The 55,084-nt window shown below is 37.8% G+C and overlaps 6 protein-coding genes across 7 annotated transcripts; 2 read left to right on the top strand and 4 right to left on the bottom strand.

Annotated features, from left to right (window-relative positions):
* The first annotated feature begins 477 nt into the window (after positions 1-477).
* LOC105273171 (Suppressor of Cytokine Signaling at 44A) lies at positions 478-1,927 on the top strand. Its single transcript, XM_011315452.1, has 3 exons — positions 478-752; positions 945-1,441; positions 1,509-1,927. The coding sequence occupies exons 1-3, from the start codon at positions 519-521 to the stop codon at positions 1,870-1,872; spliced, it is 1,095 nt and encodes a 364-aa protein (XP_011313754.1). The 5' UTR covers positions 478-518; the 3' UTR covers positions 1,873-1,927.
* Positions 1,928-2,576: 649 nt separating this feature from the next.
* Positions 2,577-6,357, bottom strand: Coq9 (ubiquinone biosynthesis protein COQ9, mitochondrial). The gene is made up of 5 exons (XM_011315449.1): positions 6,205-6,357; positions 3,712-3,906; positions 3,295-3,638; positions 2,798-3,019; positions 2,577-2,728 (listed from the first exon to the last, which is right to left on the bottom strand). The coding sequence occupies exons 1-5, from the start codon at positions 6,251-6,253 to the stop codon at positions 2,693-2,695; spliced, it is 846 nt and encodes a 281-aa protein (XP_011313751.1). The 5' UTR covers positions 6,254-6,357; the 3' UTR covers positions 2,577-2,692.
* Positions 3,913-6,198, bottom strand: LOC105273168 (glomulin). The gene has a single exon (XM_011315448.1). It carries the CDS (start codon positions 5,791-5,793, stop codon positions 4,033-4,035), a length of 1,761 nt encoding a protein of 586 aa, XP_011313750.1. The 5' UTR covers positions 5,794-6,198; the 3' UTR covers positions 3,913-4,032.
* LOC105273170 (uncharacterized) lies at positions 6,299-8,866 on the top strand. Of its 2 annotated transcripts, XM_011315450.1 has the most exons (6): positions 6,299-6,373; positions 7,003-7,277; positions 7,427-7,577; positions 7,646-7,784; positions 7,941-8,070; positions 8,139-8,866. In XM_011315450.1, the coding sequence occupies exons 2-6, from the start codon at positions 7,100-7,102 to the stop codon at positions 8,360-8,362; spliced, it is 822 nt and encodes a 273-aa protein (XP_011313752.1). In that variant the 5' UTR covers positions 6,299-6,373; positions 7,003-7,099; the 3' UTR covers positions 8,363-8,866. The 2 variants fall into 2 exon arrangements, with proteins under 2 accessions (XP_011313752.1, XP_011313753.1); XM_011315451.1 differs by lacking the exon at positions 6,299-6,373 and having other exon boundaries at positions 6,951-7,277; positions 8,142-8,866.
* A 75-nt stretch (positions 8,867-8,941) lies between these two features.
* LOC105273167 (F-box/LRR-repeat protein 7-like) lies at positions 8,942-10,588 on the bottom strand. The gene is made up of 4 exons (XM_011315446.1): positions 10,263-10,588; positions 9,883-10,202; positions 9,495-9,759; positions 8,942-9,410 (listed from the first exon to the last, which is right to left on the bottom strand). Exons 1-4 carry the CDS (start codon positions 10,405-10,407, stop codon positions 9,004-9,006), a joined length of 1,137 nt encoding a protein of 378 aa, XP_011313748.1. The 5' UTR covers positions 10,408-10,588; the 3' UTR covers positions 8,942-9,003.
* A 359-nt stretch (positions 10,589-10,947) lies between these two features.
* On the bottom strand, positions 10,948-44,248 carry Nmdar2 (NMDA receptor 2). Its single transcript, XM_011315445.1, has 20 exons — positions 44,126-44,248; positions 42,794-43,111; positions 37,676-38,118; positions 36,580-36,751; positions 23,686-23,864; positions 23,116-23,530; positions 22,396-22,579; positions 21,917-22,055; positions 20,081-20,310; positions 17,538-17,685; positions 16,988-17,171; positions 16,812-16,921; positions 16,561-16,673; positions 15,806-16,090; positions 15,493-15,674; positions 15,195-15,430; positions 14,937-15,130; positions 14,058-14,171; positions 13,792-13,893; positions 10,948-13,723 (listed from the first exon to the last, which is right to left on the bottom strand). Exons 3-20 carry the CDS (start codon positions 38,006-38,008, stop codon positions 13,666-13,668), a joined length of 3,378 nt encoding a protein of 1,125 aa, XP_011313747.1. The 5' UTR covers positions 38,009-38,118; positions 42,794-43,111; positions 44,126-44,248; the 3' UTR covers positions 10,948-13,665.
* Positions 44,249-55,084: the final 10,836 nt, after the last annotated feature.

The raw sequence follows: 55,084 nt of genomic DNA, 5'->3' as shown, positions 1-55,084 counted from the left end.
AGTTTTTAAACGATCTTTTGATTGATTATCCATTTAAAAAAGACACAAATGGAATTATTTATAAAAAAAAAAAATGAATGATGGCGGGATCGAACCCCGACCGTCGGTGTGGTAGGCAAGCACGTTACCATTAAGACAACGCGCTCATTCTTGAAATATAATTTTATTAGTGGTATATCTGCAACATATTGAATAATTTTTTTCATTGAAATTCCACAAGATGTGGTTCCCCCCTTCCGCACGTTCTACAGTCGGGTAAATTTCAGTTGAATAAATAAAAAACAAAAAGTATTCACACCGCAGAAAATAAAATTCACCCCGTCGACTTGAGACACCCCAGCATTGCAATAAAAACTTGGTTAATAAAAAAAAAACACTCCATCATTGCTTGTGGCGCCCTCCCTCTCTTGGGGTGCAGTACTACGATGCCGCTGGGATACCCCCAGAACTGAGCCTCTACTTTTATCAATCCTCTTTGGTGCATCTGACGGGAGTTATCAGTCGATTTTGCGGGAATTATGACGAGTTCGGGGGTTAATGGGGAGGTGAGACAAGGGTGGAGGCTGAAAAAAATGGGTACTAGGTATTTTTCGTTCAAGTGGAAGACAGAAGGTGGTGAAAGCACTTCAGGGAGGAATTCCGAGAATTTTAGGAGCAGCGAGGAGGTGCTGGAGGGCAGTGGGAGGATTGGATTTTTTAGGAGTATTAAGAAAAAATTGTCGATTAAGAATTTGTGCAGATCGAAGAGAAAGGTACGTCTGAATTATCCTGAAATTAAATTTTATATAAAACAATAATACGATTTTAATGCAATTTAAACAAATTCTAATAGAAATCCATTGTTGGATTTTTAATTACATTATTTTTTATTGAATTGATTTACTGAAATATCATGGAGTTACAAATTCTACAGAATTATCACATTCTTATGACGTTATTTCCAGATAACCGCTGCAGAATTGAGTAGAGGGGTGGATGATGGTGGTAGTGAGAGGACAGTTTCCCTGACTAATGATAAATATGAAACTGAAGTAAATGAAAGAGTGGGAATTCCCAGTGACTTGACAGAGAGCTCGATAAGTCAATCATCGACAGATTCTTTGAGAAGAAGAACTGATAACAGCCGATTCGATAGCAATGACGAGGAGAGGATCTGTGAATCATCGGTGAGGGGGAATGTAAATAGGGGGGAGGAATCAGCTGACAGACTGAATCAGCTGTGGTCAGAGGGGGCAGAGGGTGGTGCAGAATATGTTGGGGAAGAGATGGAGATGGAGATGGACGAAGAGGAGAAGGGAAATTTACCAACTCTCTCGCAGGAGTTGTTGAAACTTAGTAAATACGGATGGTACTGGGGACCTATCTCTGGAGATGAAGCTGACGCCAAATTGCAAGCTGAACCCGATGGGGCTTTTTTGATAAGAGATTCCTCGGACGACAGGTGAGAGTCAGGGATTTAATTGTGAAACTATTCTGTCCGATTATTCATTGAAATTTTTTATTGATAGACATCTTCTCACGTTGAGCTTCAAATCAGCTGGGAAATTGCTTCATGCTCGTGTAGAACACAGTGGTGGCATGTTCTCATTCTGCAATCAAGGGGATAGTGGACGTTTCACGTCTGTACCAGCTTTAATCGATCATTCAATGAATTACAGTCGATCTGCTGTCTTCTGCTACTCGAGGCCTCGTTATCCTGGCCATCCTGCTTTTCCCGTACGTTTAACGAAGCCTGTAAGTCGCTTCAGGCATGTCCGAAGCCTACAATATCTCTGTAGATTCGTCATCAGACAAAATACTCGTCTTGATAATATAAACAAACTTCCTTTACCAAACACCATCAAGGGATACATCGAGGAGGCACATTATTGAACCTCTTATGAATCTATAGACTGTTTTACAATATATTATATTGTTATTATTAATATTCGCTATTGAATATTGCTGAGCGAAATTATTTAGAAATCGTTGATGAACAATCGTTTGGAGATCTGAGGTGTTCGATAAGATTATGAAAATAATTGCAATTTTTTTATTTCCACGAAATAGAAGATTGTATTTCAATTCTTTTTTTTTTATTACATCACTGATTATTATTCCGGATTTTCTATTAAATATATTTTTCGGTTGATCAGTGTGAAATTTTTCAAATCACACTCAGAGTATCTCCCAAGAATTAAAGAGTTAATTAATGTACATAAAATGAAATTATTTTCAGAATTCGTCGCTAGATCTCTGGTATCAGCGAAAATTTGAAAAATGAATATATTTTAGTAGATTTTAAGACACTGGTAACTAGTTGGTGCAGCAATGATTGAATTGAAAAGACATGAAGTCAAGACGCACTCGTAATTGACTCAATATTTATCACTGGAAGGTTTACAATTTACATTAAATTCAAGAATGAAATGCCAAAACGAATGTGACACAATTGTATTGTGTTTTCTCTCAATCTTCAGCCACTCAAATTTCTCGCATTTCCATCGAAAGAAAAAAATCCCCCGATGAATCGTTACACTCAATATTTCGACAATAATTTGGGGTACGCAATGGATTCTCTGGGAAGAATGACTAGCTTTAATTGAAAATATTGTTTATTTTCCCAGAAAAAAAATTGATAACTCCAATTTTTTATTTTCAATTATAAATAACTACGTAGTTATATAAATACTGCGATGCATTTGGTATATTTTCACCTATTCCAATTCATCCCGAGTATATTTCGTGCCTAAAATTAAAGAGATCAATGATAAATGTTAGAGAATTGAGTTTAATTACTTGTAACTGGAATAATTACTGTTGTAAAAGCAGCAGTGGCAGCCTCTGTTGCTCGATTGAGGGCCTGATCAGGTGGCGGTAGGTCTACAGTGAGAACTCTATTCAACTGGACTGCATCTTCAATTCTTCTCCCCAAAAATTCCCACGTTCTTGTGTGATCCTCGCTTTTATCTTGTAACATATACAATTCACTCGTTTTGTATATTCCAGCGACAGCTACTCGTCTGGTGTACCAGTGGAACTGTAAAATTAAAACAAATCGAGAGATAATAAAACTGAAAGGGAATTTATTCGACTCCTCTTGTCATTTTGTACGATTTTTTTGAAAAAAAAATATGAATTCAATCCTGAAACGATTGAGATGGAAATTTTTTCTGAGGAGAGCCATAAAAATATTTACATTCATCTCAACAGTCAATTTAGATGAAAATCTCTTTCTTTTTCTCAAGGCAAACATGAATTAATCATTTCAATATTTAAATGCAATTTTCTCATAAAATAAAATGAAAATCTTACATCAACGGATCTATCTCCAGCGTAATAACAAATATCATCGACGAGAGTTAGTAAATTAGCGAGAGCTGGTGGAACATTCGGGGGTAGAGCAAGAAGTCCAATTGCCTGAGGCCAGGTCGACTTGTATGGCACCAACATCCTGAGCCTCCTCTCCAACGCCTTCTTCACGAACTCCTCTGGCAATTTAATTGGCTGCGAGGGCTCGCCCTCGGTTGTCAACGCTTCAGATTTCATGATTTCATTCAATTCCGCATTGCAATTCGCGTAGAAGTGGAGCACCAGCTCTGCACCTCCTCTGGGGAAGAGGCCGTGGATAACACCAGGATATCCAATGGATTCAGCTCCTAAATCCATGTATTTTTATTGGAAATTTTCAATTGGGGCGAAATAATTTTGTAGATCTGATGATAAAATTACCTGCGCTGATGGCCTCCTGGCTCCATCCGTGCTCCTTGACAAATGGCATTGCGGCTGCCAAAATCTGTTTTTTAATCATGCCCTCGTACTCTTCCTCGGATTCCTTTGATTCCTCAGTTGTCGAAATTTCTGCCACAGCATTTTGTGCTTTCTGCTCGTTTGAATTGATCCTAGAAGTCCACAAACCTCTCACACCTGAAGAAGTTCATGATCATCACCTCATATTTAATTTTATTTAATTACTACGCAAGGTATGAAAAAATGTGAATACCCAAAAAAATTGATTAAAAAATAAAAACTTTATTCCATTGTAAAAAAGCTTCAACTGATTATCGTGAGCTTCTTCATAGGATTGGTGTCGATGCATTCATTGACCCTGACGACGATGCTCTCGATGACATCTAGGGCATTGATAGCCTGATAACAAAATTTAATTTTTTCCCTAACGGGCATATCAGGTAGTTCCTGGCCTCCGACGACAACCGACACTTGAGTCTCAATTCTTCTCCGTTTTCCGTTCTCTTCCTGGAGATCTCTGAGCTTGACCTTCCAGTGGGCCCTGGCGAGATCCACCCCATCCCTGAGTTCCTTCAAATACCCCTGAATGCTCTTCAACACCTTCCAAATTCCTGTGGAATTATTCGTGTCCCTGATCACGAGAAATCTAAGAAGATTCAAAGCCGCGATTATTTCATCAGACATCTCCACGAGGTCAGAGACACTGCCGTGGGGCAGCCTGAATATTCTCTTAAATATGGGCTCCAGCTTCCTGAGGAACTCCTTGTCTCCTCGATCCAGGGAAATGATAATCGAGGACTTGAAAATGTTTATGATAAGGGCGAGAAGTCCAGAGTGCTTTGTCCTGTCGTACAGCATCCATAGGACTCTGTACCTTCCAGCCATGGAGAACCGCCTGATGTACCCCTGGAAGACCCCCAGAGCCAATTGCCTCTCCCTCGAGGAATCGCAGTAGATCATCACCTGGGAAATACTGGAAAACAAATCCCCGTGGATCGCCAGTTGCAGGGCTTCCGGCTGAATTGATTCTTCGGGGACTCTATTCAGGATTCCCTCGAGGAATCTCAGGCCCCTGGTCACCAGGACGTACTCCGGCTGCTTCAGAAGATGATTCCCCAAGTATATGCAGCAGTTCATGATATAGAGAGGATGATAAACCTGCGGCAATTGTTGGCACGACTCCAAAGACATCATCAGGGTGAAGAAAAAATTGGCGTATGTCAGGTCAGAGACTTCCATGTCGAAGAGCTGGACCTGCAGGTTGTAGAGATCGATCTTTGGCTCTGGGTCGAGCTTATTAATCCTTTTGTGGATTCTGTTCTCAATTATTTCGAAGAATTTAATGGGATTGGTTTCCAGTCTCAATATCTGAGAAGTCATCACTCGGAAAACTGAGGACGAGTCCTCGGGGTTGATGTCCAGGTGAGAGAAGGGTTTTGAGAATAGATTCAGGTGGATGTTGATCAGATTCATGAGGACTTTGACCTCCCGAGGATCTGAATTTACCCTATCGAGGGCAATTTCAATGAGTGGAGAGAGAAAATCGAGGATTGATCGCAGAGTCGTCGTCAGGCGATCGATCACAGGATCTTCTTCATCCCCTGGGCTGACTGCTTCAGGATTCGTGTTCTCAGGGAGGGGTAGGTCTTCAGCATAAGCTCTGATGGTGCTGACAACCCATTCAATAGACTTGGACATGTCTCCTCTCTTCAGGGATATCTCCAGGGGCTTCAAAAGGGCGCAGAATCTCACGTCATCCGGAAGGCTCTCAGCCTGCTCCAGGAACAGGAGAACCGTCTCCGAAGGATTGCATCTGTCTGCAAATATCTGCAGCAGCTCCTCGCAGGTGAGAAAGAACGAATTCCTCGTTTTTTTATTTTCATCCGTCAAGTGAGTGCAAATCATCGGTACCAGGGACCACGAACTCCTGTCCAGGATCTCATCGGTTCCATCCGTTTTAAATAATATCGAGAGCTTCGCCGTTTCATAACTGGTGAGTAGATCTTTTACTTTATTGGAAAAATCCTCAGAAGGATCTGATAGTCGTGAATTTTCAGTCGACATTTCCGAAATTTCAATTGATTGCGATTTCTTTCGTAATCAGGTGTTATTTCAAGGTTAGAAGAGGCTGACGTCCACCAAATCAGAATACCCGTCCCATTTCCCTCACAATCTCACAATATTAATAATTAAAACTGTCTCAGGGGCTTCAATTGTTGTCCAGAAAATCGCCAAGACTTATTCCAGTATTACGACGAAAATTATTAATCAAGTACTGATTTTTGGGGGCTGTTTGTTGTTTGAAAACAGCTCGGTTACCGGTGGAGTTGACTTGTCACTCGTTCAGGAGTGATTTAGAGATTTTTAACATATTTTATGAGAAATGTGGAATGATAGAAGGTGCAATTGGTGTGGGAGGTGACACGTGGGGAACATTGAAGAGGTGATTAGGGTGATTTTTTTTTGTTCTGTTACCTGTGATTGTGAGACCCTTCCTCAGGGCGAGGATCGTTGCCACAGCCATGTCAAACCTCTGATTACCCAGGTCCAAGCAATACTGCACTTTGGATTGCGCAAGAAACGATATTTACTCTTTCCTCACACGATAAACCGAGCTGTTAGTAATACAGCGATCTGTCATTATGTAAGTACCCAATTATGACAGTACAAATTTCATTTTTTGTTACAATTTCTCTCACTAATCATTTTACTCTGAAATTTTTTAATCACAATCGATCGACCAGTCAATCATAAATCACTCATAATCTACTATATGATCAATATTACTATTAATATTCATAAATATGTTGTAATTAAACATTGGTATATTATTTTTATTATTATATATTTATATTGTGATATTTATTTTGGTGGGTACGTTTTTTAGAGTGTCAGGTTATTTTGGCGCCTTTTTTTGCGCGCAAAATGGCGATTTTCGCGGTAATAAATTATTTTATTCACTATTCACTAGAAAATCGTCAATAGAACACGAAAACTTCTGATTTGATAGTCAATTATTTGAATTTTAATAGGCAATGATGATGTGAGGGACATTGTGTGAGCATTTTCTCGGAATTTCAGATTCTTTTGAATTTATCCGCCGTTGGTATCGACAGGCACTCCCCAGCTATTTTTCTCTCTTTTCAATTCATCAAATCCCCATAACTCTCTCTCTCTTTTATTAGTTGTTCGATGAAATAGTATACGTAGATGTCGTTGTTATGAAAAAAAAAAACATTCCGTGAAGCCTAAACAGTTCTGAATGGATTGCAGGTCTTTGTGGGATTTGTAACTGCCGAATTATCCCATTTTCAGTGTTTTTGGCTGGTGTATTTTAATCTGAAGTCGAAAATAGTGGAATACTTGAGGCATGAATCGAAAAAATCCAGCCCACAAAGATTGGGCCAAGGCTATTTGCAGTATTGTTAGCCAATACCCCATGCTTTACGATAAAAGACACAGTGATTACAAGAACAAGATGAAGAAATTAGAAATTTGGAAGGGGATCTCCAATTATGTGGCAGCTGAGTTGCAAGTCAACATGACAGGTCAGTCAAATCCTGACTTTTTCATTTTTATTTTCATCTGTATTTTTTTTTTTATAAAATTCACGGAAGGAATCCGGTGGTTAAATTCATGAGAAAAATCCCGGGACGCTGTTTCTCTCGTATTTCATATTACAATTTTTTTTTAACAGCTGCTGAACTCGAGAAGAGATGGCTAGGCTGGAAATGCACGTTCATTTCAGAACACAGAAGACTCCACACACATCCCGTAGACACAAACGTGAAAAACTGGTATTTATTCAACTCCATGAGATTCATGGAACCGTACATATCACATCATCGGTAATTCCCCTGTTCCCTCAGTTTAATCACTAGAAATACTTCAATCTGACTTTAATTTATTGCACCAGAAAAACATTCACGACGAAAGAATCATTCAAGGCTGAGTATCCTGAGAGCCCCGAGAAAAATTCGGGTACGAGACCGACAAGAATAATTGGCAATTTTCTCGATCAATCATCCCAGTCACATCCATTCGCCTGCCCAATGGTGAGAAACAATGATATATTATTTCACTATTTTGTTAAAATCATTGGAATGATTTGTTGAATTTTATTCTGTAAAGTTTATTCATGAATGATTAATCGGTGGAATTGAATTTTTACCGGTGAAATTTGAACTCAAATGTGATATCGAATGTTATAGGAGCCTTTGTACTTATCTCAAGAGGCAGCTGAGAAATCTGAGCTGGCTGACTCAACCAGTGCACTTGCCATATCTGAAGTTGTTGGTAACTACAACGATAATGCCCTCAAGGTTGCCCTGACTCGCACTGGTAAATTTAATCTAAATAATTTATAAATAAATTTCGTTTATAAATGTACAACACAATTAATTTGTTAGCAGCCGAAGCCCATGGACAAATGGCCCACAAACCCGTGTTTCCTGACTCATCCGGAGCCGCGACAGCGACATCCCCAGTGATAAATCCATTCGTTAAAGATGAAAAAAAGGAGAAGTGTAAGTGCATTATCGAAGAGAGACTCGAATTTATTCCTATCGAACGCAGGACAGTCTGTCTCATTGAGATATTTCAAGTTATTCAAAAATACGAAAACATGTCGTAATTATTCTATCGAATCATTTCAATTCAATTTTTCTGGTGTCAGATATTCAACGGAATTCAATTCTACAAAGATCCATTGAAATTACTAGATGGTCATTATTTGGATGAATTATATTTTTAATTTTATTTCAAAGAACTCAAGACAAAAAGATTTGAACGTAAATCCATAGAATAAAACGACAATTATCCGGATCTTCCCAGGAAATGACGGAATTTTCTCTTCAATTCCGTCACGTACCTAGAGTATTATTCTTTACGTTAAATTTTTAATTCCCGTTGGAAATCAGTAGTCTAATCAGTTGCTTTCCGAATCACACGATTTGGTTTTCAACTTGAATTTTTTATAAATCCGACAGAACAAACGCGTTTATATTATCATTAAGTTTTTTATTAAAGAAGAAAGAAAAAAGATAAAAAAAAGGTAGTCATATGTTACATGTATAAATATTGCGAAATGTATCACTTATGTCAGTCAATTAATTGAATAATTAAATCATTTAAAATAGTTGAGCACAAATAGTCAATTAACTGATTAAAATCCGATAGCCATACAAAAAATAATTAACTGGAAGATGTCAGGAGAACATTATGAATTTGATAAATTCATTAATGAGAATTGTCTTTTTCGGGTGTAGAACGGAATTAATTAAAAATTGAAATATTTTCATAACGAGTTGTCTCTCTGTCGAGGGGTAAAAAGGCTTCTCGAAAATTTCTACAGCTCGATTGAACTGAAACACACACAGCTATTCTGAATATCTCTTTAGCCTTTTCTCCCATCGTCAGCCATTTAACGTAAGCTTCTGTCACAGTTCTCGTCGTGATTCTCGTGTTGAAAACATTGAGAAACGTGAGATTAGTATTCCTGATTAATTTTACAACACCAGGGTCTTGAATTCTCTCGCAATGACTGCAATTTAATTCTCTCAATCTATACAAATTCATTAAAGATCTGTCAGTGATTTTTCTACTAGCTTGAATGGACAAACTCTCCAAATTCCTCAGTTCCTCGAGATGGAGGGCACTAGAATCAGTCAGGAATGTTGAATCTGAAGGATTAAATAGGAAATTAAATAGAGAAATTACGCACAATGATAATTCTGTAATGGGAAATTTATAGACTCAATACTCACGACTTAAATCTAAATGTCGAATTTTTCTGCAGTTGTCTATCAATTTTCGGAGCCAATTATCGTCAATGATGCTATGAGTTACTTGAAGTGCTTCTAAATTAATCAGTCGTGTAATTAGCTCGAGATTTTCAGAGTCTATTTTGCAATAAAACAGGGACAAATGGGTGAGAGACTTTTGATTCGCTACTATGGATTTCAGTAAATTACTTTCTGACGAGAAACGTTTCAAAGACAAATAATTGAGTTTCATGAACCTCTCGAGATTCTGCAAACAAATAATAATCAGTTAACAATTTGCATTCGAATGGATTATTTTTTAATGCTCATTGATTTGAATCGGTTAATCTATTCGAATATTTATTCAAATTCAAAAGGTCAGGGATCTTACCAAGTCAAATTTACGGAGAAAGTATTTTTTATTACAACGGGACGTCCTGCACTCGATATTTCCAACGTCGATTGTTAATTTATTTAAATTTGGACAGACATTCACTGCTTTTGATAGAACATCGGGATCACATGGTGTTGCTACTTTTAATTCTTTCAAGAAGTGCCCGCAGCGTTTGACAATTTTTTTTATCAAATTCGGATTCTTCTGCACTTCGTTAATTGTTTTAGAGTCCATTTTGCCGTTGGAAAATCGGAGAAAGGGCAGGTGTTTTAGGTCGTGCCAAGATGTTTCGGCGATATTTTTCCATCGCTTGCACACTGCAATGAAATCACGATCGAAATTTTGGAATCCATTAGCCATTCGATTTTATTCCTCACCTTTTTCGATCTCGAGTCTCTGATAAATTGGAAGCCTTCGGAAAATCTCTCTCAAACAATCGTCAGGGAGAGAATTGATCGTATCAATCTCCTCTGCCTCCACAGAGCTCTTTTCAAAATAAAAACTCCCGTGTTGTAATTCCATTTCGAAATTGGACTTTGAAATTTGAACACTTGGATTATGCAAGTACCCGAAAAGTTAATTAACCCGATGAAGTGCCTGCGAGTGACTAGACTCAAATAAAATAAATCGAGTAGTCGCGTCTATTTATATTCTGACTCGAGGCATCGCGGTAATTCTCATTAACTGGTGCTTTCAAGGTATTTACACGATTATTTCCCCAGCAAATTAAATGGGAGGCATATGCTATTTTGATTGTGAGTGTGCATGGAGAAAGGAAGGGGAATTATCAGTGTTTACCTTGAAGAAAAAGTAGTACTTACCTGACCACTTTAAAACGTGTGATGAAATGTAGCGTTTCGTATTAAAATTTTAATCGAATTGGAGTTTTTCAACAATTTTCTCCTGGGTTGTCTGTGGAAAGGTGGGCACTCGGAAAACCTCATAAAAGTATCATTAAAAAAATTCAATCATCCAATCAATTTCCCATAGCGTCTCCTGCGGCTATTTTATTGTAAATTAATTATTAAAATTAGAGAACAATTATAAAACAACAATTCTCTTTATTTAAAACAACGTACAATCACGCATTTATCGCTTAGAATTCCATTTAAAAACAACAATTTGAACGAGGAATTGGTGAACATTTTATCCAGTTATAATTAGTCTCAATTTAAATACTGCCAATCGCGTTTATTAAATTTTAATTTAATTGGACAGTATCAGCATCCTGAGGGTAAATGTTTTCACCATAATCCTTCATTCATTTATTTTCTCTCGTTCTTACATTAACGAAAAATAATTCAGTAAAAATTACGAGAACGTTAGGATTTTTCACTTTTCATAATTTTTACTGAACAATTAGTGAAATGACTATTTACAGTAAAGCCGTACATAATAATATGAAAAATACACATACACGGTGAAGCGTTCAGCTTCATTCGTACATTTACTCGTGTTGATTATTTGATTCAATACTTCATGTTTTTTTTTTTATTCGGGAGGGCACAAGATTTTTGATAATTTCTTTTCAAATTACCGCGACTCCTCGAATATCTCGAATGATTTTCTATTGCTCTCGTTATATTTAGGTAATTGGACAGTTTCGTTAAAGTTTTTATCGTTTATCTTTCGATATTTTGTGATTTTTATACAGTTCTATGATTACAGAAAAGAGAGGAAGAGATAAGATATTTTCAGAGTAAAAAATTACGTGCTCTGATTAATTTATGAGCGATTGATCAATTTCTGTTGTTTCGTTGTCCTCAAATTTCTGTTTTAATCCTACATTTCATTTTCGTACCGTGAATTCTGAACAATATGATTTGAGTGATCAATAGGTCCAGTACCAAATACTTGTGTCGTGAAAAAATGGAAATTTTTACAGGTGAAAGTTAATTTTCAACTAAATAAATCGATAGAAAACGGTAAAGGCCAAGTCGATTCAGTGAATACGTCATTCAATGTGAAATATCTCCGAATCTGAGGCAGATATCAAAATTTCTATAAAAACATTTTTCGCGGGTCTCACTCCGTCCTGCAAAAAAGGTCCCATAAAAAATCTGGCTATCTCTCTCAGATTCGGAGATATTCGTTGAAAATTCAACAAGGAAACAAACCGACTTATTATTCATCGCCCCTGAAATCAATTTCGTTACAACAAAAGGCAATTGATAATGCAAGAAATTTTTTCTCGCTGTGAATAAGTGTGTACTCATGAGAGAGGACAATAATTTGATTTCTGCATCGTCTGTAGACCTAGATTAAATCCGTCCTTTATCTTTAACAGTAACAACAATAACAACAGTTTCTCATTATCACCTTCATTAACAATATATTCAAAATTCCTCACTGTAGGGCTTTTTCAGTAATGATGGACCATTAAATACTTGAACTATTCAATCAGACATTCACCCCATCATTACTGCCTTATCTTATCAATTTAGATATATAGCGAAGCGTATCTTACATACAGCCATCGGAGACGATTATCTCCCTCTTTTCTCTAAGCAAATTATTTTCATTTTCTGTCTCGTTTTGTCGTCACTAAATACTTGAAAAATTCAGGGGTACAAATACATAATAATGGTATGCACTGGCAGCTGATAAGCTTTGATTACAGCGTAAATCAATAACTCGATACAGAATGAACATTCAATTTACCATAAAAATTCAATAGCGAAACGGCGGAATATCTTGGAATCCAGAGCCGATATCAAAATTTTTGTGGGAACCTTTTTGATAGAGCCCATTGAGAGCTAGAAAAAAGGTTATAACGAAAATTTCGCTGCCTACTTGAGATCCGGAGATATGTGGAAAAATTATGTTGACTCAATCATTTCGCTAGTGAATTGTCGATTTATTTGTGTTTTATTTGAGCACGTGTTTAATGGATTATACTTCATTTGCCTCGTCTTCTTTAGAATATAGTATATATTTTTTTATTCGATATTTATGAAATTTCAATATATATCTATCACCGCATATATTTTAAAACATGTATCCAATGCAGTTAGACTAGACTTTAATCAACATATATTTTGAATATTCAGTTAATCGTGGTACATAAAGATTTCTCCATTCATGAATTAGGGGCCAGAGAAAGGCCCCGATTTTTCCGACAAGTGCTCAGACACGGGTCAAATCACCTGTGCATGATTAAAATTGTTCATTTGGCGATAGCCACCCGTAAAATTTTTTTGAAAATTTCTCTGGACTCGATTTAAAGGACTGATATTGAATACGAAAGGACAAGTGACTGACTAATTTCAATATTCGGAAATGTCATCGAGATTTTATAAACTCATTCTCGATTTCGCTATCCGAATTCTTTTATTATTTCTCACCTGTTTTTTACTGAAAATAAATTATTGTAAAAATAGTTCGGCCATCCCCATGACACTTTAACCTCCGATAGAACGAAAAATACAATAAATAAAAAATAGTTTTTGTAATTACCAGACGAATGCGAAAATTACTCGAACCTCAGGCACTGAATTTTAATCAAAAATATTGGGCGGAGCTATTTCTCCTCAATTCCAATGTATTCTCATCCTATATTCACGCTTCAATAGCAACTCGATTCTCCCATCGCTAATTCCAGCGAATGCACTCAAAAAATTTCCCTCCAATTTGGCCCGACGATTTCACGGAATTCAGAGTGGAAGATGTATTTTTTTTTCTCGTGTAGAATTCTTTGAAATAGCACACGAACAATTCTCGAAGGCATTTAACACACTCAAAGCCTCACACATATAATTCACATCCGGCAATTCCCTTTCATCACAGAACTGTTTCGATCTCTGCGATTTCGGTTCGAGTGGAGTCATCCTCCGGAAGTCTGGAGATAACAATTACCCCATAAATCGATTCGAATAAATATCTGCGTAAAAATGCCCCAATAATTACCTGTAAATTTCTGTTGGCAAAAATCCTTCGGCAAATTCAGTGCTGACTACCATTGCTCGGGTCATATCCCTGGGTCGGGACACCTCAACAGCATCCAAATATCTAAAATATCGTAAGAGAGAAGATAAAATATTATCGATTAACAACAAACGACAATTCAATTCTATAACATTGACATCTCATGCCCATCACCAAGAAATAGTACGTGCAAATGATTATGAGCTATTCGTCTACATGAACTGGAGCATTAACAGCTCAAGACTTACGAATCGAAATACGGTGGAAGGGGATGAGGTGCTTCAACAGCCAATCGTTCGATGTGAGGTGGTATTGATGGCTGCAAACAGCCTCGCCACCAGGCCAATTTATCCGGCTTTCTCCTTTAAAAAATTCCGTTCTCGGAATATCTCTTGTTTCTTCCATACTCACGAACTCCACTCTCACTCAATCTCAATTGTCTCAACAGTCTCAATAAATAATCAAGTACATGTCGAAATTTATCGATGAAATATCTGATTTCTGATTAAATTCAATCGACAACACAGAAATTAAAGAATGAGATAAATGTTTTGTGCGTTATAAATTGAATAATTTTAATTTAAATTCAGGATTTGGTGAGCTTATGCCATAGGTGCAAATCAAAGTTTCTTACACTTATAGAGCCATTGAATAACTGTAATTAAGACGGTACTAATTGAGGATATTGAAGTGACATAAAAAAAAGTAGAAAAGTGCATGTAAAAATTCCAAAAACGTCATATTCCACGCCAAGAAAATTAATTTAAGCGTTAAATCACAAGTTTGTGAGAGGATTAACTCTCATTTCCTTGAAATATCCTTAAAACTCCTCAAGTCTTTCAATAACTCTGCACTGCACATCATGCTGAAGTATTATAATAGACCAGAGTATATATAATAGAAACACAATTCAAGAAATCTTAAAATAGGTCAAACCCGTTGAACTATGAGTGGAGGGGGTTTTATTCCATGTACAAACGAACGCGATTCGCCAAGGGCTTTGGTATTAAAACCAGGAGATGCCGGTTGGAATGTACCATTTACGTGAGTTTAGGGGAATGCAAATCGCCGGTTTGAATTCATTTCAGTTGATGTGTACGTATTTTTGATTGAATGCGTATATTTACCTGGGTTGACTGGGTTTGATTCCATGCGCCTCAAGATCTTTCTCCAGCTGTCGTATCCTTATCCTCGCCATATCCAATTCGTGTTTAACTTTCCACAAGTGTGTATCGCATATTGGATCGTGACACCTGTGCTGGCGAATAATATCCTGCGCCTCGAATACAGCACCGCGAAAAGTCAGCGATTTTCCCATACTCTAATTGTAAAATTTCCAAGATTCCATCAAAATTTCATCAATTGTCTCAACAGCTGATGCTCACCAAACTGATTAATGCACAGCATCCGCCACGATCGCTTCTGGCTAGATGGTGCCTGATGTATTTGAAATACAGATGCTCCAGAAAGAGAAGCAGAGCTGCCAGAAGTATTCCCGCCATCAGCAGTAGAAATGCACTGAGAAATTGCTCTAGAGCCAGTGGATCACTGCTCTTTTGCACTTCCTTTCCGGGTTTGCAGGTGCCAGTCATCCAGTATCTCCTCAATCTCTCCAAATCCCCTGATGTTCAAATAACAATGAAAACCTCACAATCATTTATCGATCATCAACAACACTCTCACCGTTCTCTCGATAATGAAGCAAACGTTCATTAAACATCTCGACGTATTTGGAATTTCTGGAGAAGGCAAGACCATAACCCGTCATTGCGTACCACGAACCGACTGTTAACAATCGGCAATCCTCGTCTTGAGTTACAAGATAATCCAATACTGTTCCATCGTAGAAGAATGCATCGAGATCTCTTAAAAAAAAATGATAATCAATCAGCATCACCATGGATAATCCTTCGGACCGTGATTTATCGTTGCATCACTGATGGTAATTAAGTGTAAGAGATATAATTGATGAGAAAATCTATAGATTTTCACCCACCCACTGATAACAGCATCGATGCCCTCCAATACATTGGTCTTGTTGAATGGCTCCATGTAGTGATGCATCTCCTTGAAGTATCTGGCTAGTGTACTGTCTGTGTGACTCCAAGGTGTTGTACCAAATTTGAACATGGGCTTGTGGGTCCAGGGTTTTGCCAATCGTGGATCATCAAGACCACTGAACTCGTGGAACTCCTCTCTCGTTATCATGAAGGCCGCCAAGTTGGCAGTGTATATGGCGAGGAACACGACAGCGAACATGGCCCAAACGTTCGTCATGAATCTATCGTTAATAAGTTATTTAATGATTCATCAATCCATAAGACATTTAAAATGTAAAAAGACTCATTAAAATAGCAATGAAGAGTTCTAAAAATAATCTCGTGTTGATAAATCATAATAAATGATGAACGAAACACGAATTCAAGTAGAAATTCGACAACTCAGCTAATGAATCATGAATGGTTAACTGAGGACATTGAGTTGGAGGTTGTATTTGTGAAAAATCATTTATCCCAAAGCAGGATTGAGCGCATTCATCCTCCTGATGGATCGGGATTAATTACAAGCTGTCGTATCTCGGATTCACATTACGATAGAATTCGTACCAAATGGTTTTAATTACTCGTATGCTGTAATGGGTAGACAGTATTCACGTATAGAGTTGCGCATTAACTTGAACATGTGTGATCGACCCGTAAACCCGGTTCTGGGTCAACTCAAGATACCGATGCGTTATCTGAATTTATTTACCTCGCAGTGAATGCACGCGGTGAGTCAATATGTACAGCAGCTTGAAACAGAACTGCCCAGACAAGCCAGTACGTTCTTGACAGGGAGAAACGATGATTTGGAGATGGATTTGCCTGGAATTAAACATAACAGATTCACAGCGCTCGACGTAATCGCTATTAAATTGAAATTGTGTTCAATTAAATTGAATTAATAAAATACGTAAAATGGTACGCGAGGGAAAAATGGAAAAATCGGGAATATAAAATTACTTTCATGTTGAAGCCAGAAGGTGACAGCCACTCGAATAAAAAAATCATGAATGTGGCAGCATGAATGCCCACGATGCCCACTAACATCCAGGAAGCCGTGTCGAAGGGCTCTGCAAATAAAAATCATTCGTCATAAATTTTGATCACTGAAGAAAAATCGGAAAGCAGGTACTCACCCAAAAATGCTGTTGGTGATATTATGCCGGTTCGTTTGGCAACGACAATGGCTATTCCAGTCTCCATGTAAGGCACAGTAAAATCAACTACTGCTTCTCTGTCAGAATTTATCATGAGGGACGTGAGTACCATGTCGGTTTTACGGTTCACCAGATCGGCTATGAGACCGTTCCATTTTCCATTCTGACAATCATAATGAAAAAAATATGGGGAATTATGGCGAGCGCTCTAAATGCGGAGAGATAAATTCGAGAGAAAATTACGTGCCTCTTCCGGGATCGCCCAGTTAAAACACTCAGAACAGAACGTAAATGTTACATAATTACTGAATATTTTTTTGACTGGAAGATTACAGAACAATCACGGAATTTTTCATTAAATATTTCTGTGCACAGCGTAAAAATATTATATATTATATATTATATTATAGAATTTATACTGAATTTATACATTAAAGCTGGAGATCATCCAAAAATTCACCATCAGTTGTGGAATTTAATGAATCATTTAGAAAATTGGATTGTTAATGAAATAGTGAGGGGATAATACCTCGAGTGTTCCCCATTTTCCATCCTCGACTCTTACGAGCTCATACGTAAATCCAATGGTCTCGGAGAATCTTTGGAGAAGATCAATGCAGAATCCACTGCAGCACTGGTAAAAGCTTTCATTCCGTTGGGCTGATTGGATATCCATTCTGAAATAAAATGACAAAATAAAACCAAACCGATGAGTAAAATCGATTTCCCTCTGAAGCACATCACAATTACGATCGATACCTGGAGAGTAATCGAAATGCTCGAAGTGCAGAGTGTGTAGAACATTTTAATTTATCGTCGCAACTATTTTCCAACGTTTTGTTTTAAATAATTGACGGTAATTATTCGTCGAAACTTTCGTTGATTTAATTTACACCGGGTCTTATGAACTTTGCCGTGGGTTGAAAATTCATAGGGAAAATGGGGATGTGATTTAAACTTGCGAAAGCACTGACGATAAATTACCTAGTGCATTCAACGTCCAACACGTATGCCGTTATTACCGTCGCAGAAACGTGGGGGAAGATTTCCGTGGAAAAAAAAATTAATTGCTGCCTCAGGAGGAAAGCTATTTGAATTTTGATTATTGTCGAGGCATTTGCTGTTATTTAGATTGAAATATATGAGGGGAGTAATTGAATCTTTATCGGTAATTATTCATTGCAGTTTTTAATTATCGAAAACGTCAGGAATTTTATGAGGCGGAGGAAATGCTTTTTATTTTTCGAGTGAAACTGGGGAAATTCAATTCCCGATATCGGCTAAACTTTATGAATTTCTATTTCACAAACTCATCTCTCACCCCATGAACTTTGATAATATCAGAAATAGTGGAGACTATTTTCCATTAAAAAATTTTTCTCGAGAGATGAACGAGCGGTCAATGCCAATCATCTCCCCGATGCGACGAGAATTCCGGAATAAATCCCGAGTAATTGGAATAATTTTCCAGGATAATTAGTTTTCCAATCGGGATGAATTTAACGGTAATGAGAGATATTCAATTGGTATCAATTTAAATTCATTCAACACTCGTCACTCAATACCCTCGAAGAATTACAGAGAGAAAAACTTGTTAAAATCCCTCTGGCCTGCCATTTCCTTTATTTTCACCCCCTCGAATTTGAGATTAATCCGATCTGAAGGGTCGCCATAATTTATTATTAAATTTCATTATATTTATTAAAGTTATCAGAATTTTCCTTTCACTGACAATTCCGCAGTGATAATAATCGGAATAACTCATCGCTTCAACTTATCATCAATTTCACGTCAATAAAACATGAGACACCGGAAAGCGAAATTGGAAAAATTTCATTATCTCGGATGACTCGTACTTTTTCCCCCGCGTTAATGTCTCGGAAAAACCCTCCCACCACCTCCCTCACCCCGAAAAAATTACGAGAGAAAAAAGTCGTTACAACCGAGAGTTTATTGCCGAAAGAGATGAATTGAAATCGGTTTACAGGAAAGATAAAGTGGAGTATATTTGACCATTTGGATAAATGAATTTCCAATTTCCCAGCACGAGATTCATTTCCACCAATATCAATTCAACGGTTCGAGGCAGATTGAATTCAATAGTTAAGGGCTGAGTGAAGATTATAGCAGAAACCACGATATTTCCCAATTGGATGAACTCTCGTCTGTCGATAGTCTCGTCCCAGTGGTACAGATTTGGTTAACTCAAACGATTCACTCCATTTGCGGAAAGAGATAAAAATAATAGCCCACCGATTTCCGCTGAACGATTGCAACAGATGATTAACCGATTGCCTGATTAAACAATTGATCAACCGAAGACGCAGCATCAAAGGTAAATTTATTTGTCAAGAGAAAGATTTCTCTTGACAAATAAATTTACCTGTAATCGTTCGTCTTTATATTTTTTTATCCAAGTTATATATTTTTTATCGGGATAATAAACAAATGTGTAAAAAAATTAACAGTAGAGTTTCTCCTGTGATTTTCAATCAACGTAATCCGCTTTGAGAGCCCTACGGTGCTAACTACTTTAACGACGTCACTGGTACCTCTTTTTTTTACTGGTATTTGGTGCAAGTATACTTGATGGGTACGTCATAAACTCCGACTAACAGCCATTCAAGCTCTTTCATCAGAGCTTTATTATTATCTCGAATGAGAGAGTGGAGATAACCCTGTGGCCCGGCATTGGACTAAATCCCCGGCAATTCAACAAACTCAGACACTACCTGGTACAGACACTCACCGAATGATGTGACAGTAACTTTACAAAGTTCTTGGGGATGGGGAAGGGCAAGTTGAGGTTTGCTCGGTGGTGCAAAGTACGGCTTTTCTCAGTGGGCACTCAGCCCATGGGGTATTTGCTCCTGCGGTCGACTGGAAGTGCTAGATCCCAGGGGCTAGTTCCAACTGTCTTCCCCATTTAAGTTCTATTCTTCACATTTGTGGAAATTAACGCTATAATTTCCACAGAAATTATCATTTCTGTCAGCTGACGCGCGTTTTTTTGTTTGAAGTTTTGTTTGATATTTCGTTTAATCATTTGTTTGGTTTTTATGGAGTACTTACTCGGCCATGTCCGCCTCCTTGGCAACTCGACAATGAACTCCTCGATCTATCAGACATTGTCCACTTACTGGATCTGGTGGATCCAGTTTAATGTACGGTGGTTCCTCCAGGAATGTTATCTTCAGGTGAAATTTCTCAGGAACACCTTGGGGCGGTGTGTGGGAATTCCCCGGCCAGACAATATCTTTTATGTCTAGTCCCTCCTTCTGCCACGACTTCCACACCCCGATCTTCAATAAAAAATCCATCGTTATATATTTTCTATATTTTATTCAAAATCACGATTGGATTTTATGTTGAATTTTCATGATGAGAGATCGTGTGACATGAAAGAGCAATTGTTCTCGATTTTAATTGAACCTGAATTCAAACTCATGCAATTAAAAATTTAAATGACTGACATAAGGAATTTTCAACAGTGCAACGATTTCCATCTAAAAACCTAACAAATAAAAATGAAATTAAAAAATTTCTATTGAAGAATTCAAAGGGATTCCATCAAAATATCGGCATGAATTTTCGTTTCCAAAAGAGATATTTCTGCTCTTTGTCGCCCGTATTGTGTCCGAGATAAATACAGCGTTCCCACAGATATAAACGAGAGTTATTCCCCCAAAAAAAAAGTGGCGAATGTTCGTGACAACTGAAATCCACTGAACTTTATTACACTTCTCTCCAATTTGTATTTTCATTTTTAACCCGCCAGCAAGTCGTCAGCGAAAAAAAAAAGATGCGAGTAAAATCGTTTGCGTCACGAATAGACGAGAAAAAAAAAAGCGAAGCAAAAAGGAATTCTAGTACCAATGGACATTGTACGAACATCACAGCGATATTTCGCGACGAAGCTTTTGGTATTGGCTTTCGATACTGCGGGTGGCAAAATGACCGATCAAACTTGACTGAAAATGCACAGATAAAAGTTACTATGCAACACCCAGAAGATAAACCACATCCATAAAACCAGGCATTCCCGTTAACGTTTTTCATTTACAAATCGGAGAGAACCGTCTCCTGAAGTATTTGAAATTTTTATTAATATTTCGAATAAATTTCTCAGAGCGTCTCATCAAATTTTTCAATAAACAAAATGAAAAATGACTAGTCGATATGAAGAGTGGTCGTTGCCTGGGCGTCACCACCGGAAATTGAATTTAATTCTCATCAAAAGGACATAATGGCAGGTTCAAGACGTGAATGGGGTCGAGCACTCAACATTTATCAGCATCTTCAGTGACTGAAATAACCCGTGACCTCGGTTTTGTTCTAAAATGAAAAAAAACCCCGAGGTAAACAGGCGGAGTGCAATATTCTTTTCCGTTACTACCCTTTCCTCATGAATTTCCACTCGCAATGCAACCGTTGATTTAAACAACTGTCAACTCCATTCAGGGCTCTGGATTTGATGCATCAAAAGATGTGCAAAAACTTCCATTACTGTATCAGACGTCTGCTAAATTAATAGTCGGATTGAGTGACTTCTGGCTCGTTGGGATTGACTCAAGTGAAAACAGCTCTTTAATTTTTTTTCATGAACACTCGGTTATTTTTAGACTGCAATTATTCTAATCCCTTTAATTACTCATTAAAGCGAGACACACGGGACATTATTATCCGAGACATTAAGGAACTATTGGACTCCGGTTATCGAGTTTAAAATTACATGTGTCTGGATAAACCGTCGAGACGGAAAACGGGAATTTCCTCGAGTCGATTGGATTCGGAGATTGTGGTTATTAAAAATAAAGTGTAATTCACGGGTTTTGAGATTCAGTCAGGGATTTTTTGGGGTGATAATGGAAGATAAGGGTGATTGAGGGAATTTTTATTGGTGCTCACCTCCTCCCAGACGAGTTGTTTACTCACACCAGGTCGCAAGTTCATGATTTTCAGCTCGGCTGCCTTCAAAACTCCGTCTTGAGTGAACTCGATGTTTGGCTTGCCCTGGTCCCCCTCAACCGAGACGTTCTTCAAATATCTTTATAAAAAATAAATAAAACATCATTCATCACTTGATGACTACAATAATCATCAGTCGATTGATGAAAAAAAATGAGATTTTGAAAATGAAAAGTCATTTCCCCCGAAAACTGTAAAATCTAACAAGAATTTCACGAATCATAATATTAATTATAATTTTCCAGACCTTTCTCGTTGGGTGAGGATTTTATCATCATTTAATGTTGATTCATGAACCATTTGATTTTGATAAAAAAAAATCACTCAGGTCGATTCCCTGTTATTCAAGAAAACAACCGGCGACCTCTGATAAAAAAATATAGGAGCTTGTAACACAATTCCCCAGCTAAAAGACTCACTTAAAGAATCGATCACCCGTGTTCCACCTGGACTCTCCAAGGCCCTCACAGCTGAGTGCCGTGTTGAGGCTGTGGTGTGCATTTTTCGGGTCATTCACAAAATCCTCGACCCCGTAGGCGTAAACTTTTATCGCTGTTGCGATCTCATTGACGAGACTTGTACTGCTGGTATCGAAGTGAACACCTACCGAGTCATAAACCACAAAAACAATTGAGCACCGATAAATAAATAATCGCCAGCCAGCAAAACCACCACTGCCCACATCATCACCTCCCGAAATCAATCGAGTAAATAAAATTGATTTGATAAAAAAATTTTCAACGAGTAACTCTCGAAATACTCCAAGAGGTTTCCTCCAGCGCACGTCGATTCAATAGCTCTTTGAGGTTCTCGGATAAAAAAATAAAATTGAACTAGTTCTCTCGTACTCTTTATGAGTGACAACGGCAAGTGTCTGTGTAGTTGGATGAATTCTCGTGTCACACCAACTGACGAGCTTCAAAGACTTTACGAGACCAGAAAGAAGTGAAAAGATGGAGGAGTACGTCAGCCAATTTTTTTTTTCAAAAGCCCTTGATTTATGAAATAGTGGCTCTTTTAAAATAAATACGAACGGAGAATAATAGTAATGCAATGCATATTATTCTCAAATCAAATAATATTAATAATAATTCATGAATTAATATGTTATTTGGATTTAGAATTTTTGGGGGACTCACCAAGCATTCCAACAGGGAATTGATTAGGCGTCTGAAGATTCTCGATGACACTCTGGGTGACAACCCACACATAATTTTCACCTGTAATCTTGAGATCCCTGGCAGCTGTCAATATGTGAATAGCTTCCTCTCGTGTTGCATAAAGGAGCATAACCCTGGACTCACTGCTGACCAATTCCATGAGATCATTGGGTTTGGTAACGAGTACAGCATTCAATATTGTGAATTTAAATATGTCCTGCATGTCGGATATTCTCTCCCTGACAGCCTGAATGAAGTCATCATGGCCAGCAATCTGTGATGTTACAATGCTGAATTGATGCCACTTGTAACGCTCAAGAATGCTCAGCATTGCTGCTGTTTGATGCTCCAACGAAGGTGCCAGCTGCAGCTGGAGAGAACTCTGTGAAGCTCTCTGTTAATAAATAAATAATACAATAGAACCCATCAACTCGAAGTTAATTGCATGCTGCATGCCTTTTTGCAGATTTTGCAGGAAGTGGGAGCTCCAAGAATTTTCGGGATTCTCCCCAGAATTTCGGGAATTCATCGGCATTAAATTAAACTCACCCTCTCTAAACCGGAATTATCGGCATTCCATGCTATCACTGGTATTCCAAGATAACCAGCTAGCTGGAGAAAATATTGTGCACTTGCTGTACTTCTTCCGTACTGTTCATAATTCATCAAGTAGAGAATCGCTGATACGTTCACCGTGAGGAATTCCTTGCACAAAGAGTCGAGAATTGCTGGAATCAAGCGAAAATGGAAGGAAATGAATATTTGAAATAAATATGAAATGCCATAAAGGGCTCAACTCTGCATCATCTCTCGGAATTTTTGGAAAATTAAATGCAAATGGCATTGAAACAATTTCTACTTTGATATTCTTGAGGTTCGCTAGTCCCCTTATCTTCGCGAGTGATAAGAAAATGTTTGAAACACTTGGAGATGTGGAAATATTGACATTCCAGTCGTTTCTCTCACTCCATTATCTCTCAGAGTCAACGAATGTTCGGATCATTTCTCTCAGAAGCGTTTTGTATTCTGTAGGCGTAAAATGGTAAAATGGTTCAGAGGGGAATGGTTTCTGGTCGTAAAACTCACAACACGTAAACCATAAGTTCAACCCTGTGGCCACATACGAGGGGAAAAATAGGGAAGATCTTCCTTGTACTAGGGTTTTTATCCAACGAGTTATGGCGAGGGTTAATCCCGCGGATTTGTTAACGTTATCCTGATTTACTTCTGACTTTGATTTCTGGAGGGAAACCACTCCGAACGAATCGACAAACTTTATCAATATATCCTCTATTGAAGAAAAAAAAATGCGTGACGATTTTCGTTGCCGATCTTTTTCGCAGTAAAAATTCAATTCTAATGCAATTGAATTATTTGAAATTGTTCTTGCGATGTTCAGAATTAAATTACTCTGGCACCAGCAATGATAAAAATACACAGTAAACTGCACGGGAAAGCCCTTTTAATTCTGCAGATGTGACTTTTTTTCTTTTTTCGATATCATTTTTTAATCGAGAGATATTTAGCATTGAAAATCACAAAAAATTTCCATGAAAATGGAAAAATTCTCGTTTCAAAATAATTAAATATTCTTTTCAACTTCATAAACTTTTACCCCCAATTTGCATAATTAATTGACAACAGTGCAATTAGTAAACCACTGGGCGTTATAATAGAACACCGTAGATACTCCTGATTATCCTGCGGTATATCTGACCTAATATCGATGACAGTACGAATTAGAATATTAAAGCTCTTAACCCAGAGTTCAACCGATAATTTCACGTAATCCCATAAATGGAGAATCGAATCGAGTGCTCAATCCCTTCACCCCAACATTTCTATTAATAAAAAAAAAAACGATTTATCAAAGGCAGTGACTCTCAATCACCAAATGAACTGACTGACCTACATGAAAAATATCTCGAATATAAATTTCCAATCGCAGTTTCCCAAATGAACACAATACAGTTAATGAATCCCTGGGGTGTGTAAAATCAATTCACTCGGAGTAATCTACGCACTTCCTCATGTTGTACGTGATATAGTGAGTAATGAATAACTATTGACCTGATTGCACGTGATATTAATAATGGAATTCTCCAGTCAACCGGAATAGAGTGGAGGTAAGTCAATTTGAGAATGTAATGGATCATCGAAACAATATAAAAAAAAATTTACAAGCCTTCTGTTCACCCGATCCCCTCCAAAATCATTAATTGCACAATTCAGGAATAATTACCACTCGCCCCTTTGACGTGCACTCCTAAATTTAATTGCATTCCGTACCTAACGCCTGATTATTCCGAGATTAGATCGTCTTGATTGTCATGTGCCATCAATTAACCCAATGGCCCATCATTTCGTCGAGTGCCAACGGAATTAATATATAATTAATAAACAATTAATCAATAATTAATAAATAAGATTGAGTATGGAGTGGAGTTGGAATAAATTCTGGATCGATGATGTGGAATTGTTTTTTACCTTTTGGACTGGGTGTCAGCTCCATCATCTTGTTTCTGACTGAATTCTGTCCAAATTGATAACGAGATAGAAATGAAAATCTTCTGGTGCTGCGGTTGGCCTTGTGTAAATTAGCTACGGCTTTGTTAACAGCTTTTGTGTATTCTCTTGCACCAAAATTGGTGTGAGGTACCAGAAGACCAACGGTCAAGGATTCATTTCCAGTACTCGATACCTCCTGGACGGAATAACTCGACAATTTCCAGTCTAATCCGGATTTGGCCAGTGCAAGACCCGCCATCAATGGGAGAAGTCTCAGGGACGAATGCATTTTTATTTTTTTATTATATCCAACTTTTAGTCGATTTTTTTTATATCACTAGATCCCGATGGTTGAACTTGGGTAATCCCTTTTTATTGTTATTACCGATGCATGCTGACGCGTTACGTCAATGTCTCGGTGGTAGTCACTCGTGTGGAATTGCAAATATCTCGGGCGATGCATTCTTCAGGTGCTGGAGTTGAGAAATTGTTTTCCTTCGGGGAATGGGAATTTGTTGGATATGTACTCGACATTTTTGCGTGTGAAAATATTTTAGGTAGTCCGCAGCTTTTGTCAAAATTTAGGTTTCGAAATATTAAAGAAATGTCTTAAATTCACAGTTGCTCGAATTTTTCTAAAGGAAATGTTTAATTAATCCACAATTTAATGAATTGTTCTCCAATTCCGCTTCCCCGATTTTCGAATTAATTTTTGACTTTAAAAATTCGAGAAATTCCGTGAGAAATTTCTGGGAATTTCCATGAAATTCAGTTTTAATGTTAAAAAGTATTGAAAGTTATTGCAGTAATGAAAGAATGAATTATTAATAAAAATCGGATGGAAATTGATTTGATCGATGGAATAAAGTAAATTTTATGAAATTCAAAACTTTCACTAGTCTGAGACCCTCGAGATCGGGTGTTTGGGTTCTCGAGGCATGTAATTCCCCAGGTGATTGGTAATTACCTCGTGCAATCGATCAAGAACTACTCTGGGGCCCTGAATAAGTAAACCACGAGATCTGGCATCAATTATCGCTAGAATTAAATCAATCGGCAATTCATATCCGCCCCAACTCCCGCAAACTTTTTCAATTATCCAATAAATTTCCCTCCAACAACCGAATCCCCAATTCGCACCCCCTCACTTGAATATTATAAATAAACAAAATAGATTCGAGACAATACAACATTCGAGAAAATGTCCATTTACCCCAGAAGTAACCGACGGAGGAAAAGAAGTCAAAAGAAAATCCCGTGGGGGCACGAAAGTGGAGAAAATAGGGGGGAATGGAGGGGATGAAATGTGGGGAAACAGAGGGAAATGGAAGGAACTAGCGAATAGTTCGGTGAACGCACCCCAAGGGATAATGTTGCGCTAGATAAATAACACTAAATGCCACACCCCAATTTCAACTAGAATGCGAGAGAATCCCCACACGCAAAATGGCAACTGTCACGAATGAATAGAAAAAAGTAACAAAGCGCATTGATTTTTGAATAAAAAAAGAAAATTATATAAAAATGTCAAGGACACAGAAGGGCTGGATAAACAATTGAGAGATGAACAATGTAAAAGATATGAATAGCGCACGAATAATTCCAATTAAATCGAGAATTCAATTATCTCAGTGGTTTCCAGGGCAGAACTATTGATTTGTTTCGGTTCTGGGATAGAGGATATTCATTGGAGATCCAACTGGAAATTTATCCTGAATTTTACACCATTTTTTTTTTAATTCGGTAATTTTGGTTTATTGCTTTTGAATGGGGAGTTTCGTTTTTTTGTGAATTGAGGGATCCATTGAGATTCTTTCAACTGAATTCCATGTAATTTCTCTGATCGTCTCGCGGATAATCCTGAGAGGAACCCACTACCAATTACCGAGCGTAAACATCCAATCAATAGGAGTATCCGGTGGAAACCCATTTAATCCCTTTCTAGTTTCTAACTCGAAATCCTCAGGGAAAACCCTGAAATCAATCCGCGAAAAATAAATCCGAGAGAATTCTAAACTCAAGATGAATCCATTTAAATTCCATATGATTAAATAAAATGGAAATAGTATTTTTCATTGAATTATTTCGAAAAGATCGGGATGGAAAGAAAATTGAAAGAAATCGGAAAATAACGATCAATTTTATTAATGAATTTTCCCCGGGCTAATGAAAATTTATGGAAAATATTTCATGGCATATGCAATTGTTAATTAATTAATTAACGTTCAAGTCGCTGCGATTGAGGTTTACGCATCACTCTCGATCTTCGATAAATATCGTTTGATATTGGATGCCCGATCAGCTGATAGTGAATCAGCGCGTGAGTGCAATTTCCACATCACGAGACTTTCCATCGGCCCACGAGGGCAACTGATAAGAAAATCATTCGGTTCAACAGATAAAGACAATTAGCAAGTGAAAAATCGGTAAACCAATGGACAACCGTCTGCAGTAACTCTCAATACACTTTCAATCAAGTCATTAAAAGTCAGCCTGAAATCATCTCGACATCTGATTTTTGTCAATCGATAAATCAATACATAATTCGATTAACAGTTCGATTAATTTATTATAAAACTAATATATATAATAAAATCGGTTATTGTTTTGGGATTTGAAAATATTGGAATAGACGGTTGAAATCAGATGTCAAGAACTATTTATGACTGCAAAGAATTTCAAATGAAAATTGAAAAAAAATCGTGAACTTATTGGAGATGTTTAAATACTCAGATATCAGCTCGAGGTGGCGGGGAAAAATCGGAAAAATTGAGTCAAGTCCCTCGACTTGATTTCCAAGGTCATGCATGACAGTTTTCACTTTTAGTTTGAGTAGTGGCCAGTTGGCGCCAATTCACAATAACACTAACTTCACAATTATCACTAGTGGTCATGATAATTTCATGGGGTGTTAATTGAAAGTGAAAAGTTGGTGAATGGTCAGACTGGTGGATAGACACCGCCCAGATGGTTGAGATTCCCCGGGTGTTGTACGTCCAACGAAAAAACCACCCCTGTGATTATTCCAACGGGAACACCAGACTTCACTCTCAACATTTTGGATGACACGCACGCGCGGTTGCTATGGTAACACCACTGCTGTATCACTTTCTCATGGCCATGCAAGTACAAAGTATTCCAAAGAATTTGCACCGCGTGGCGGAATGGCAATGATACTTTTGCGAAAAGTCGCGCGATTTTTTCTTGCATCAAAAAAAAAATCCACGGATTTCTGGCGATTTTCAACTTGATTCAAGTTTAATAATTCGATCTGTAATGAGTCAACTTTAAATTCAAGGTGAAGTTTCAATCAACAATTTAAATTGACTCAAATTGATTCAATCTAAAAATTAAATTGAATCAACTCAAAAAATAAACTTGAATCAAACCGCCTAAACCATAAATTTTTTTTATTTTTCATATGGATTTTAAAATCCTCAATATTTTTTTGCGACGTGACCATTTCAGATCACCCCGAGTTTTTTTTTCGCTCCAAGGGGATTTTTCTTTTGAGCTTTTCTTTTTGACTTTGTGGGAAGGTACCTTTTCTCGTTTGTTGGGGTTACGATTGAAGGTTTTTTTTTTCATCAGGGCGGAGCTTCGGGATCGGGGTAATCTATGGGTCTACGAGTGAGTCGTTTTTTTTTTTAATGTTTGTTGGGTTTAATGAGCGTTTTTTAGGATCATTGAGGCTTGCTGGGCAAATGGCTGTTTTATAGAGTCGTTTTGTTATCTTGCCAGTGAAACTTAACAGATTAAAATGCAGCAGTGAGAGATAACTGTCGCATTGTGTTGAAAGGGATTGTCGATGTGTTCTTGTATGACTCGGAGTATGATTATTCGGTTTTTACTCGGGTGTATGAATAGAGCGGATGAAAAAGCCGGAGATCTTTTCACATCTCATCCCTCATTTCCCACCACTAACTCAGACTGTCACTTTCCCTTTTACCATTTCCCTGGAAAGTCTGAAAGCCTGAGTCGGTATGACTTCAACTCCCACTGCGTCAAAGTCTCTTAATAAAAAGGTACAACTAGAGTTTCTCGGTCCGTCCCTCTTTGGATTTAGCTGACACCTGGGAAATGCATTTTTATTTACACCGAGTGTTCACATCGTGAATAATGGAACGAACGAGGAAAGCCCGTTTGGATTATAGACTCTATCGATATTTTATTTAAATCTTAATTAGTACATATCATTGAGCGAGTGAAGCCGAAAAAGTTTTTGCAATCTTGAAAAATAAATCATGGGACTTGAGATGAAGTTTTTCAATCAAGATTCTCTTTCTCTCACTTAAAAACAAGTTTGACATCAAGAAACTTCTCCGACGGATTAATTAAATCCGGATAAGAGCGATGGGGTTGGGTATTATCATAAAATGACTTCAAAAGTAATAATCGCTTGTGATTAAAATGAAAGCAATTAAATTGGTAAACGAATAATCTACAGCTGATCGTTTTGTCCCAATAATTGAACCCGATATTTCATGGAGTGAAATTAATTGCGAGAGTTAATTGTTTTTGTTTATCACGGATTGGTATTAATTTTTTAATTATGGAGCCATGTCCCTAGGAAAAGAGGTGAATTGCAATTTACACTTTTTTTTAATGGCCTAGAAAAATTCAGTGAACGAATTATGCATGAAAAAAAAATATGACGGAGACAATGGGAATTTTTTAGGTGCATTATGCTCCTTTGTCTCCCCTTTATCTCGTCGGAACTATTTCAGGATAATCTACATTTATCAGGGCAGTGGTTCCATTGAACCTCGCCTTCAGGGCGAATGGAAACTATCTACTTATACTCGGGTGTGTTGCATAACGAAGGAGATGTTTTCTCGAATACGAGGGGTATAACATTGCCCCCAACGCGAGTCTTGTTTATCGTCAGAAATTTCCGTCGTAACGCACCTGTTTTTCTTTTTCGCGCATGAAATTTTTACGTTCTGCCTTTTTAAATTTACGTGCACTCAAAAAAAAAAAAAATTACTCTCAGTGACTTATCTGGGCGATGGGAATGTTAAAAGTTTGAGGATTTTTTAAGGCTCGGGTATTCGAGGAAAAGTTGTCTGACTATTTCGTGGGAAATCTACTTTGGATATCATATCGTTTGATCTGTTCCTGAATAATTTAATCGTTAAATAAAAAAGACAAATCGATCTTAAGATATCTGGAAATATCTCGAAATTCTCGGAGTGTTTCAAATTATTAAAAAAATTTTGTGTGGGGCGGGAAAAAATTGAAGAATTAATCGATCTCGTATCGAGAGAATGAGAAATCGATGGCTGGAAGTCAGCCCTTCCGTTCGCCTGTCAAAACCAAAAACCCTTCGAGTTATTCCGAAAGACATTCCACTCACAACTAATCCCTTCGGTTCTACCCCTCACGTACCAGATCTCGAGAGGAACTTTTTCCAATACCACTGGGATGTTTCTGAAAGTTTTCCATCAAAGACACGGAGTTGAAAACAAATCCGCCGAGAATTTTCATTTCTCCGATTCGAAACTATTATTTCTACCCCCAAAAATACAAAAATAGAAATCATCATGCTATAAAAAAATAGAGAGATTTGTAAGAAAAAAAAACTCGGGAAATTGAATTTTAAATTGAAATTCAATAAAGTTTTTGACAACGGATCGTGCCTCGAGAAATCCGTCAGAGAGAGAATTTTCCGGTGATTTTTCATTTGTAATACTCAACATTGAGACAAGACTGGCAGCGGGTGGAGAAACAAATTGAAGTGGATGAAAAGTGGAAATAAAGAGTAATGGCTACAGACTGTTGGCGAGGAGACACCACACGGTGGAATAGAATTTTCAAATCAACACGAGAAAGGATCTGAGATAACGCGTGATAAAATGTCACCGCATTATACGTAAAATTTCAAATATGAAAAGACATACCACGAGATCCCGGAGGAACAACCAAAAACAGAGTTCTCCAGATAATTAAATAGCTACATTAAAACGAAAATAGAAATGCAATTAACGCAGGTGCAGCTGGAATGTAATTATCATAATTTCCACCCTGCGGACCGAAAAGTTAATTCAGTAAAATCCAATTTTCTGAATTGAATAATTTTTTTTTCTCGTTCACTGTCGTATTATAAATTTGAAGTAAAAATTTATTTATGTCACCCCGGAGTCTATCACTGACGCAGATGCCAATACCCTCGAGCGGTTAGATATAAAACCGGTACAGAAGGCACCAGAGGATAAAACATAAAAATAAAATAGTGTGCAAACCGAAGGATCCAGACACGAGACGAGCAGAAAAAAAAAAGTTTTAAAGTATTTGTACAGCATTTTAGTTGGCAACGGAAATCTTTCGCGGTAGAATCATTCTGTTGCAATTTCCAATTTATATTTCTCCCACCGACAGAAAAGTTGAGTGAAATGTGAGTAAAAAAAGAAATATGTCGAAGAAATATTCCATCAATTTCCATCAATTTTTGAATGAGGGATGACCGATAAAAGTGATGGAACTGTTATATTTTTTCAACGCGAGTTTTTGAGAAATATTTTTGCGCAATTGGAAATGAAAATTGGAGCGGAACCCGAGGATTATTGAGGGCTCCGGATACAACGAACTCCAGAGGATGGTAAACCACCTCGGGGGATTCCCCAGTGAGACCACGGGGTTCAATTTTTGAAGAGAAAATTCTCACGGGAGCAATAAAGCTCCTGGCGTTTAGGGATCGTTGTCAATATTGTCTTCATTACAATCCACAGACTATTCCCTTTTTCTTTTTCTCAATTGATAAAACAAAATAAATATTATAAATCTACATTACATGGGACAGAGAACCGCACACACCATTACCCAATAATATTTTTAAAAACTCTTATTCCTCGGTGCTATATCGTATCCCCTTTGAGGTCATACACAAGTCAATAATTTTCTCTTGAAAAGGTCTGGTTAGACCGCCATCATCTCGGGGCTCTCAACCGAGAATTAAAAATAGCCGACACCCCAATAAAATTCCGAAAATGCCCCATTCGTTATCAATAAATAAAAAACAAAAATATAAAATTACCAATCATTGGAATTAAATGGGAATATCAGCCGTAAAAATATAGGGGGTTAAATTATATCCCAGAGAACCGCCCCCTCAATTCTGATATCATCATGATAAATATTTATCGATGTCATAAAAATTGACATTTTATTTGTTGCTGACCCTCGGGATAACTCCGGATAACGTAATAATTTCTGGTGTAATTTAAATAATTCCGTGGATTCGGGAATTGACTTGGGTAAATGCGATTTTAACTAGAATTCCTTTCATAAATATGTACGAGGTAACCGATGTGTTGTAGCTGACCTGTTCTTATTTGAAATGCAGGAGACATAAATGAATTTCCGAGGAAATTAGTTTTGCTTCCCCTAGGTTAAGGGATGGACTAACACTCGGTTATAACATGACTTTTGTACTTTATTTATTGCCCCTATCAGTATTTAGTTTAGGGGATGCTCGAGGTCTCAGGAAAATCGACGAGATGGCGCAATTGAACTAGGGGATGAATTACCGACTGGATTCTACTTATCCTATCGTTATATATAATCGAAATGAAATAGAATTCGATTCAGCCAATGGCTCAATCGATAGAAAAGACTCCATGAATTTTCCATATTTTTAAAATAATATTGTTAAAGTTTGAAAATTATGAGAAATATTCACCGAGTTTTAATAACTGGACTCCCGGACTGGAATATCATCGATAATTAATTTGAATTGCTAATGGTACATGCCCTCCAACTTTTTTCATTAAATTCTCCTTACGATTCTTTCTCTCAATGTTATAAAATACGAGGCACATCTTCAAATAACTCCGCGAGAATCCTAAATCAACAATTCAAAGTAGAAAGTTTCACTTTTTCGTAAGTTAATGCCGCTTGATGATGATAATTTTTAAATGGTAATTCCAGGTGGAAGTAACCTTTGGGTGGTAATTTTCATTTGAGAATTTATCAGAGGGTAATTTATTGAGCCCGTGGAAACTAACAGGTCGGGCCGTCAGCTTTGTGGCCTGACGACACGCGTTGTTGGACATGACCACAATGTTTAATCTCACGTCATTCCTGTTGTTTCTGATTCAGTTAAATAACCGGGGACAAAATTATCATAAAATCTGATAATATATATAATAATAATAATAATAATATCTGAGTAATATCTGAATAATATCTCAATAATATCTGAATAATATCTGAAATAATTCTGAGATATATTATGGGCCGAAAAATCTGTCAAATATATCGTAAATATAAACGCGATATATCTAATTCCCAGATGGGATGATGGGGTGGGGGGTTACGAGGGGGTTCTTAGTGGGTCAATTGCATCGATTGAAGTTTGAAATTGATACCGAAAATGGCACGAGTTTGTGCAAGCGAATAGTTGTGGCGATTTCACGTGAAATCCCAGTAGTTCAATGCGGCTGATCGTTACCGTTCATTACTACTTCGGCCTGACCATATCTGCGGTTGTGGGACAGGCTCAACAACGATTGTTGTTGTTTCCATTCCCAAAGCCGTTCGATGTAGGTACCAACGAGTATTTCCATGAACTCTTCAACCACATATTTATACTCTTGCGGTTTTTACTCAGATATTCTCCCTAAATGTGCCATTCGAATTTAACGACATGCGGTTGGGTGTGAACTACTTTTTTTTTCTCAACCCATTTGTACATTTTGAGTTTCATCCCAGACCAGAATGCTAAACAAAGTACGTTTCAGAAGGGTGATGATGGCAGCTAGGGGAAAACCTCGTAATGTCATTTTTATGGTGAAAATATCTTGGCGCCTGACGTGCGTTGCTGTCGAGACTGTCCCCTGATGATTCCCAGTTTTGCATTTATTTGCAAAAGAAATTGCTAACTTATTATAATTTGTTGCGTTTTTATTTTATTGTCTGAAAGAAATAGCGCCATTCATAAATTTGTTCACCCTAAAAACGTCAAATACTTCTGAGAATCGCAATTTCAATTCGGTTTGACTTTTTACGACATTCTCACACTTCCGGAGTAAGAAGTTTCGAGTTGCGAAAAATTCAAAGCGACAAGCCAAATTTCATCCAACATCCCCAGACCTTCCATTCAACTGAGTAATTACCAAAAAAATAAAACAAACGAGTCATATCATGTTTGAATCCACCCCCCGCGGTTTCCCAATAATTTCCCAAATTAATGACTAATTAATTGCCACGCAATTAGTTCTGCGGAAATGTGCAAACACGAGAACTCGAGCGATAACGATTAACGGACGACGAAAATTTCATTATTTTCAGTCGCGACAGGGAGCATATGAGATTTTTCAACTGCAATACCCACGAGTATTTCCGCAGGCAATTAACATCAATTGGTATGCCACATGCAACTGCGAGCCCCGTCTCTCCTGAGAGAGAACGTACCTCAGAATTTTTCTCTGAGTTGTGAATTAAAAGAAAAAAGGGAAATAGTGTCCGTCATTCCCACCGCACAGTCCGCCATTTCGTTATCACTTTAAAGACCTCATTAAGATTCATCTAATTGCCCTATCCCCGTCCTTCACCCCAGGACTGATTCACCGGAAGTGAAATAATTATCAAACCCAATGTTAAACCCCAAATAACGAGCACTAAAAATTCAAACAGATCATATTTCTCCTCAATTCATCCCTTTGATATAAAATCCCAATTGAATTACAAAATAATAAAGCAAAAAAAAAATCAATGGAAAGATGTTGAGATGTGAAAGGAAAGCTGCTGTTATATTTTGCCACCGAAAGAAATAAAAAATTGAGTTATCCCATAGTGAATGGAAATAAAAATAGCATTGACTCTTCGTGACTGAGTTTGTTACATCCAGTGGCAATTCTTCACCCTCGCACGTACCATTTCCCCCTATTGACCCACGACCCCCGTATTTCGGTGTCAATTCATTCGAATAAGTATAAACGCGAGGTAAAAGTGATTCCAACTCGTTTTCATTGAAAGCACGAAAAAGGCTGGCCCCTAATTTCCCAGGGAGCCAACATCCGAGAAAAGTTATATTCATGGGAGAATCCAGATTCACAAAATTCATCATCTACCCGAAGAGAACATGTCCCTGGACTCGAAGACTCAAATAGTTCGCTATATCGTGTCATCATTGAGTCGTAAAAATGTCGCCTACGATCGTATCCCTTGAAAAAAGCTTTGTAACGTCTATATTGTCCGGATATCGATTTCCGGATGTCAATTCTATTCGTTTTTACGGCCCGTCAACCCCCGGAGGTCAACGGAGACTTTATAATCTCTTATTCTCTTTTATATTGTCGAGATGGTACAATTTAAAATGGCCCTCTTACGTCTCTTCAACAAACACGACATTAATGACTCGATAAATCATAAAAGCATTGCACCTGATGACCACAGATGACTTACGTCTGACAGAAGTTTTGAGACAGAGATTGATAAGTCGTTTTTGGACGCGAGCTTTAGAATTAAACACTCTAGATCCACGGATAACGTCGATTAAGGGGATAAAACAAATAGTCTGATTCTGAATAGAACCACTCCCAATAGACTCGCCAACTTATTTCATCATCGCTAATTAATTTCAAGACTCGAATAATTTCCAGTGACTCGAGTCTCTCATTCCCCTAGCTCTCTGTTTAATCCGCAACGCGTCGACTCTGCGGCATTAGCGGAATATTTGTCTCAATGCAAAAGTTTGCAGTTACTGAAGTTTGAGATCATGAAGCTTCACATCGCAAGTTAAATGTATGTACCGAAGGTGATGTTCCGTGGAGTTCATTATATGAATTAAAATAATTATTCTTGGTGGAAAATTAATGATAAATCATATCGAAGACATTTGACACGACTCGAATGAGAAGTTGTTTTGAACTCTTGGTAATTTTCGTGAGAAAGTAACGCCATGAATTTTAGAATAAAAAAATTTTTGGGACTCACCAGTGGGACTTGGCGTTAGCTCCTTCATTGCGATGTGAACATGGATGTCGTAATGAGTGAATAGTCCTAGCTTTGGTCCTCTTGTGCTACGTTGCAGAACGCTGACTGCAGTTAAAGCTGCTTTGGTGTACTCACGAGTGCCAAATGCCTTGTACGGAACAACCATTCCCACCTGTTAAACCAAGACTCAATTATAAATCTCCATTGCAAAAGCACCTCACGTAATGATAAAAACCTTTCGAGCTGAAATCAGTAATCTCCATTCATTAATTATCATCTTAATTAGCCACCTCTTGCAGACGGTGATCTCATCAACTTCTCAAACATAAGATTCATTTTTTATCAGGAATAATATCCCCCATCAATCCATCCTGATATTACACCAGCATGACGTCGGCTATTTGATTATAAGTAGATGATCCAATGAGACTTTTCCTCATTAGATCGTATTACGGATGACTGCCAGAAGGAATCAGAGATTACAGATTTCAACTCATTTCAACGTCTCCATTTTAATCGGATTAATTGTGCAACGCTTTCAGTAATAGTGAGGTGTTAATCTGTTGATGGAAAATGTCTAGATTTCGAGAGATGTGAGACCAGGTAAGGCACTTTGACGGTGAATTCATAGAGCAATCCTCTGAAGTTATTAAAGGCTATGAATGCGAGAATACCTCATTGATCTGTGTCAATGGCAGAGGCTCGAGTACTTACTTGTTCAACACGTCCCTTCCCCACCGCCCATTCATTCGCAACAATCGATAGTACGTGCAACAGGTGGACTCAGACTCTACATGTACCCGACATTTTAAACGATAATGAGGATTATAAAATTTTTAGGCCCCTTTCGCGAGGTTACTGTCAAAGACCCAGGCAATTCCCAATTAACTGCTATAATCCAATTCTCACCTTTGGGATTTTATCTCAAAAGCTGTTCAAGTCTGTCGATTCGTCCGTTTATTTTTCAAATCGATTTAGTGGCTGCATAAATGGGTTTTACTGATAGTAGAAAATTCTATCAGAATTGAACTAGTTTTTCGATATTATTTCGAACTAGTGGGATTATCATGCTATTCAATCCATAAATAAAAATTACCTGTAGATATGTGAGATTGTTGCCACCTCCAGCAGCATGAGGTGCATGCGTCAGATGTGGCTCTGACGTAGTTGATGATGTAGTGGATGCAGGTGCTTTCTGTCTGGTGATATTTCCTCTGTTCTCACCAAGACGTACCCCAGATCCTCTTGAGGACCCCCCACGACCGGTACCAACAGCCAAACCCCTCGACAAACTACCCCTTTCACTAGTCCCTATTTTAATAGTGCTCTCACCCCTCACCACGTCTCTACCACCGAACCATCCAAGTCCCCAATCTGGCTCACCAAACACTATCATCAAACCCACGATACACGAAATCGACAGCTTCATTGTTCCCACACGTCTATCACTCGTCGATGTTAATTCATTTCTGAATCACTGGATTCCGTCGACACCAGAAAATTGTTTTTCACTGGGACTCCGACACCTGCAGGTTGTCCCTGAAAAATGGGAAAATTGAATTTTATTTTGAGACGTGCGATGGCAGATTGAAATTTAAAAAAAATCTTCGACCCGAGACTCGGCTCGAATTTCTTTTTCAAATAAAAACCCTTGAAATATTGAGAGAATCTTTCTATTTCTTGGGTATGCAAATGGAATACAAATAACGGGAGAAATTTAATACGAAATTTATCGCTGAGGGAAACAGTGATTCAATTACATCTTACTGCTGTGTTCTCCGTTGTTAAAGTTTTCCGGCATATTTTTGCGGAGGAAAGGGGAATGATAAAAGTCTTTGATGGAGACTGAAGTTTTTGGGATGAGTAGAAATGGAATTTTATAACAGACGGGAAACGAATGAATTTTGTAGTCCGTGGGTTTGAACAATTTTTATAAAAATTCATTCCAACAACGAATGGGAGGATTTTACGTGTGATGGATGGGCATTTCCGCTGGAATGCCAATAAAATGAGTGAAAATATATTTCTCCGTAAATAGAGTGGACTGACATTGCATTAGAATGAGCGAGTGTCCACCCCTAATATATTCCTAGAAATTTTACGAGCTAAATTTTATGACTTGTAAAATTGAATCATGTCATACGTAATTTCATAGAACATTGACACTGAGTTACACCGGGTGATGCATTCAATGGATGAATTGATGGAAAGTCCAAAGGGAATTCTCGTTAGTCGGAATTTGCCAGTCCATGTATAAAGAAATTCAATGAGCACTCAACCGAGTGCAATTCGCAATATCTCACACTTGCCCAGTGAATTAATCGCTTAGAATATCTAGTTAAACCCCGCCTATTGGTACAGAATTCCCTTTGACAAGTTGAAACATCTGGAGAATTAAATTCCAGATGAGCACACGTGATAATGAATTACCCCACGATCATTAAATTATTTATCAAGTATTGGTCGCAGGTTTTTCCATTTATTTGATTTTTTCTGTCTGCAATAATTCTTTGAAGGATCGAGAACACAATTCTCGAGAGATGCAAATAAAATTCAACTGGAGAATGTACTAGATAAGATTGGGTTTCACCAAGGTTTTCCATCACATCATAAACTTCCTTGAGATCGTCTTTCAAAGAAAAAAGAAAATTCACTGGGAGTACTCGAAGATCAACATCAAAGTCGAGGTAGAATTCGTAACGATGGTATTATGGTATAGCAATAAGAAAAAAATATCCCGTATCATTGTGGATTTTACGAACTCCTAACAACTGATACGATAACAAGAACCAGAGGAAAAATCAGCATAAAAAAATCGAAAACCCCAAAAACCAAATAAAAATGACAATTCCAATTAATTAATTAGTTGTTATAATTTATTACTTTGCCCTGGTAATTTCTAAATTTAAAGGTAAATAGATTTTATCTCAACTCTTCACAGAAAAATCCGGACGATCTCGTCAAAGTCCCCACCGAATCTCAAGCACGAATTTCCTGATGGAAGACATCACTCGAGCTCACCTCTGCCATCGCATATTCATTCGGCTTTTTTGTACGTAAGCTGGTGAGACCCCGGCCCTGTTAAAACCACAGTCACGTCGATTCATCGAAAAATAGCCAGGGCCTCACCTGTTCGCGAAATAAAAACGATAAAAACCCCAAAAACAATGAGAAAAAAAATACACGAATTAAAAATCTAACTACTGAATATGGAATTTCGATTGGATATTAAAAACTTGAATTGAGGAGAAATCTAATGTGCGAGGATATCATCGATAACCGCACGACTGCTGTACCTCTCTTTCGATTAATCTCTCAGATATTCCAGGATAACTCACTGGATCCAGTGTTATCAACAGGGGGAATTACCAGAGATGGAAATCTGAGACGAGAACTACTCGGATTTCTCGCATTCCTCTACTACTCTCTATTCATCATCACCCCCATTTTTTTTTTAATCTCCACTTTCTCCGACAATTAATTCCAACTGCGCATTCCTCTTGGATTTCCATCACAAGATTTTCCATGTTTTTTAGTTCTTCAGCTTTTCATTTCCAATAGTGTTTTTATTTTTATTGTTGTCACAGAGATATTGGAGTGAGTGATGAAAAAATAGGAGATAGTTACCATCAAAGGAAACGAAAAATATGAGGAGAACTGCTAATGAAGGGGAGATGGAACTCCGATGGATCTATCTGTGAAGGAATATTCATCGGTATTTTGCCAATTGGTGTAAGGGATGGCACTGAGGAGGGCCATTGTGGATTACTCCAGCATCTCTTCCTCCATTAGAGAATACTTCCTTCCAGCATCACCTCTTCGTTCCATCTTGAAATGCTCAGGGGATGTGCCACTCAGATTCTATATCTGTATCAGCATCACTGGATGCTCCAATTAAGGGAAGGGTCAATTGCTGTTCGGATAAATTTCCTCAGGAAAGATGTAGATACAATCCTCCAGTCATGGTTTCACCCTCACTGCTAATCAATTTGTCGAGTTTATTTCATGAGTTTCAATTAAATTCAACGCATGAATTTTCGTGGTAATATTCTCTGGTAATTTATTTCTGCGTCTACGACATCTCCGGAAAAGCTCAATATTTTTCCCGTTTTCATTTGAAATCTGATTGATACGAGATAGGAGAAAATACTGAGTACGGAAATGCCAAAATGCCTTGAAGAGAGTGAGTGGAATTAATGGAAATTCTTTCTGATTTTCATCACTTTGAGAGGACCTCCAGGTCTTTATCATTACCGTTTTATTGCTAGTCCCTTAGGGCACTTCATCCCTCAATTCCTGATACTTTGAAGTTTGAAAGTTCTCGGAAGTGACTGTCAAACGCACTCAGCCCCAATGATTATCTCTCATTACCCCAACGAAACTCGTTATAAAACTCGATATTAAACTCGATTTCGCAGTTTATATCGCAATTCGTCTGAGATTATCGCGCGTGTTAAATAAAATAATGCCTGGAGAAGGGAATAAGAGTTGAACAATAGTTTTGGTAACGGAAACTCGGATGGAGCGATAAATTCAATAAGGGAAAAGTCAAGAACAAGAGAAGAGAAAAAGACCTTGTAGACATTTCGCATTGTGAAATAGCTCGAGACGTTATATATGTTAAAGAAGATATATCGGGTAATTTGAGGTTGCAGGATGAAAGTGGCAAGTACTACATATCTTTCAGACTGATGTTCACCTCGGGCCATCGAATTATCAGAGAATGCATCCTTCGTAAACACTGGAGACACGGATGTCAACACTATCCTATCAATTTTCACCAGAGAGTCACCAAAAGTTCGTGAACTATTTCCACTTTTCATTATTCAATTGTAACTTCTTAAATCCGATAATCAGAAATGGAACAAAATGAATTTTGTTATTCAATCGATGAATTTATTTATTTTTTTTTATATGATTTAAAAAAATGATTTGCGAATTGGAATTCAGAACGAGTGATTCGATTGGAAAATTTTCTCTCTCAAATTATTTCCCCAGAATGGAAAACGAGTGATCGAATTATTCCGCCAGATTATCTCGACGCATGAGGCCATAAATTTTCACAATACGCGCCCTCTAATCAATATTATCAGTCACGACCTCCAATGATGCTGAAGATGGATAGAAATTCGATGACTCAAATTACAATGCTGGACATGCCCCGAGTCAACAGTCGGTCAACTCTCGACATGCACTATCCAAATAATATTCACCTATCGCACGAACTGCATGTGGCAATTTCAGTCACCGGAACGAATTTGAATTAACACGAGCCCTCAAATAACCCAGGGCACAAACCCATTGTTCCCACTGGCCTCATAATTCCTCCATTATCGCATCTTCCGCGAATATACTTGTCGAAAACTCTGGGTTCAACACGAGAACCCAGTGATATTAAATGAATCAAAGAAGAGACATTAATTATTCACGAGAGATAGCCTTAATGAATGGATGAGAAAAAATTGTTGAAGCTTTTATTAGTTGCACTGGGGACGAATTAAATCAACAGCACCCGATGGGAATTGCTCGGCAATTGAAGTATGAAAGGCATCGGAAATTATATCCATTTGGGAATATGTGAGAGAAGAATTAAAAACACTATTTCATGGAGAATAATAACAATTATTTTTCCCTTGTACCTGATTTCGACTGAAAATATGAATGATTCGTGGAATTAACCATCGAAGAATAAATCGAGATATTTGTCTGAAAAGTTTTGCAGAAATTTTTGAAAAATTTGGAGAAAATAACAGTCTAATTATTTTTAATTTACGCGGGAGTTCAAACAGATGGTCACGATCGCGGATGATTAATACTGCAATTACAGGCCATCGTAATTATTATTTCGAGGGAAAAATTTGTGTGGGATACTGAAAAGAATCGTGTGATAGATTGTTTCTTTGTCGGAGGGTGAAGTCTTTGTGAACGGGATGAGATTTTTCTCCTCGACTATTCCTCTCTTTTTAGACCCATCCGAATTTTTTGTTTCTAATATCAAATTCCGAATGCGATTCCCTGACAAAGTCCCACATGCCCTAGATTTTCCTGATTTACACTGATAAATAAAAAAAAGTCCTTTGTAACCCAAAAGTTGAAACCTTGGGCTTTTAAAAAGGCCAATTCCACTGACTCAATGACTCGTTGACCAAAATTCTGTAGTCGAATGAAATTTAAAATTGAAACATAATTTTTTTTGAGATTCTTCGGTACTCACCGAATAGCTCCAGCTCTCAGCTCTCAGTCAGTTCCTCCATAAAACTTTAAACCCCCAGCAAACAGCTGATGAATAAATAAAGGTGAACGATAATGCCTGGAGTACCAGGAAAAATAGCCAGAGCTGAATGGCCCTCGAGGCAGGAATGGATCCAAGGACTCCAAGAACAGAAGATCCTGTGGTGAATGTAACATCAGAGACATTCACAGTACATCAGCGTCGACAATTTTCCTCAATGTCGTACGTGCAAGTAACATTCCAGGAGTTGATATCCTGGTGGTACCACAAAACCATCTGAAATCAACCTGCTATTCCACCCTGAAACATGGAAAACCCTTTGAGAACTGCATCAAGACTCTCCGTTGTATTTTGAAAATTCCAACGAGGAAATAATGACTCTAACTACTTACTCCTCTTTACACCACTCACAACAGATTTACACCAATTTCTACTCCTCTACAGAACTGAAACTTTGAATTTCGCGAATTGCCTTGACATGTAATTCACAAGTTGGAAGGGGATTTTCTCTTATTCCCTGGGTCGTTGCTTTCAAAGACACTTATCACAATGCATTCCCATTTCGAGTTGAATTAGCGCAATTATGACGCTTCGAGGTAGCCAAGTGCTTTTTACTGTTTGGAGCACGATATATTTTCTAATTTTCCAGGAATAAATTGCCCAATTAACATTTCAGACTCTCCAAAATCCGTGTTCATGTTGTGAATAACAAGACGGAATTTAGGACGTTCAATTGGCGATTGTCAATTGGCGTTCAATGAGATATTCCTATCGATGCAGCTTTCTCATTGGTATCGGAATTTTTTTCATTAAAAGTTGAGTTGAAATGGTAATTCAACTGGAAATACGGTGAACAGTCATGTGAAAGTCCATATAAAAGTTTCGGGTACTTGAAGTTTTGGAAGGCGATGGAAATGGAGCTTGAGGGTGTCTCGACATTGTCGAGTGTCTTTCCGAGACGTCGAACTTATCGACAAGGGTATTATCCAACTTTTGCCAATGATTCGGGGGAGAAAAACCGAATGATAAACCCGACATGTCGATAAAGTACTGTAATGCGGTAGCAAGGTGTCGAAATTTAAATAAATAATTCCAAATGACATTCCAATTCAATCCAAACAAAAATCGATGGCATGATCTCAGCGATTTGAGATGATTCCATAAGATTTCATGGGATTCATTTAATGGAGACGTGACAACAGGCCGCCCCTAGGGTATTTTTCATCACGAGAAAAATCCTGGGGAGTCCTGGGATCTCTGAAGGATCAAATAAAAATGGGGGATTCGTAATAAAAAATAGCGAGAGAGTAATACCTTGGGATTGAGTTGGTACTCGATAAGCTGGACGCATGACGCGTTATTCTGGCAGTTGATGAAGTCATCTCATGCTAAGACGAGCTCTCATGAGTCTTTTGTTCATTACCAACACCAACTGGTCGTCACAGCGGGTCATGTATTCACATTCACTGGGTCAACACTGAGTGGTATATCGTGTTGGTCAAAATGAAAAAGGATTATCTCGAATACTCTTCGGAGACACCATAAATTCATCGGTGCCCCAATTTTCAGGGTAATACGATTCTTCCGAATCTGGGGAATAAAAATGGGAGTAATTTAAGAATAATAATAAGAATAATTGATGAAAAATAGAATTTTACATATTAATTCATCGGGAATCAATCGGAAAAATTCGGATTAAAATTTATATCGCGGTGGAAGTGGAAAATTCGGGAGGGGGAAATTTGGGGGGCAGAGAGCTTTCCTGAATTTCGTATAAATAATTTCTGTCGTTGCGATCGGGGGTTTTATTTCGATGGTAAACCATCACTCTTAACGGCTCGATGTCGGGGTTTTCGCGTGCACCAACTGAACAGAAATTTATGGATTTATGGAAAGTCCACTCGGATGTCCCCTCGATGTCTCGAATGAGAATCGATATTTATCCAAAATATATAAACAAAAAAAAACAATTTTGTAAAGACTCAAAGAAACTCTTGCTATCCCGAATAAAAAAAAATTGTAATCGAAATATTTTTTCCAAATTAAAAACAAAATCGAAAAAAAAAACAATTTTATTTTTATTTATTTTTATTTAAATGGCGTATTTTTTGAGAATATTGAAAAATTTGAAAAAAATATTCCGATTACAATTTTTTTTACCCGGGATGTGCCAGAATAAAATTAAAAAAATACTTGATTTTCCCGGGATTCAGTAGCGGAATTTGAATTTGAATTTGAATTTGCGAAATTTGAATCAGTTGGACTATTGAAAGTGCATCCTCAAATTCACTTCCAAGAAACACCGGAAACATTGAAGTACATATCGATATATTCCTCAGCTGAATCCTCCCCTTAAAATAACCGCTCTCTTATAGATTTCTATACAGTGATTTTTCTCGAGGGATAAGCGTACACTGTGCACCATTCCCCAAGCAATATCAGTACTTTAAAGTCCGTTGCTTTGAGAGAATCTACTTTATTGCTCAGAATCTTGTGGAGAATCCTATAAATAACCAGTTCGATAAAAGATAAAAAGAGTCGCAGAATTTCTCCAAGAAACTCCCAACAAATGGCCTCAAAAAAAAAATCAGCAAATTCCAATTACCAAAATCCTACATTCACCAACAATTTTCTATTTCGAGAAAAACATATTTCCTAATTTCCCCTAATTCTAATTAAATTCGTATGCTTCTTTATTGGATTTTCCCGTGCGTCTCGATGTTTGAAATCTAAACCTTTTGTACTGGTATTTTTTTTTCATTTCTATTGGTTCTGCGGTTCCAGCTGTTGTCGCGGTTCGAAAAATATATAAAAAGATGGCTCTGAGGCTGGGTATAATCGCAATGCTTTTTCCAATGTGTTGTGGGAGTTGTGCCAACTGAAAATATTGCAACAAGCTTTTCTGATATTGCTATGGAAATCGGGTTATTCGGATGCAGTGCAATTGCAACGTGTGTTGTTGATGCTTCATGAAAATTTCGTTGTTTGCACCGATCGCTGTTCAATCGAAAATTGAATCTTCCAAAATTAACTGAATCTCTCATTCTCCACTGCTACATAGCTCTTTAACCAATTCTCCCAATTAAATTTTAATGAGGAAATGATAAATTCTGGGGGAATATAATATTTCATGTAATTTGCTCAACCGATGGTGATGGAGGATGGAAAAAAGTCTCGAGCCCTTGAATAAATTCTCGAGAAACTTTTCGTGTCATGTCCCTAAGTGCGTTGAGTACACTATCCTCCATTTTTTTTTATCGTGTCATACTCCTTACCCACCCATCGAATATTTTTAAATTCTTTTCTGCTCTAGTTTTCGCCCCATAAAAAAATCTAGCCGACAGATTGGAATGGGATTTTTTATGAAATCGATTCGATTCGCAGTAAACATCGACGACTGATTGGGCGGACGTGTTCAGAAAATCGAGGCGCGTTGCAATTAATTTTTTTACTGTAAAATAATCCTCTTATTTATCGCAACTCTCCCGGAGGAATATTTATAAAAAAAAAAATTGCAACATTCCTTCGTAAGTCATCGATATAATCAAGTCTGAAATTTTCTGGAAGAGAAGTTTTTACGGATTTCCGGAAATAGTTGAAGAAAAAAAATGGATACCTGAGGGGGAATTTTTCTGTTCGACTCCGCATGTGGAAAAAGTCGTGACCATAACGTTTTGGGTTGATTCCGCTGTTGTTTTTTATTCATGGAAATCCGGAAAAGCTTTTCACGAGCGGTGGGTGGAAAGTTCGGACAGCAGTGGCGGGTAGATACAATCGAAACTGCTGGTTAGTCTTTTCCGGGGAGTTATTGGGTACGTAATCAAGAACAAGGCCAATAAATTCTGGAGTAATTCAATCTCTGACGACTAAAATCCCAGAATCTGAAATTAAACGATAGATTTTCGTCTCAGAGTTGAATAAATGGTGAAGCAGTCCTGGAAATTTACCCCGATTTACTCCATAAATAATGAGAAATTATTAATAAATATATTGAATATATTATCGATTTGATTGATCGAACGCGATTTATCTGATGATTTCCCGGATGCAAGTGAGGAAAAAATATTAAAATATAATTATCGATGGGGTAATGGTTGAAAGCGGAAACTTGCCGACGCTCTCCCGTCAATTAATTAAATTCCAAGTATTTCCAACCGCAACTTGTGATTAACAAGATGAACACTATCTGTCGTGCAAAGTGTATGTCAGCATGAGGAGAATTAGCGAAGGTTGCCTAAGGGGCCTTTGACATTTTCCCTCGTCCAACTATTCAAAATTGCCTTCGTCAACGTAATCAAGTGGTTAAATAACACTAGAATCCACCAGCAAATGGTCATAAACCCACCGGTAAAGTTAAACGGAATAAATCAACAGTCGACGTAAAAATAGCTGGATAAATGGAAAGCGCCATTCGGCATCAAATCCGTTTGATTATTAAATTGCACTGGGGTAAATGCGCCATTGTTATTTACCTCTAAACAGCGGCCAATGGATCGTCTGTCTCGGTGGAATTTATCCAACCGATTTCTATTTATTCCCGGGGATTTTTCATTTTACTGAAACCTCTGACGAATTTTCGCTAATTATTCCGCGCGTCTGCAAACATAATATACTTTCTGTGAATATTCAAGCAGATATTCAGTATTCGGTATTCGGTATTCTAGAAAATAGTGGGATGCAAACATTTTCGTCATGAATTTCATTGGCTTTTGGTACCGACAAGTTAATTGAGGCCCGAGTTTCCGTGGGTCGTATGGAAATAAAATATTGATGTTCAAAATAAAAATATCCCACATTTCCCCCGGAATATCTCGGGACTGAAGCGAAATATTGATATTTTCGTAATTATCTTTTTTGTCGAGCTGACTTTTACCTACAAAATTTGTATCACCAGAAAATTCGCTATCTCCCTTGAATACTGAGATATTCGCCGATAATCCGCGTCGAAAAAATTCTACTTACGCAAAAATTGAGTTAAAGTTATAAATTTTGGAGAAGTGCAATTTTTTATTATTGCACACTTGCAATTGCATTGAAATATATTTAAACGGACATTATCGAAGGGATATATAGTCCTCTGGGATTAGCAAACAAAAGGAGTTACGAGGAGATAAGAAAAACTGGTGTTACAGTCACGTACCCGAATCCCTCTTATCACAACTTTTATCATCACACCATGAAAATCGTAAAAAATCACCAGAAAATGATAAATCATAAAAAACATTAGCGGTTATAAATTTATCCTAATGATATTTCACGAGAACACAAAATGTAATTCGTTATTTCTCCAACCAACTGGAGGAAAAATAAATCATGAGTTATGGATGATGAAAAAAATATTATTTCCATGAGGACAGAGTCTACGGCTCGAGTACATAAATTATTCAGCTTGGCTTTCTTTCCCGAACTTTCATCGCCAGACAAAAATTAAAAACTAGGAGGAGATCTATGTTAAACAGAGTGGAATAATAAACAAGAAAGTTTTAATACACCGAAGCCGAAGCAAATCCCCAGGACACACGTGAATTTACGTCGGAGAGTTGAAACTTTTCAGTTTTCCCTGAAAATATCTGAATATTATACAATATCAGAAATTCTCCTCGAATTTTCAATTAAAAAAAAATCCCAAATCCCTCCCTTTACCCTCCAGATATGTAAGAACCAATAGAATCCTTCGATCCACAATGAAATAATTAAAAATCCAAAATTGATCTTCAAAATAAAAAAATCCGCGAAATTCCAAATAATTTTTTCGCGAATTCTTCGAGGATTTGTTCGAATCATTGATAATGACGATAAAATTGGTATTTCCGGGGGATAATTTGTGATATCGCAATGATAACAAATATATTCGATTGATATTTTTGAATTCGAGGTATCGACAAGTGATCGTTCTGTGTGGAGTCGAACGCCTGCGGCATGACCTACCGCAATCGACGGTAAAAAATAACAAATCATAGACTGCCCGACAATTTGCGATGAGAATATCAAAATACAGGTAAATATTATGTTTACGCACCGGAGATTGTTGAGTATTCTGTGTGTCTTCAATAAACAGCGGTGAATTTCAAAAATATTTTAGAAAAAACGTCATAAGAGCAATTGAACTCCTGCGGCTGCGGTAGAATATGTAATTTCATTTTTGCCGCACATTTTTGTCGCTTTGATTGGCCCATTGTTATTTTTTTAATTTAATCGGCGCGACGGGGGGGAGCGCGAGGGGCCGCGGAGGGGTGCGAAAGACCTGGGGGGCGACGGCGATGCTGGAGTCGTTTGAAAGGGAATAACCGTACGTTTCAGATGGTTGGGTGAAAAAAAATACGAGGAATTTGGTATATCGCACGGCCTCGCGTACCAAACCCAACTGAGAAGACAAAGTTCCCCTGTTCCCATGGCCGCGCCCCCGCCCTCCGCCCTCGATTAAATACTCGCGCACGCGTCCCAAAAGCCCCCGAAAGACGTAAAACCGTATATATGCAGTCTACCACACCTCTTCGAAAACCCCCGCGGAAATATTATCGCACAGCGAAAAATGGGGAACAACGGACGTGAGGGAAAATACCACTTTTCGCACTTGTCGTGCGCAAAAAATCAGTTTTCTCATTTCTATTCCACTTTCATTAAATTCTGTACCGCACGCATCATGAAAAAAATTGTAATGCAGTCCGCAATATTTCGGGCTAATATCACTGCGTGTACTATTTTTTTTTTTGCGTAATTGAATTAATAATGCATTTTTAATTCAATATGAAAATTCAATTTTCTCGGATTTCGAGGTACATGAGACATTTAATGATCGTTTTACTCGGAACTCAATTAGAACTCGTATAATCGGAAATTAAGTTGACTTATATAATTATTATAGTGAAATATGATTGAAGTCTCAAGGAATTCTTGACAGTCGAGTGGAAATGCTGGAGTTTAATAGAATTTCTCTCGACCGATGCATAAAATTGAATATTCAATCGCGATTTTCATAAAAAAAAAGGAATTCTTTCCCGACGTCCAAGAATTATGAATAACGCCGTACTTTCAGGATATTTATCAAGATAATTGACACCTGACGATGTCGACGTTGAATTTCCAGTTCCTAACGCAATCGCCGGGCGTCACGAGACTCCAATGAATTAAAAGGGAAAAAATATAAAAAGACCAACGGCTTTCGGCTGAAACAAAGACGAGACAATTCTCTCAGTTGTTATAAAAAATGAGGGATCGTGTTTTTTTTTATCTTGGATTTTGCCGGGCGAAATGAGACAAAGAAATTCCTCGAGACGAAAGTTTCTTTTCACCCACTAAAAATGATGGTCTCAGCCACGAGAGAGATCTCCTGGTGGAATGATACCCGGGGAATGGATCGACTTTGAGTAGAAATATTTTGTTACCCCGCAGGGTGTAAAAATTTGTTGACTCTTTGACAATATTCCGTTCACATGTGAACGCCTTCCCCAGAGCTCCCAGGAGTCTTCTGGCTTTGTAGTTTTGATTTCACCCCCTCAGCATTCCCCAGACGATAAAATTGTCGAAATTTTTAAATAAAATTATAATAATTTAAACGAAATAAAATTTTTCCTGGACAATTCGCAATGAAATTCGCTGAATTCATGAAGATCTTCGAACTTTGGAGAAGCTTAATGAGCTTTTCCCTTGGTGGGTGCCACAAAACCACTTGACCTCATCTGCCGCGTCTACTCATCATCTTCAAGTACTTTTCACCCACTCTGTACTTAAGTTAATGCATTGAGTGGAAGATTAAACCAACAAATTTTGTGGAACAACGCTTTGCTCGTGGTCTCGGGAATATCCTGAATTAATGGCCACAAGCCGGTGCTTGAAACTCTCGATTATTCCTTTCTACAGCTTTTCCATCTGCTTTAGATACACAAACTCGTTATATTCTATTTTTTAAACCTTTCCATTTGAATCTGGCATCTCAATTTTTTCAATTCCACTGAATAATTCAATCGTCACTCGATTAATTAACAAAAGGTTTAGGATAGGGCGACTGTTCATTACTCGTATGCGTTTCATGTGCAAATTACTACGAATGGAATTATGCTGGAGGTACTGGAGTGCCTGGAGATTCGAAAGATCCATCGTAATTGGCTTGAGCACAACACGCAGTTGGTGACCACATGAGATACGCCTCGGGTTCAGTCAATACCTGGGGGCTTTATCCGGAAATTCAAGGCTACTCTCAGGGAATTCCAATAACCGAGCCACTTGCAAGAGCCATCAAACTAGTCGTCGATTTATCGCACTCGTGTCACAACAATAGAAGCAAAAATCCACATTTATCTGGGATTAATCCATCGTAACTTGACGTTCATCAAAATTCAGAATTAATAAAAAATTCCCTGGAATTGAAATTTTCTATTTTATAATTATCTCAAAATCTGGATTTTTCTCAGATTTTTGGATTCATCGATAAATTATAATAACTTGTGGAAAATAATTCACTTCCAATTTCGGAATTTATAGTGGAGGAATTCCGTGGATTTTTATAGTACATTAAGAAAATTCTTGATTTCCGCGGGTTTTTTCGAGCGTTGGAAAAAATCGTGGGAGTCAAGCCGTAAATTTACGGGACGATAACGCGTAAAGGCCGGATATTACAGGTGCTATTGGCGGATGTAGAAAAAAGAAAGGACTCAACAGCTGTTGAAAACGTGGGGATGATTCTCGGTATGCAGCTGGGTAAAATCTAGTTGACAGAAGTCAGAGGTCAATTTGTGGAATGTTATCCCGGAATTCCCTAACTCTCGGATTTATGAGTTATAGACCCTTTGTGTCTACGTGAGTCCCTCGTATTGTGGGATCATTCGCGAAAGAATCGGAGACTCATAAAATTTTCACACCCCCACGAGAACCCGAGTAGATTATTTATATTTTCCCGTGATTTTCCCCATTTCCCTGAACAATTACCTCCCCTTTGACGTTTATTATCTAATTACTGTCGAGTGCTTCCACAATTTCCAAAAAAAAAATCTACAATTTTCACCGAATAAAAATGCGATCAATACCTCGAAATTGCTGACTCTCAAGTCCCAGTAAAACTGGGATAAAATGGAGATTTTTATTCTACGGAAACATTGAACTCTGAATATTTCCCCTTGGACGTGAAATTTCGATACGACACGCGTCGGCAGAGACGAACACCAACTCCTGGTGTTCAAGATCATTCCCGACAACACAAGATCGAATGTGTCAATTACATTTCCACGGTGACAAGACCCCGGAGTATTCCCCCAAAAAAAATAAAAAGAACTCGTGAGAATCGATAGAACCATCGGTTTATTTCCGGGGAATCATTGAATTGGCGAAAAGTATTTGGAGAACGCCGAGGATGGAACTTTGGCAGAATGTCCTGAATGTCGGCTGAATGATGGCTTATTAACGGGAGCGCAAACAACGCGGACTATGAGGTTCGAGGAATTCGGTGTGTTACATTGCTGGTACAAGGGAATATCTAGTGAGGTCGTGTAATATTGCCTATAACCCCCGGACGAGTCCAACCCCCGAGCTGATTGTCATTCAGAAATTGAATGAGAATTGAATTGACGCAAAATGGGAAAGACCGGTCCCAACACTTGAAAAGAATTCAATTAATTGGAATCAATAAATTAATTCGTCTGCTAGGTTTATTGATCCGGACTGCAAGTGTTAGACTAAATTATAATTTATAACAGAGAGAATGGTGATGATTTTTGAAGGGATTTTATTACACTGGAAATTGGAAATATCGGGGTACGTGATTTGGATGAAATAAGATAGGAGAGTTGACACCTGCTCAGATGCATGAATATGATATCGACTCCTTCGGCAATTTATTCACGACGTTTTCCATCCGATGTGAACATGAACGGGGACTCATGGAGTGTCTAAGTGCGCGATGCCATTATTCTGTGGCAGAGATTGTGTTACAATAGCTTTGTCAAAGTACGCGGACGGCCGTTATTCATTCGGCCTTCGGTGTCTTCCGAGAAAATCCTTTTCAGAATATCTCCGTGGCGAACGAAAAAAAAAGTTTCCATTTTCAGTCACTTATCCCAGGATTTTGCACAGCTAACCCAGTGCGTCCGGTCCTTAATAAAAAAACCCCAACTAATCATTTCAAAAAGAATAAATCATCAGCTGCAATGAATTTTCCAGAAATTTTTCACTGCGCGTTGAAAAAAAGAATTTTTCCCGAACGCTGAACTTTTTTTGTTCCCTCGTGAATGATTAATTTGAGTAATTGAATTCCCTTGGTTAATTATTATTTCTCGTAATTGGAAAGGTTTACATTTTTTTCAGAATTAATAATTGAATGAAAATTCCGAGTTTTTCATCAATTAAATAGGATTCCGCATCGATTCGCGTTTCTGACAGGTTGAGAGGGATTTCCGGTAGATAAATAACTAATGAAAACTGAAACTGCGAGGGAAAAATTCAATTGCAAGCTTTAGTTAGCCTTCACACACTGAAACGAATTACGGTACATCGGCTTCAATGAAAGCCCATCGAAAGCCGTAGTACCCCTGTAGATTTGATGTTCAATTTAATTTAATGGTTAAAACACACGAACCTCTCCAGCCACTTCATTGGACTATTGCGGATTCCGCAAAGTCAACGAGAATTTTTAATTTCCCATTTAAATTCAGTGATGGCGTTGTGAATGATATTAATAAATTATTATTAAATATTTTCCTCGTGTGTGGGTACCTCAATTAACTTGACAATCAAAAAATAAATTTATTCTGCGGTCGAATGACTTCGGAAAAAATTACCAAATCAAAGAGAATAATTTCGACTTGAAAATCTCAAATGAAATCTTTATTTCTTGTTCATCGGTAACTATCCACTCGCTTCCCATTCAAACTTTGGAATCAACAATTTTTTTCAATATCAGAGGTATAAAACCAGTTACAGCTCGATCTCCGAAGCTAGAGTAGAATTTTTCCCCGGATCCCAGTCTCATGTGACTCCACACCGAAGGATTAAAACTTTGCAAACACCAGTTGAAGGCCACGCCTTGTGATGTTGTATTTTTATTTACCCCGGGAAAAGTTTTCCTTTTAGTTTCCCTTCTACTTTTCCCCGGTTGTTTTCGAGATAATACTCGGTGGAAAGTGGATCGATGGATAGGGCAATGAGAGAATGTAGATCAAAGGATGGGGTGGGAATCGAATGAGGAGCATTCTGGATGGCACCAGAGTGCTCCAGCATCTCCAGGGATCCCCCCGACAAATGGGGGTCTTGGCGTGTTTAGTTTATGACAACCCTCTGGTGCTTCCACCACCAGCTGGTCCTGAGACGAAAAAGATGTTTCACTCCCCGAGAGAAAAATCCTCTCCACCAAAAAAAAAATTAATTCCACTTTGTCCAGGTGTAAAATAATTGTTGCAATCTCCAGTTGAAAGTTGTCTGGAATTCCTGGGAGTCGAGGGTATCGAGGAATTTTAATCGAATCCAATGGGATTTTCTGATCAGCTGGTGGTGTGGGCTTCTGAGACAACAGCATGAATTTAAAAACTTGCTGATTTATCGGGATAACTCCTGGCGACGGAGTCCCTCAGAATTCAAAGCTCAAAATGCGAAATTGAATAGCGAGGGTAAAAAAGTTTGTGAGGAAGTTCGAGGGTCTTTGCCTCCTGCACACACGTTTGGAAAGCTCTGGAGAGTTTCAGCTGTCCAAGCAACTATTCAGAGTGTGTACTGTTCCTGAAGAGGATGTAAGGGTCAAAGGACGAAACTCCTGGAGTTGAGTTTCGAGTTGAAACACAATTACGATTGCTACATAAAATGTTGTCATAAAAATTAATATTTCGATGAAGAGTGAAATATGGGCGCACGTGTGTTCATTACTGAGGGGTAATAGCTCTCTAATAGCTCCAGGGGGAATTGCAAAATTCTCGTACCCCTAGTTCAATCAGGCTCAACTCAGAGTTAAGAAGGAGAAAAGTTGGTGGAAAATCCACAAGAGCGAGGGAGAAGTTAATCCGGAGGTAAGCTTGATGGAACTTGCTCTCACGCTTGGACACGTGAGAGAAATTTCGATAAAATTGAACATTTCAGATAATTGAAACTGTGAGTCATCATTTTATCCCTCGATTAATTGATTAATCGATTAATTCGTTGGAATTAAAATCAATGACTCACTTGTCGTATTTTTTAGGAGCGACAAATCAGCTATGTGAAGTTGGCATCGAAGTTTGAAAAATCTAACTTTTTTTTGTTGGTTTGGATTGTACTCATTGAGTACTTGAATGTACCCTGTGCACTTTTTTTTGT

The sequence above is a fragment of the Fopius arisanus genome, unplaced genomic scaffold (assembly GCF_000806365.1).
Source record: "Fopius arisanus strain USDA-PBARC FA_bdor unplaced genomic scaffold, ASM80636v1 scaffold00004, whole genome shotgun sequence".
NCBI classification, from domain to species: Eukaryota; Metazoa; Arthropoda; class Insecta; order Hymenoptera; family Braconidae; genus Fopius; species Fopius arisanus.
Note: the sequence above shows the minus strand (reverse complement) of the source record. Positions and strands in the feature narration are given on the sequence as shown.

Bases quoted from the DNA above. Each gene is read 5' to 3' on its own strand.
- LOC105273167 (XM_011315446.1), bottom strand. From the start codon at position 10,407: ATGGAATTACAACACGGGAGTTTTTATTTTGAAAAGAGCTCTGTGGAG. The intron at 10,203-10,262 runs GTGAGGAATAAA...ATTTCATTGCAG, and splicing joins GAGACTCGAGATCGAAAAAG to TGTGCAAGCGATGGAAAAAT. The intron at 9,411-9,494 runs GTGAGTATTGAG...TTAATCCTTCAG, and splicing joins TCGACATTTAGATTTAAGTC to ATTCAACATTCCTGACTGAT.
- Nmdar2 (XM_011315445.1), bottom strand. From the start codon at position 38,008: ATGAAGCTGTCGATTTCGTGTATCGTGGGTTTGATGATAGTGTTTGGT. The intron at 16,922-16,987 runs GTGAGTACCTGC...TTTTATTTGCAG, and splicing joins ATCACCAACAGCATTTTTGG to AGCCCTTCGACACGGCTTCC. The intron at 13,894-14,057 runs GTAAGTCTTGAG...ACGATATTTTAG, and splicing joins CTTCCACCGTATTTCGATTC to ATATTTGGATGCTGTTGAGG.
- Coq9 (XM_011315449.1), bottom strand. From the start codon at position 6,253: ATGGCTGTGGCAACGATCCTCGCCCTGAGGAAGGGTCTCACAATCACA. The intron at 3,907-6,204 runs GTAACAGAACAA...GAACTTCTTCAG, and splicing joins GAAGGGTCTCACAATCACAG to GTGTGAGAGGTTTGTGGACT. The intron at 2,729-2,797 runs GTAATTATTCCA...CTTTAATTTTAG, and splicing joins CCACTGCTGCTTTTACAACA to GCACGAAATATACTCGGGAT.
- LOC105273171 (XM_011315452.1), top strand. From the start codon at position 519: ATGACGAGTTCGGGGGTTAATGGGGAGGTGAGACAAGGGTGGAGGCTG. The intron at 753-944 runs GTACGTCTGAAT...CGTTATTTCCAG, and splicing joins TGTGCAGATCGAAGAGAAAG to ATAACCGCTGCAGAATTGAG. The intron at 1,442-1,508 runs GTGAGAGTCAGG...TTTTATTGATAG, and splicing joins AGAGATTCCTCGGACGACAG to ACATCTTCTCACGTTGAGCT.
- LOC105273168 (XM_011315448.1), bottom strand. From the start codon at position 5,793: ATGTCGACTGAAAATTCACGACTATCAGATCCTTCTGAGGATTTTTCC.
- LOC105273170 (XM_011315450.1), top strand. From the start codon at position 7,100: ATGAATCGAAAAAATCCAGCCCACAAAGATTGGGCCAAGGCTATTTGC. The intron at 7,278-7,426 runs GTCAGTCAAATC...TTTTTTTAACAG, and splicing joins GTTGCAAGTCAACATGACAG to CTGCTGAACTCGAGAAGAGA. The intron at 7,785-7,940 runs GTGAGAAACAAT...CGAATGTTATAG, and splicing joins ATCCATTCGCCTGCCCAATG to GAGCCTTTGTACTTATCTCA.